The sequence below is a fragment of the Lampris incognitus genome, chromosome 2 (assembly GCF_029633865.1).
Source record: "Lampris incognitus isolate fLamInc1 chromosome 2, fLamInc1.hap2, whole genome shotgun sequence".
Lineage (NCBI taxonomy): Eukaryota > Metazoa > Chordata > Actinopteri > Lampriformes > Lampridae > Lampris > Lampris incognitus.
In genome coordinates, this window is record NC_079212.1 from 110,642,058 (window position 1) to 110,714,146 (window position 72,089).

At 42.5% G+C, this 72,089-nt stretch overlaps 2 protein-coding genes across 2 annotated transcripts; one reads left to right on the forward strand and one right to left on the reverse strand.

Annotated features, from left to right (window-relative positions):
- Nucleotides 1-11,798: 11,798 nt before the first annotated feature.
- lactbl1b (lactamase, beta-like 1b) lies at nucleotides 11,799-46,810 on the forward strand. The gene is made up of 7 exons (XM_056275279.1): nucleotides 11,799-11,858; nucleotides 14,471-14,636; nucleotides 20,712-20,818; nucleotides 27,408-27,565; nucleotides 44,286-44,533; nucleotides 45,490-45,595; nucleotides 45,832-46,810. The coding sequence occupies exons 1-7, from the start codon at nucleotides 11,799-11,801 to the stop codon at nucleotides 46,808-46,810; spliced, it is 1,824 nt and encodes a 607-aa protein (XP_056131254.1).
- Nucleotides 46,811-50,606: 3,796 nt separating this feature from the next.
- On the reverse strand, nucleotides 50,607-59,128 carry nmur3 (neuromedin U receptor 3). The gene is made up of 3 exons (XM_056274987.1): nucleotides 58,999-59,128; nucleotides 55,146-56,099; nucleotides 50,607-51,046 (listed from the first exon to the last, which is right to left on the reverse strand). The coding sequence occupies exons 2-3, from the start codon at nucleotides 56,002-56,004 to the stop codon at nucleotides 50,712-50,714; spliced, it is 1,194 nt and encodes a 397-aa protein (XP_056130962.1). The 5' UTR covers nucleotides 56,005-56,099; nucleotides 58,999-59,128; the 3' UTR covers nucleotides 50,607-50,711.
- Between the last annotated feature and the right edge of the window lie 12,961 nt (nucleotides 59,129-72,089).

A 72,089-nucleotide genomic window follows, 5' to 3' on the forward strand; every position in this document is an offset into this window, starting at 1 on the left:
ATGCACTGAAGAGAAGAGGAATGAAAGTGAGTAGGAGCAAGATGGAATACCTATGCATGAATGAGAGGGAGGACAGTGGAATGGTGAGGATGCAAGGAGTAGAGGTGATAAAGGCATATGAGTTTAAATACTTGGGTCAACTGTTCAAAGTAACGGGGAGTGCAGGAGAGAGGTAAAGAAGAGAGTGCAGGCAGGGTGGAGTGGGTGGAGAAGAGTGTCAGGAGTGATTTGCAACAGAAGGGTACCAGCAAGAGTTAAAGGGAAGGTTTACAAGATGGTTGTGAGACCAGCTATGTTATATGGTTTGCAGACAGTGGCACTGATGAAAAGACAGGATGTGTAACTGGAGGTGGCAGAGTTGAAGATGCTAAGATTTTCATTGGGAGTGACGAAGAAGGACAGGATTAGGAACGAGTATATTAGAGGGACAGCTCAGGTCGGATGGTTTGGAGACAAAGCAAGAGAGGCAAGATTGAGATGGCTTGGACATGTGTGCAGAAGAGATGCTGGGTATATTGGGAGAAGGATGCTGAGGATGGAGCTGCCAGGGAAGAGGAAAAGAGGAAGGCCAAAGAGGAGGTTTATGGATGTGGTGAGAGAGGACATAAAGTTGGCTGGTGTGACAGAGGAAGATGCAAAAGACAGCAAGAGATGGAACCGGATGATCCGCTGTGGCGACCCCTAACCAGAGCAGCCGAAAGTAGTAGGTAGTGGTAGTAGTAGTAGTAGTAGTAGTAGTAGTATAAATGTACTTAGAGAAGTGAAAGTGCGAGAGAAAAAATATGTACAAATTCAGTCAGTTCCGACTTTGGATGTACTTTGTTGGACAGTGTGCTACAGTAGAGAGTGTATGGACAATTGTAAAGTGATATATGCAATGGTATTGTAAACAGTAAACTTGTGCAAATGTCAGATTGTGCAGTCAGTAACAGCAAGCATAATTACCAGGCATTGTAACATCCATCCATCCATTATCCAAACCGTTTATCCTACTCAGGGTCGCGGGGATGCTGGAGCCTATCTGAGCAGTCATTGGGCAGCAGGTGGGGAGACACCCTGGACAGGCCGCCAGTCCATCACAGGGCACGCACGCACGCACGCACGCACGCACGCACACCTAGGGACAATTTAGTACAACCAACTCACCTGACCTACATGTCTTTGGACTGTGGGAGGAAACTGGAGCACCTGGAGGAAACCCACACAAACAAGGGGAGAACATGCAAACTCCACACAGAGGATGACCCAGGATGACCCCCAAGGTTGGACTACCCCGGGGCTCAAACCCAGGACCTTCTTGCTGTGAGGCGTCCGCACTAACCACTGCGCCACCGTGCCGCCGGCATTGTAACAGTAAAAGTGAAAATAGCAGATGGCGTAGTCAGTAGGATGTGGCAATGTGCAATCACCAGACACTGCAAAAAAGCCAACCATGCAACCGTTTATGGTTTATAGACCTAGAAAGTTCAAGGAACCAGAGAGAGCAGGAGACTTGGCAAAACCCATCCATAAAAGGGAGGCCTGTTGGATAGTGACCATGTAAAGCTTTGAACCATTTGGACTGAACGAGGAATTAAACATCACCCCTGTAATTTTAATGCTACTACCAAACCATAACAAAACAAAAAAAATCTCCCGATTAAAATGGAAAAGCCCCGGTGTCTAACTAGCCTATTGGGTCACGAGTGGTTTTGGACTTTTGGATCTTTGTATCTTTGAGACAATACACATATTTCTTATGTGCTGTTTGACAGTATGTATATGGACTTGTCTTTTGTGTATATCTTATAAGAAAAATGCTTTGGAATGTCTGCTCCCAATTTTTTCCTGGAATTCTACTCTGGATTAAGCAAAGGAGGAGTCTGTGTATACAGAACTTTGGCAGAGAGTATCAATCTTAGCACATAGTATGTTCGTATTGATGAAGGGTGTTTGATTTGAAATGAAAAATGGTGCAGTTCTTCCTTGGGAAGTGCTGTCCTCACTGAGCAAGAGCTGCTTTATGAGGTTGCAATGACCTGTTTGACCCACTAAAGTTTATGTTGCTGTACTGTACTGCATCATATTCTGTTGTATTCAATTCTATGTTATCCTATTCTTCACATTGTGAAGCTCTAATCAGCAAATCAATAATAACCTGACTTGAGTCCCACATGTAGATTCTTGCCTTTTTCGAAGGCAGCCAAACAATATGTTCAGCTCAGCCGCAAGTGATCGGCAGAGGATGGATTTTGCTCCGTGAACTTGTACAGAAATCCAAAAATAAACAAATATGCACACAAACACACAAATGCATGCGCACACATTCATACCATAGGAGCACCCATTTTTGTGCCATAGCAGATGTTGCCGAGGGCCGCGGTGGTTAATCCAGAATCCTGGGTTTGATACAAGCAGGATTTAACTATGACCACGATACCAACATCTGTCGGGATCCTGTTCTGAGCTCCGAAACCGACACGACAACGTGGGATATTTTTGTTTCCATCTGATAGAGAGAAAGAAAGTGATCATTACACTTTTGGTAAGTTTTTTTTATTAAACACTGGTAATTTTAATAATTTCATTACAAAAGAGGTATACTTGGCTACTTGTGGCTTATGTAATATATTTTTGAACCTGCATTATCATGAAGGCTCAGAAGGATCAGCTCACCATTTTATTTCCAAATGTTTGGCATTCTTGGAAATAATAATATTATATTATACATTTTACAGCCCACCTTTTTAGATCCATATTATTATTGTTTTGTTTTTTGTTTTGTTTTTTGTTGATTTTTTTTTTTGAATGGCTTTAGGATAATAATTTCCTTGCATGGTAATTGGTTTCTGCTTTGATGGAGATATTTAAATAGGGGACTTAATTTTTATTTTATTTTTAATTTTACCTGGAAATCCCCTTATTCTGTTTTTTTTATTATTATACATGCTTGCTCTAAGAAGAGCTTGGAAGGCAAATATTTTGCAAAAGATGTTCAGATGGTTATCATTGGTCAGAAATGTCAGACCAATTTCATTTTGTCATCGTGTAGCATGGCGTGCATAAGGGATTTACAAAATGAACACCTTGGCCTGATTCAAGTCTGCAATTTTTTTTGTTTTGTTGAATTGTTGGTTAATAAATGTAATTATTATTATTATTATTCATCCAGGGGGGTGCATTATTGAGGGGTGTTTACTTGCAGAGTGAAAATATTCTGCACAGGTACAGCAGTCATCTGTGCCATGATAATTCTGACTGCTAGTTTGCAGAAACCACATTGCATTAACAAATCTATGCAATGTCATAGCTTTTCAGTTAGGTTTCCAAAGCCTTAGCTTCTAAACAGTAATATTACTGCTGGGAGTGTCCACAAAACGAGTTACTTTCTCTATGTAACAGATTAGTGAAATAGCCCTATTAGAACAGAAGGGCTATTGAGATTGTTTTTTTCTGTTAAATCTGATGTCACATGGGTTTTACTTGTGCTTTTGTCATGGCATCTCGCTCTCTTCATCTGCAATTTGCGCAATTGCATTTGTGAATGCATATATTATTGTCATATTCAGAAATGTTGGTCAGGGTACAATATGCAGCGCTGGAATTTTTTTAACGTTTTTTTTTTTATTGCACCAGCCTATGTGCTGCATCTAAACCATTCTGACCCTTCTGTCAAATTTATAAAATGTAAATATTTTATTTCTCATGACAGTAGTCTTTCTCTATATATGTACACAACATCCAAACTCTCATCCAATATTCATGTCTGACCTGTCAATCTCTCAGCATCCTGACTCATCAGCTGTTAATTGGATTTAAAGTGTAGGCTTTACTGCAATATTACACCAACAGGTTTCAGGGAATCAGCCCGTTTCCTTCCTGTAGCCAATAGCCATAGATTACAACTGCTTTCAACCCTGTTGTGCAAAGACTTCATAAATGTTACGCAACTGTAATCTGTAGCTCTGCAAGACCAAATGACTCCTGAGCTAAATTTACATGCCAACAGAGAATGTAAGTAGGTAAACAAAAGCCCAGGAAAAGTAAATTAACCTTAAATTGATCTTATAACAGTAGCAACATAACACAATATTAGGTCAAACTATAAATTAGATTGTAATTCTTAGCCTGTTATGTATTTTTTTCTTCATTAAACCTTCAGACAGAACTAAAAAAGGGGGTCATCTGGTATCCGGGTGGCGTGGTGGTCTATTTCATTGCCTACCAACATGGGGATTGCTAGTTCGACTCTTCGTGTTACATCCGGCTTGGTCGGGCATCCCTACAGACACAACTGGCTGTGTCTGCGGGTGGGAAGCCGGATGTGGGTATGTGTCGCTGCACTAGCGCCTCCTCTGGTCGGTCAGGGCGCCTGTTTTTTTTTTTTTGGGGGGGGGGATAGCGTAATCCTCCCATGTGCTAAGTCCCCCTAAAAATGCCTCACTGTCAGGTCAAAAGAAGCAGCTGGAGACACCACGTGTATCAGAGGAGGCATGTGGTAGTCTGCAGCCCTCCCCACATCAGCAGAGGAGGTGGAGAAGTGACCAGGACAGTTCGGAAGAGCAGGGTAATTGGCCAAGTACAACTGGGGAGAAAAATGTGGGGGGGGGAATCCAAAAAAAAAGGGGGGGGGTCATCTGTTTGAGAGAAGCGCAGCAACTTGTTTCGAGGAGTCTCCGAAACAAAGGAGGGTTCACAGAGACGCTCTTCACAAATACTAAGATGGTCTGAACAAACATTTGCTTGCACTGTCTCAGAAGCCAGAGGGGATAAACTCATTATCTCATGTGTAGCTTCAGGAGCATGGAAACCAATTAGAGACATGGGTTTTTTACTCTGGTACCTTCGGTTCTTGCCTTGGCATCACCTCAGCCTCAAAAGGACCACAGCAATAACGTTTATGGAGCCTTGGCACCAAGACGAGGACCTCAGCTGATAAAAGAAAACCCTTAGCAATGTTATTATTATCCATCCATTATCCAAGCCACTTATCCCAATCGGGGTCGCGGGATTATGGAGCCTATCCCAGCAGTCATTGGGCGGCAGATGGGGAGACACCCTGGACAGGCCATCATTATTATTATTATTATTATTATTATCATTATCATTATCATTATTATTATTAATGGTGTACGCAGATTGGGAAGATGTATACGTAAAGATGTATACTGAATAGATGAATTTTTAGTGTCCGAGTGGCTGTGAAGAGAGAAAAAAAAACTCATAAGAAGTTTTCAATTTAAAGCAACTGTGCTTTTGACAACAGTAAACCCCACAGAGCCACATCTCTTTGCACATGCTCTCAACACAGATCACTCAGCAGTTACACTCAATACATATGCTCAAGTGGACCCTGCAAGAACACAACAGCTACCATTCAATCGCTATACCATCAAATTCAGTAATGGGCTGAGGAAATGACTTGGCCCTGGAGGTGTTTTACAGCTTCCTCGGCACTGGAAAAGCTGCTCTCCAAGCAGCAGTCATGACGGTGGCTATCAGGACGAGTCCCACAACACAGTGAACGAGCAGCAAACTACAGGGCCACAGTGCCGGGTCAGGTTTTAGATTGGGATACAGTCTCTAAAGGCAATTCTTTTTTTTTCTTTTTTTTTTGGTTGCTTTTACTTGTTTGTTTTACACAATGGGATTTGCAGTCTCTAAATGTGGTTTAAAACTGTTTGACCCATGTGACTCAAGTAGCTTGCTTATGAAATTGATCTTTTTTTGGATTTATACGTATTTTTAGAATCCTATAAAAGATGGATGCAAACAAATATGAGGATCACCGGTTCGAATCCCCATGTTACCCCCGTGGTTGGGCGTTCCAACAGACACAACTGGCCGTGTCTGTGGGTGGGAAGCCGGATGTGGGTACGTGTCCTGGTCATTGCACTAGCACCTCCTCTGGTTGGTCAGGGCACCTGTTCGGGGGGGGGGGTGCTGGGGTAAATAGCGTGATCCTCCCACGCGCTACGTCCCCATGGCGAAACTCCTCTCTGTCAGGTGAAAAGAAGCGGCTGGTGACGCCACATGTATCGGAGGAGACATGTGGTATTCTTCAGCCCTCCCTGGATTGGCAGAGGGGGTGGAGCAGTGACTGGGATGGCTCGGAATAATGGGGTAATTGGCCGGATACAACTGGGGAGAAAAAGGGCGTTTAAAAAAAAAAGATTGACACTGAATGTATGATGGAATGCTGAGGCAGCTTCACCACCCTCTCTTCTGTATGCCCACTCACCCTTAGGCCACCTTATACCAAGTGATCCTGACTCCAAATGACGCACAGGCCCTGACTGACGCTTAACTTTGAAAGTGTTGTTTTGGTTATTTCAGCCATACCCGACACTTAACAGGAGAGAGAAACATTGAATGTGACCTACAGCACAGGTCACATTCAATGTGAGCTGGGGCTTAACACACTTTGTGTGAGCCCCAGGTCACCGGTCCACCGGTACAACCCTAACTAATACCTCCTTTTTTTTAATTGCAAAAGCAGATTATATTTGAAAGTGAACAACAGCGACATCCGAGTTAGCGTTCCAAGTTATGTTTGAAGTGAAGTGGGTCATATCGATATAAAGGATAAAAATAATCTTTTTTTGTGAACATTTCTCAAACTAGAGAGTGCTTAGAGTTAAGGCCCCAACATAGAGCAGATTTAAGCTGTAGGAAAGAGAGAGAGAGAGAGAGAGAGAGAGAGAGAGAGAGAGAGAGGAGAGAGAGAGAGAGAGAGAGAGAGAGAGAGAGAGAGAGAGAGAGAGAGAGAGAGAGAGAGAGAGAGAGAGAGAGAGAGAGAGAGAGAGAGAGAGAGAGAGAGAGAGTGAGAGTGTATGTGTGCGTGTGGTGGTGGTGGTGATGGTGTGTGTCCAAAAAATTAGCAGTCATTCATAAATTGATCACAGCTGAAAATCTCAACAACCCTAGACATCATGTATATTGTGTATGCTCAATGTTTTGAGTTCCATTTTCAAGGAAAGGCCTTTGTCCTGTGTCAGTCCATCTTTCTTTCCTTCTGAAATATACTGTACTGTTATCCTATGTACCAAACACGGTGATCTAAAACATTAGCAACCTAAAATATCAATCATTTTGAATAGGTTACACTCTGCCCCTTGCCAGCTTGTAACCTTGGAAGTACTTCCTTATTAACTATTTTTATCTTATTATTCAGAATTCATAATCAAGAATATCATAATAGCAGTATTGCAAAAAAAAAACACAGATTCAGAACTTATGCCAGTTTAATAGATGGTGGTACTTTTACTTCTGTATTCTTCTTCTTCTTCTTCATTCAGCTGCTCCCATTAGGTGTCGCCACAGCGCATCACCTGTTTCCATCTCTTCCAGACCTCTGTAGTCTCCTCTGTCAGGCCAGTCACCTGCATGTCCTCCCTCACCACAACCATGAACCTCCTCTTTGGCCTTCCTCTTTTCCTCTTCCCTGGCAGCTCGATATTCAGCATCCTTCTACCAATATACCCAGCATCGCTCCTCCACACATGTCCAAGCCATCTCAATCTTGCCTCTCTTGCTTTGTCTCCAAACTGTCCAACCTGAGCTGTCCCTCTAATATACTCGTTCCTAATCCTGTCCTTCTTTGTCAAACCCAACAACAATCTTAGCATCTTCAACTCTGCCACCTCCAGCTCAACCTCCTGTCTTTTCATCAGTGCCACTGTCTCCAAACCATATAACATAGCTGGTCTCACTACCATCTTGTAAACCTTCCCTTTAACTCTTGCTGGTACCCTTCTGTTGCAAATCACTCCTGACACTCTTCTCCACCCACTCCACCCTGCCTGCACTCTCTTCTTCACCCCTCTTCCACACTCCATGTTACTTGGAAAAGTTGAACCCAAGTATTTAAACTCATATGCCTTCGTCACCTCCACTCCTTGCATCCTCACCATTCCACTGTCCTCCCTCTCATTCACGCGTATGTATTCTGTCTTGCTCCTACTGACTTTAATTCCTCTTCTCTCCAGTGCATACCTCCACCTCTCCACGCTCTCCTCAACCTGCACCCTACTCTTGCTACAGTTCACAATGTAATCTGTGAACATCATAGCCCACAGAGACTCCTGCCTGATCTTGTCTGTCAACCTTTCCATCACCATTGCAAACAAGAAAGGCTCAGAGCCGATCCTTGATGTAATCCCACCTCCACCTTGAATCCATCCGTCACTCCTACCGCACACCTCACCACTGTCACACTGCCCTCATATGTCCTGCGTCACTCCTACATACTTCTCTGCACCACCTGACTTTCTCATACAATACCACACCTCTGCTGTTGGCACCCTGTCATACGGTTTCTCTATATCCACAAAGACACAATGTAACTCCTTCTGACCTTCTCTATACTTCCCCATCAACATTCTCAAAGCATACTTTAACATCTGTATAATACTTCATATTAAAACTCATTGTACTTAAAACTCTTTTAGGTTTCAAGGAAGTTCAAGCGTCAGTCTCAAAAAGTAATCAAGGACAATGGGTGTCTTAAAAGCATGCCTTTGTCATCTTTAGCTACCTTGTAAACATGTTTGCCTTCCAGCCAGTGCATTGCACTCTGATACTATGTATTTGGACAAAGAAACTGTTTTCTGGCTTAATGGAGAAATGCACATAATGGACAAGTTTGCCCGTCATTCCTTTTGCCTTGGATAGCGCAAAAAGTATTAATGAAAACTAAAAAACTCTTAGTTCAGCAACCATATTGTTTGAATAGCAAAAAGTGTTTGCATTTGTGGGAATGCACAAATGTGCCCTGAGAACTGAAATAAATAAATAAATTGCTGCTGTCATTTATGGTTTCACTTGACCTGATTTATGCTCTGTGGAAACCGGTTTATCAGAGACATAATAGATCAGGAGGCAGGCCAAGCCATCACTTTTCTTCTTTATTAGACATTATGGCTATAACCTTTTGCCTTGCGTGAAAATTCATTTCCATTGGACAGGACAGGCCCTCGTTGTTCCATGTAATACATTTTCCCTGTCTGGAGCTTTTATTTTGGTAGACAATCGGATGTGCTAATGGAAAGTAAATTCCTGCCAACTTTCACACCATGGTAATAACTAATAATACACATTTCATTTTGTGGCAGCATTTACAAGGGTAAAAAAAATCTTCATTTAAGAGGAGGTTCAATGCACATTTAAAATCATTTCTGGGGCATCCAGGTGGCATGGTGGTCTATTCCGTTGCCTCCCAACATGGGGATCACCGGTTTGAATCCCCGTGTTACCTCCGGCTTGGTCGGGCATCCCTACAGACACAATTGGCCATGTCTACGGGTGGGAAGTCAGATGTGGGCATGTGTCCTGGTTGCTACACTAGCGCCTCCTCTTGTTGGTCAGAGTGCCTGTTTGGGGGCGGGGCGGGGCGGGGGAACTGGTGGGAACAGCGTGATCCCCCCATGCACTACGTCCCCCTGGTGAAACTCGGAGGAGGCATGTGGTAGTCTGTAGTCCTCCCCGGACTGGCCGAGAGGGTGGAGCAGCGACCCAGATGGCACGAAAGAGTGGGGTTATTGGCCAGATACAATTGGGGAGAAGAAAAACAGGGGAAAAAAAGAAAAGAAAAAAAAGATCATTCCTCACATGATCAATTTATTTTAATAGATTTAGATTGATTATGTATACTGATGAGGCAAACCATTATGACCACTCACAGGTGAACCAAATAACGTTGCATCACACCCTGCTGCGTATGGGGCTGCGTAGCCACAGACCAGTCAGAGTGCCCATGATGACCCCTGCCTACTGCTGAAAGTACCTTCTATGGGCATGCGAATGTCAGAACTGGACTTTGGAGCAGTGGAAGAAGGTCACATGGTCTGATGATTACCATTTTCTTTTGGATCACGTGGATGGCCATGTACGTGTGTGCCGTTTACTTGGGGAAGTGATGGCACCAGGATGCACTGTGGGAAGACAACAAGCTGGTGGAGGGAGTATGATGCTCTGAGTAATATTCTGCTTGGAAATCCTGGGTTCAGCTATTCATGTGGACCCCAAATTGACATGTGCCATCTACCTAAACATCATTGCAGACCAGGACACCCCTTCATGGCAATAGTATTCCCTGATGGCAGTGGCCTCTTTCAGCAGGATAATGCACCCTATCACACTGCACATATCGTTAGGGAATGGTTTGAGGAACATGATGAAGTGTTCAAAGTGTTGCCCTGGCCTCCAAATTCTCCTGATCTCAAGCTGACTGAGCATCTGTGGGATGTGCTGTACTGAAAACTCTGATCCACGGCAGCATCAACTCCCAACTTAAAGGACTTAAAGGATCTGCTGCTAACATCTTGGTGCCAGATACCACATGACAACTTCAGGGGTCCATGCCTCGGTGGGTTGGCACTGTTTTGGCAGAAGACAGAGAAACAACAGCATATTGGGCAGGTGGTCATAATGTTTTGGCTCATCAGACAGGGCAACTTGATTTGTTTATGGTAAATATATCATCAAGCCACAATTTTCTTCACAACTGTCATGTCACCTCTTTGGCAGTATGTTCTCAGTTAATACTTGCCAGTTTACATATTAACTTTGCCAGGCTTGATAGTGATCCAAATGACTATCTTTCTCATTGCCTGGTCCTCCTAATTCTCAGGCACATGCTTGGCCCATTAAAATATGACAGCAACTTCAATATTGAGATTATTGATGGGCATACTCTATGCACTTATACCTAGAGAAGGTGAGGTGGTTAGAAACACAGTCCCATGACATTGCCAAGTGCTCCACCAGATTATAGTTAATTCCCAAAGGTACTTCCTCCCCTAGGGCCTCTCTGACTATATTTCCATTTCTCTGGTTCTCTTTTTAGCTCAGTGGTACTCACTAATTTTCTTAGGAGAGCCACTTATGAGTAAGACCATTCCTCAAAGAGCCACAGAGATTGCAGATATAACTCGGGTGTTTATTTATTTATTTATTTATTTTTTCATCACTCATGATTACCATCTTTGAGTATGTTTAAAAAAATTATAGTACCATGCTTTCCATCCTTACATCTCTTTTTATTCTAATAATAAATCTGTCCATTTTGAGAGGGGTGGAGGTCGAGACAATATTTGATATAACCTTACGTGCTAAACTTGCAAAACATTTCGCAAATACAAAGATACACACCCATAGGCTATACGTCTACCCATGATTCCACGCTGTTACGTAGCCTACGTTCTTTGTCGTATCTTCAGTATGCTGCCATCTGCTGGATAATTCATTTCAATGTGCTAAAACAGGACACAAACGGAACCGATAAAAGTAAGTTATAGCTATGTTCTTATTGTTACCAGTGGATCTATATGAGGCGCAAAACAAAGTCTGACGAGCTGCACGCGGCTCGCGAGCAATGTAAAGAGTAACACTGTTTTAGCTGATAAACATCCAGCAGTTGCCACCACTGCTATTCTGATACTGTTTGAGATAAGTGAAAAAGTACATGAGTGTATACAATACAATACAATACAATACAATACAATACCAGTACAATAGATAAGGGAAACACCGAATATCATCTTTCTTTAGAAATAGATAGATAGATAGATAGATAGATAGATAGATAGATAGATAGATAGATAGATAGATAGATAGATAGATAGATAGATAGATAGATAGATAGATAGATAGATAGATAGATAGATAGATAGATAGATAGATAGATAGATAGATAGATAGATAGATAGATAGATAGATAGATAGATAGATAGATAGATAGAGGCAGGGTACACTCATGGGGTTCTAAATTCTTTCTTGTCTTTTCTTTTTTTGTATTTTACAGTCTGTGAACCAACATCATGGGTAAGGGGGGGAGCAAAGTCCTCAGAGAAGCCTCGGTGGATGGAGTTCAGGCACAGGTACCAACAACCACTTCACATATACACAAGACCCATCACACACTTATACACATACACACACAGTTAGATACATGCAAACCCACACACACACACACACACACACACACACACACACACACACACACACACACACACACACACACACATATAGTTACAAGCATGCATGTATGCATACACACAGAGACACACACAGCATGCCCACAGACAAAAACAAATTTACCCAGCCACACTGTCACCTACTCACAGACAGACACAGGTAGACACATGTGTTTGTGTGTGTGTGTGTATGTGTGTGTGTGTGTGTGTGTGTGTACGTGCCCACACTCATAACATCTACCTTCCTAACAACATCCTCACCTAACAAATCAGAAAAACAAGCACAAATGGGTTTATACGCATGCATTCACACAGACATACTCAAACACGCTGCACAGTGTGTGTGTGTGTGTGTGTGTGTGTGTGTGTGTGTGTGTGTGTGTGTGTGAGAGAGAGAGAGAGAGAGGGGTAGAGTGTCTGCCTCAGTGCTAAGCTGTCTGCTGACTCTTGAAACGAGCCAGCTGCCATGTTCCCCGACTATTATTGAGTTACACAACCAGACTGCTCTCTGGTTTTACAAGCTATTTTCCCCATATCAAATCATCTCATCAGCATGCCACCACCAAAAAGGCAGTACTATCCTGTGATGAAGCTAAATGAAGGAATGAATGTGTGTGTGTGTGTGTGTGTGTGTGTGTGTGTGTGTGTGTGTGTGTGTGTGTGTGTGTGTGTGTGTGTGTGTGTGTGTGTGTGTGTGTGTGTGTGTGTATTGAGGGGTGTACAAGGCGCATTTGGCATTATTACAAGAATTACTTTGTTCGCCATAGGGACTTAAAGAACGGAGGAGGAAATGTTTTCTTGTAAATGCTTTACTTAGCCAACCGAGTAAAACTACACTGATTTTCATTCTACATTCATGACTTTTGGTGCAGAGGCATTAGTACTAAAAAATGCTCACTTGATGTCTGTGACAACTGCATGGTGATGATTGTGATATTACTTTTATGGTTGGCACATGTTCCATTGTACAGATGAATGCAGAGTTAATCCAGTGTGGGCACAAGTTCAGCTTGTATTTCCCTGTTTGCTACCTTTCATCATTGCCAGATTTAATGATAATCCAAATGCCGGCATTCCCATCAGCATTATTCCCTTTCCCAATTCTCATATACACAACTACCATGTAATGATAATCAGAGACCAAATGATCTCTTCATCTCATCTCAAATCCTCAATCATTCTGTCAGAAGTGAATCCTCACTGACGTCCAAAACCACAAGACCTGGATATAAATAGGAGCTAACTGTTTAACTGATATTAGTAGTGTTTTCCTGGTGTATTGTATCCTTGCACTACACACAGTATAAGGTTGTGTTTTCCCTCAGCATATATGTCAATATCTTTTGTGTTGCCATGAATGTTTACAATGCATGTCGCCACAAAAGTCATCCAAACAAATGTTCTTTTCTTTTTAAGGACAGGTTTATAGTCGTGATTCGAATTTGTCTTCTTAAAAAGTCATGCAAACCGAACAGTCAAAGTTTGTATGCTGGTCATCTGTAGGTTATTGGAGTGAATTCAGCAGCAGAGCATTCAGCAGGAGAGGGCCCTTCCAACTGGCATCAAACACTCAATTGCCACTGAGTGTCTCAAAATCTCAGTCATGAACTCACACTAAGTATCAGAAATCAGTGCACATGTGTGATCCCATTCTTCACTGTTAAAAACGGCCAAAGACTAAATCCATTACACTATTACCTCATCCCGCCCTGTCTTGCTGGCTGAGAGGGGGACAATTGTCAGCTTGGGTGAGTTGGCGGTGGGCTCCGGCAGGCGAAACTAGACTGAAGTGAATTGATTCTCAGGGATTAGAGATTAAGATTTCCCCCTCCTGCTCATCTGAGCTTTGGTGGAGTAAATCTGGGGATTATGATGTCAGAGGCCCATCGCTGCAGAGGAGGAAATTGAATTGCAAGAGAGGGAGTGCCGATGGCCAGGGATTACAGCACAGTCAGTAAGAAACCGGAGATGGAGTCCATGTTTGTGCCTTTCTCCTGGTCAGGGAAACCATCAGGGAAGACAGATTTCCATCTTTTAGGACTGGACAATGCATCCAATGCAGAGTAGATGCTTGGGGTGTTGACTGAGTGACAGGAGGACTGTTGGTTTTTCAGCAGTCCATTCCATCCTTTCCCTGCCTGTCTGTCGAGTAATACCATCATAAGGTGAGAACTCTTATGCGTGGTTGCAATAATTTTCTTCTTTAATGAATGATGGGGATGTCGGCACGTGACAGCCATTAGCTGGAAGAGGTTATGTTGCCCAAGGCCTTGATATACTGTCTAGGGTGAAATTTTTAGAACACGGAGTCCTATAATGAACAACATGATCCCCTGTTATTTGGCACACCTATTGCTAATTCACTGCTTGCGTGTATGTGCGTGTGTGTGTGTGTGTGTGTGTGTGTGTGTGTGTGTGTGTGTGTGTGTGTGTGTGTGTGTGTGTGTGTGTGTGTGTGTGTGTGTGTGTGTGTGTGTGTGTGCGCATGCACGTCCATGCCTGTTTCTGTTTTTCAGCCAACTCCTGTTGTGGCTGCTCCGGCAGTTAAGTTAGAGGGACTTACCAACACCAAGGCTATGAAGGTTAAGTGGACTCAGCTGGGCCTGGTGTTCTTCATACTGCTATCTCTGGTTATGACGGGCTGCTTCCTCTGGCAGTACCATCTGCCAAAGTTACTGCCAGGTGAGACCAGCACCATGGGTGCTTTTAGGGGACAAGTTGGCACAAAATAAACAGGATTATCTTAGATATTAGATGAGTTACCAAAATCATATGCTCATTCAGTATAATTTTAGTCAAGCATTCTTCTGAATTATCTTTCACCATTAGAATAATTTAACTTCCTTGTCATCATCCGAGATCATTTAAAATCTGATTAAATAACCCAATAAGGAGCAAAAGAGACTGATTTTCTCAAAAGCAGAATTGGGTCAATCTCAGCACCTGCACTGTTGTCAAGGTGCGACTGTGAAATCCAGTAATCTTTGGTTCCTCTGGCAGTGGATTACTAACTAGTCTGCTGACAGTTGTCCATGTAGTAGTGTAGCTTCAACTGTGGGATCCAGGGCTCTGAGGAGCAGCCATCAAAGGGCTTTCTAGTTTTGAGTTTTAATCTCAAAGTATATTAGCAACTTGTGAATCGTGAATTTCAGTAATTTTTTTTTCATAAAATCCTTCATTTCCTGAGTGACAGCAAATCCTAAAGTGTTGAAATGTATGAGACATCTTAATGAGGCAGGATTCAGCAGGCATTTTTTTGTATTGTTTTGAATCTGTTTTATATCTCTGAATAGTGTTGCCCTCTCAGGATTTTGTTAAGATCTACCGCCATATGTAGATCTTTTAGTAAGTACTAATTCATCACGTGCTCATTGTTCAGTTACAGTGGTGCTTGAAAGTTTGTGAACCCTTTAGAATTTTCTATATTTCTACATGCATATATATGACCTAAAACATCATCAGATTTTCACACAAGTCCTAAATGTAGATAAAGAGAACCCAATTAAACAAATGAGGCAAAAATATTATACTTGGTCATTTATTTATTGAAGAAAATGATCCAATATTACATATCTGTGAGTGGCAAAAGTATGTGAAACTTTGCTTTCTGGTATCTGCTGTGACCCCCCTTGTACAGCAATAACTGCAACTGAATGTTTCAGGTAACGGTTGAGCAGTCCTGCACATCATCTTGGAGGAATTTTAGCCCATTCCTTCGTACAGAACAGCTTCAACTCTGGGTGTTGGTGGGTTTCGTAACATTAACTGCTCGCTTCAGGTCCTTCCACAAAATTTCGATTGGATTAAGATCAGGACTTTGACTAAGCCATTCCAAAACATTAACTTTATTCTTCTTTAACCATTCTTTGGTAGAAAGACTTGTGTACTTAGGGTCGTTGTCTTGCTGCATGACCCACGTTCTCTTCAGATCCAGTTCATGGACTGATGTCCTGACATTTTAGATAGATAGATAGATAGATAGATAGATAGATAGATAGATAGATAGATAGATAGATAGATAGATAGATAGATAGATAGATAGATAGATAGATAGATAGATAGATAGATAGATAGATAGATAGATAGATAGATAGATAGATAGATAGATAGATAATTTTACTAGCCACACGACCAAGGCCGGTGGAATTTGTTTTTGGTACGCTTTACACACTGCAGCAGCAGCAGCACAATACATACATACATAGACAATAACAGACACTCCACATATTATCACAAACAATACAGTTACACAATAACAGAAATAAACATATCAGGCATAACAGGTGAATGGTGGTGTTTATGCCAGTGTCGTGTGAGGAGAGGACTACAGGGAGGAATTCAGAGTCCTGATGGCTAGGGGGAAAAAAACTGTTTGCAAAGCGTTTAGTTTTAGTTTAAAGTGACCTGTAGCGCCTCCCTGAGGGAAGGAGCTGGAAGAGGTGATGAGCAGGATGTGAGGGGTCAGAGGTGATCTTCCCTGCTCGCTTTACAGTCCAGTTAGTATGTAGAGATTCAACTGAAGGGAGTGGGTTGCCTATGATTTTGGATGCTTTGTTGACAATCCGCTGCAGTTTTTTTCCGTGTTTGACTGTCCGTGCTGCTGTACCATACTGTAATAGAAGATGTTATGATGGACTCGAAAATGGCTGAATAAAACAGAATGAGAAGTTGTTTGATCCGGTATTTTTTAAGCTGCCTAAGAAAGTAAAGTCAGTGTTGAGCTTTTGCAGTGATGTGTTCAGTGTTAGTTTTCCACTTTAGGTTATTGCTGATGTATGTTCCAAGGAATTTAAAAGAGTCGGTGGTGGTGATGGGGTCTCCGTTCATTTGTATGGGTGTTTTAGGATTCGGCATGCATCAGAAGTCAATAATGAGTTCTTGGGTTTTGGCTGTATTAAGCAGAAGATTGTTGTCTGCACACCAAGTGACAGCCTGGTCTACTTCAGTGCGGTACTGGGTTTCATCATTGGTGGAGATGAGGACTACAATGGTTGTGTCATCTGCATATTTGATTATTTTAACAGAACTGTCCGTGGATGTGAGGTGGGTGGTGTAAAGTGAGAAGAGCCAGGAGAGAGGACACAGCCCTGAGGAGCACCTGTACTGAGGGTAAGAGGGTGTGAGGTTAGGTTATTAACCTCCACCCTCTGTGGCCTGTTCCACAGGAAGCTCTGAATCCAGTGGCATATGGCTGGGTCAATGTTCATATCCAAGAGTATGCTAAAGAGTTCGAGTGGGTTGATGGAATTGAAGGCAGAACTAAAGTCTACGAACAGGATGCGTGCGTAGCTGTTTGGTAATTCCAGGTGTTGCAGGGCTATGCTAACTGCATCCTCAACAGACCAGTTGGGTTGATAGGCAAATTGATATGGGTCCATCATTGGGGAGGTGCAAGATTTCAAATGTGACAAAATAATGCGCTCAAATGCTTTCATGGCCACAGAAGTTAGGGCAACTGGTCTGAAGTCATTGATGCAAGTGATTTTTGAGGTCTTTGGCACAGGAATGATGGTAGAGAGTTTGAAGCATTGTGGGACTGTACATTGACTTTAAGAGGTGTTAAATATGGTGGAAAATATTGGGGCCAATTGTGCTGCACAGTGGCTCAACAAAGTAGGACTGATGCCGTCTGGTCCTGCTGCTTTTCTAATGTTCTTTTTGAATGTTGCTCTCACCTCATCCTCCTGGATGCAGAAGGGTGGCATTGGAGAAGGAGTAGGGGGGGTGGCTGGTGGAATAGGTTTTTCAAACCTTGCATAAAACGTATTTATTTGGGAGGTTATGGTCACTATCTGGAGGGGAGCAGGGGTGTTTTTTGTAATCTGTCATTTCCTTAAGTTTTTTTCCATATTGCTCTGGAGTTACTGGAAGAGAATTGTTGTTTGAGTTTTGTTGAATAGCTGGACTTTGCTTTTCTTGTTGCAGCATGCAACTTATAGTTGGCTGCTCTGTACTGATCCCTGTTTCCGTTTTTGTATGCCCAGTTCTTTTCTTTGTGTAGGAGGTGTAATTCTTGAGAACCAGGGTTTTTATTGCCGTAAAATGTCACGGTTTTGGTAGGGATGCACATTTCCTCGCAGAACTTGACATATGACGTCACTGTGCCAGTGAGTTCATCCGGGGAGTTGCAAGCTGCATTAAATATATTCCAGTTAGTGCATTCAAAACACTCTCGAAGCGTTTCAATGGCAACCATGGACCAGGACCTGATGTTTTCTTGATGGATGTAAGCTTTTGTTTGTATTTGGGGATGAGGAGTAACACTGCGTGGTCGGACTTCCCCAGTGGAGCCCTCGGGAATGCACGGTAAGCGTTTGAAATTGAGACGTAGCAGTGATCCAATGTTTTGTTTTCTCTGCTATGGCAAGTGACTTGGTGCTTATAGTTCAGGAGTTCGAGGGACAAGTTTGTATGGTTGAAATACCCTAACACGATGACAGACGTGTCAGGGTTGGAGTTTTCAACATGGAAAATGTGTTGCGAGAGTTCGCTAATGGCTGTGTTAGCATTAGCTTGTGGTGGAATGTAAACACCAAATAATACAGTTGAAGTGATTTCTCTTGGAAGGTAATATGGTCTGCATTTCAAACTGATGAATTCAATATCATAAGAGCAGTAGCGACGAAGGATTGTTGTTATACTAGCGCTGATTGACCATGAGACAAATAGCTCCACCTTTTGACCTGTGAGACAGTTTGACTGACCTGTCGGCTCTGAAGATAATGAAACCGGGGGGGGGGGGGGGGGCGTTACCGCTTGATCAGGGACCGATTGATCCAGCCATATCTCGGTGTAGCAGAAGGCTGAGCAGTCTCTGTCGGTTTGTGTTAATGAAAAAAGTTCATCCATTTTATTTTTGAGGGATCGCACGTTAGATAGGATCACTGCCGGTAGTGGGGGCCGATAGGGCCTTCTCCTGAACTTGGAGAGAACCCCTGGTCTCCGTCTCCCTGTGTTAGGTGTATTTCCTCAGGACGGCGATCCAGTGTTGTTTACAACAAGTATATCCTCTGGAAAGTTGGCAGATAGTCCCAAATTGCCAAATGTAATCTTCCTGATGTACAGCAACTCCCCGCGGTTGTATTTCCATAGACATGATGCTTTTCTGACATGAAACATAGACAAAAGTGCAAGACACAGCAACAGAGCAGGAACCATCTTGTTTACTTAAGAATTCGCTGGTATAATTCAGAATTCATTGTTCCATCAATGATGGCAAGCCGTGTTAGCCCAGATGCAGCAAAACAGGCCCAAACCATGATAGTACCACCACCATGTTTCACAGATGGGATAAGGTTCTTATGCTGGAATGCAGTGGTCCTTTCTCCAAACATAATGCTTCTCATTTAAGCCAAAAAGTTATATTTTGGTCTCATCCATCCATAAAAAAATTTCCAATGGCCTTCTGGCTTGTCCACCTGATCTTTATCAAATTGCAGATGGGCAACAATGTTCTTTTCGGAGAGCAGTGGCTTTCTCCTTGCAACCCTGCCATGCACACCATTGTTGTTCAGTGTTCTCCTGATGGTGGACTCATGAACATTAGCCAATGTGAGAGAGGCCTTTAGTTGCTTAGAAGTTACCCTGGGTTCCTATGTGACCTGACTCTTATACGCCTTGCTCTTGGAGTTATATTTGATGGTCAACCACTCCTAGGGAGGGTAACAATGGTCTTGAATTTAACCCATTTAACACAATCTGTCTGACTGTGGATTGGTGGAGTCCAAACACTTGATATAGATCAAGATATGGATATGGCTTTGTAACCTTATCCAGCCTGAGCATCAACAATGCTTTTTCTAAGGTCCTCAGAAATCGCCTTTGTTCTTGCCATGATACACTTCCACAAACACGTGCTGTGAAGATCAGACTTTGTTAGATCCATGTTCTTTAAATAAAACAGGGCGCCCACTCACACCTGATTGTCATCCCATTGATTGAAAACACCTGACTCTAATTTCACCTTCAAATTAACTGCTAATCCTAGAGGTTCGCATACTTTTGCCACTCACAGATATGTAATATTGGATCATTTTCCTCAATAAATAAATGACCAAGTATAATATGTGTGTCTTATTTGTTTAATTGGGTTCTCTTTATCTGCTTTTAGGACTTGTGTGAAAACTTAAGGTTGATGTTTTAGGTCATATTTATGCAGAAATATAGAAAATTCTAAAGGTTTCACAAACTTTCAAGCACCACTGTACATATTCTATGTGATATGGAGAGGCCAATAGTCCGTCGGTGCTCCATTGTAGAAAGTATTGAACTATGTATGTTCACTCAGACTCCACACCAGCTGCAGGTCCAGGATGCTTCATCTTGTTTCCTCAGATGTATAGGTACCGCAGTGTCTTAGTCTTTGTGTCATGCTACATCTCTCTCTCTCTCTCTCTCTCTCTCTCTCTCTCTCTCTCTCTCTCTCTCTCTCTCTCTCTCTCTCTCTCTCTCTCTCTCTCTCTCTCTTTGTTCTCTCGCTGTGTGGTCTTTCTCTCTGTCATCTCGCTGTGGTCTCTTTCGCTCTCTCTCTCTCTCTCTCTCTCTCTCTCTCTCTCTTTGTTCTCTCGCTGTGTGGTCTTTCTCTCTGTCATCTCGCTGTGGTCTCTTTCGCTCTCTTTCGCGCTCTCTCTCTCTCTCTCTCTCTCTCTCTCTCTCTCTCTCTCTCTCTCTCTCTCTCTCTCTCTCTCTCTCTCTCTCTCTCTCACACACACACACACACACACTCTGTGGTGTCTCTCCATCTCAATCCATTGTAAGATGAAGAGATGGGTCGCAATGCCAAGTCAGAGCACATGTGTCCCCGTTTTCCTGAGCCTGTCGCACTGGAGCATCCAATCCCCAGTCTTAAAGAAGCCCTGGAAAAGGTACGAAATGTCCTTCAATGTAGAGATTAAAAAACTAAATGGTGGTTTTCTTTTCCATCATGTCCACAACAGTCAGAGGAAATGTATTTACTTGCTTTGATAATCCCTCTTCCCACCAGATGCAGGAAGATTAAAGATAATGATGAGGAATCGAGTCTCTATTTAGATAAGGGTCATTTCATTCTGAAGGGAACAGCCGTGTTTACAGAGACTCAACCACAAAGTACACAAGGATGAAAATTCGCCTGGTTTTGAGTGAAGCTCTGTATCGATGATGAGTTTTTTTGGGGGGGGGGGTATTTCCACGACCATCAGTACAACACTTGTGCCAGAAATGTATGGGCTTGTGTACAAAGACCAAGGTACCTTACAAAGCAAGGTAAGACAATTTTATTTGTATAGCACATTTCAGCAAAAAGGCAATTCAAAGCGCTTTACATAAAACATAAAAGACATTAAGATAAGCAACATAAGGCAGTAAAAATACATTTAGAAACAAATAAAAAAGAGAGTAAAAGTTACAATGCAGTGTAAGATGAAAATCAAAAGCTTTCAAGATTTGTTTACTAAAAGGCAGCAGCAGAAAAAAGTCTTCAGCTTCGATTTAAAATAACAGAGTTTTAGAAAACCTGTAGTTTTCTGGGAGATTGTTCCGGATATGTGGTGCATAAAAATTGAAAACTGCCTCTCCATGCTTAGTTCTGACTTTGGGTACAGAAATTAGACCTGTTCAAAATGATCTGAGCAGTCTGGGTAGTTAATAGTGTAGCAGTGGATCAGAAATGTATTTTGGCCCTAAACCATTCAGTGCTTTATAAACCAAGAAACAGAGTTTTAAAATAAATTCTTTGACGGGCAGGAAGTCAGTGTAGCAACCTCAGGACTGGAGTGATGTGATTCACTCTTTTGGTCTTAGTAAGTACTCAAGCAGCAGCGTTCTGAATCAGCTGCAGCTGTTTGATCGATTTTTTAGAAACTGCAAAGACACCGTTACAGTAGTCAAGTAGACTGAAAATAAATGCATAGACAATTTTTTCCAAATTCGGCTGAGACATAAATCCTTTAAATCTTGATATATTCTCCAGGTGATAGTAGGCTAACTTTATAATTGTCTTAATGTGGCTATCTAAATTCAGGTCTGAGTCCATGACTACACCAAGATTTCTGGCTTGGTTTGTGGTTTTTAACATTACTGATTGTAGCTGAGTGCTAACTTTTAATCATTCTTCCTTGGCCCCAAAGACAATTACTTCAGTTTTATCTTTGTTTAATTGATTTGCTCAATGCACTTACTCGGTGCTTGTATGGTGTTATGGTCCCCTGGTGATATGGTTATGTAAATTTGTGTGTTGCCTGCATAATTATGGTAACATATTTTGTTGTTTTCCATATCTGGACTAGTGGGGGCGTATTAAGTGGAAGTGGCTCCAGAATGAAGCCTTGGGGAACTCCACAGGTCATTTTTGTATGCTCAGATTTGTAATTACCTACAGATACGAAGTAGTCCCTCTCCTTTTAGTAGGATTCAAACCAGTTTAGTGCTGTGCCAGAAAGACCCACCCGGTTTCCAATCGGTCTAGTAATATGTTTTAGTCAACTGTGTCAAATGCAGCGCTGAGATCCAGTAATACCAGGACTGAGATTATGACACTGTCTGTGTTTAAGTGGGTGCCATTAAAGACTTGAACAAGAGCAGTGTCAGTGTTGTGGTGTGATTGAAATCCTGACTGGAAGACAATGGAACTGTTGTTTAGTGTCAAAATGTTGTTGAGCTGCTGGAAAACAGCTTTTTCAATTTTTTTACTTGTAAATGTGAGGTTTGGTATGGGCCTGTAACTGTTCATTAGTGAAGTGTTATTCTTTCACTGTTGTATTTTGTAAATTGTGTAAACACAACATCCATTGCATGTTGGCCATCTTAGGAGAGCGATCCCTCCTCTGTTGCTCTCCCTGAGGTTTCTTCCTATTTTTTTTCCCGTTAAAGGATTTCTTTTTTTAGGGAATTGTTCCTTATGCGATGCTAGGGTCTAAGGACAGGATGTTGTGTTGCTGTAAAGCCCACTGAAGCAGATTTGTAATTTGTGATATTGGGCTATACAAGTAGAATTGACTTGTTTTTTTTTGTGTTTTTTTAAGAGTGGCTTGATGACTGCAGTTTTCAGGGCCTGTGGGAAGCGACCTGAGAGAAGAGATGTGTTGACAATTTTTAGAAGATCTGAGGACATGCGATTAGAAATGTTTTTGAAAAAGCCTATTGGGAGAATATCAAGGCAGCAGGAGGATGATCTCAGATGTATAATGTCCCCCAAGTTTTTATGGTTGATGGGATCAAATTGTGACATGCTATTTGAATTGATTTTAGGTGGACTTAGGGACAACACATGCCCTGTACCTAGTGTGGAGGCACTGGCTGCCTATCTAATTTTCTGAATTTTGTCATTGAAGAAGGAGGCAAATTCATTGCTGGCCCTGGTAGATAGAAATTCAGCAGCTACTGCCACTGGGGAGTTTGTTTGCAAATAAGGCAGTAGTTTCAAAAGTGCAAATAGCTCTCAGGGGCCTTTTGGACATGAAATAATTTATATCGAACTCATTTTCGCTCCAACATAAATAATGATGTTTTATTGTACAAAGTATATCAGTACAATTAAAACTGCTCTCATGCCCTGATTAACCACTAGATGATCCTTTCTGAAAAACAAAAGAATCCTCAAAAAATTTAAAAAAGTCAAAGGACATTCATAGCAACAGGCAAGAACGGGAGCTGCCATGTTTTTCGGTGTGGAAAGAAGTATTTTGCACTTACTACTATACACTACTAGGGTATATCATTATTTTCTTAGAGAATCACGTTTTAGTCAAAGCTCGTCATTGCACATGTAGACTTACGTATAAGAAAAGAAAAGAAGAGAAATCCAGCGGTGAACAATGTCAACAGCATAAAGCTTGCAAATATATAAAACACAATCACTAAAAAGGTATACAAATCTGACGACTGTGCAGAAGAGCTGGCAATCATGCAAAAACACAAGAATGGGGCCAACAGATCATAGCTCATCATTTTTACAAGGAAAACTATCACTGGCGAAGGTCGTCGGCATTTTTTTATTGCACAAAAAATGGGCAAATGTGGTGAATCTAAGTTATTTCTCAAGTGTACCTTGTTAAAAAAGGGCAATGTTTTATTTCAATAAGTACGATATTAGGGTTATGCTACTAGCAGAACTTATTTGAAATATATTGAAACATGGGTCGTTCTGCACATCACTGGAACACGCAGCATGACGGGGCCACACCAAACAGAAGGCAGTTTGGTTCACACAAAACCCTTCCAGTTAGACAACATTTGAGAGTACTCAGGGAGACCTCAGATGTTGTTTTTCATATCATCTGTGTTGTCAGTTGATGTTTATTTTACTTTGGTGATTTTTTTTTTATTTACCATGTTGGAACTTTAATCCTGATGGGAAAGACAAATCACATAATTTGCATTTGGGATAATTTTTTTGCACTTTGCATGCTTGTTGTCAATTGCTTGTTTTTTTTTTTACAGATGGCCTTGTCCTATCCTCTGTCTACATCCCAAAATGCTCAATTAATCTACATGACATGAGCCGTAAAAGAAAAAGGGGTGGGAGTGGGGAGGGTAATGTAACCTAGTGGGGTGTACGATTTAGCTGTACCCAATTTTGTTATACATAATTTTCCAGTATCTTGCTCAAATAACACAGACTGCATTTCAGGCATGGCATGACATCAGTTAATTTGATACAGTGCCATATGGCATTAACATTTGGATTGTAAATTACCAGCCCCTTTTATATCCATAAAGACCCGTCTCTTCAAAGATGCAAGTTTATAAGCCTCCCTCGACAAACACACTCAACCATTTGCTATGCCTTTATGCTTGGAAGAGGACCCAGTATGTGTGTGTGTTTTTTTTTTTTTTACTTGTGTGTTTTCTGTGTCTGAGTGATATGTTGACCTCATCCCTGCATAGTTGGTGCAAGAATGTCAATACATATGGCAGATTTTTATTTCTGATATTGTTGTAGAGGACTGTGGTATTGATTTTATGGGACTTAGCATCCATCAGTGGGTAAATGGTCGGTCTTTAAACAGTCGTTTTGTCAGTGCAACTGCATCCCAGTCACTTTCTACACCACTAATCACCATGCGGTAAAAACACAGTGGGGAGAAAGTGAGAGAGCTACACTGTTAGTGGTGATAAAGCTCTTAATGACATATAGAGGCTTAGTTTGGGTGATGGAGTGAGGATTATCCAGATGCTTTCTGCAAAATGAGTGTTCACAATATGTCTTTTCTCATAACAAATTCAGATTCCTTGACAAGGATCCATACTTCTATCAGATTTTTTAAAAAAAATAATATTTTTGAAGCATTCACCGCTGAAATAGTCGAAGATTGTGAAGCTTGGTCTTTGAAATATGGCAAGACTATAAGGATCATGGGTAGATCTTTTTTTGCAAAACATTTTTTTTCTTTTGCAAAAAAAAAGAATTTTTTTGCAAGAATGCTTTGACAGAAAAGGCAAAGTTACAGTTGAATATTGTTTTAACAATTTTTGCTCCATTAGAAAGCATGGGGGGGGGTAGGACTTTGCAATATATGGGAGAAGTTTTAGGATGCTGTCAGGCCTGAATATACAGAGAATGTGCTTATCTACTGTAGTGGGTCACCAGGATGCCCTTACAAAGGAATCTCTTTGACATTGTCTCCTTAGCACTTAATTTCCAAAATGGTAGCATTGCTATTTTTCTCCCCTGAATATCAAACAATAAACATCAAGTAAAAAAAAAAAGGAACTACATTCTAATGAGACAGTATGGTCTTCATTTCATTGATGAAATACTTCTCGAGGAAAAAATATACCTTATTATATTTGCATAATTAAAAGAAGTAGATCAGTACATAAAATTACAGTGAAAAGGAAAAAGAAAAGAGAATGTGCCGGGGAGGAAGGAAGCCCAAAGGTCAAGTAATAAATCAACAAAACACAATTAAATAAGACAAAACAAAGCAACTGAATTATAAACAAAATGGAGAGAGCGAGATAGAGAAAGATTTAATTTTCAAAAACATTTAGTTAGTTTACATTCCAGTCCAACAGCTGATATTCAAACATACTCATTTTGTAATCCAGCTCGTAAAATGAAAAACAGTCTCAGAAAAAGTCTCACCAAGTAGTTTAATCAAAGTAGAGCTGCCGCTCTGATGGCCGAGCGGAATAAACCGCTGTTCTTGCAACCCGCTCGTCATGTGGCTGAAAGGTTCGTATCCCAGACTCGTCATAACCGATCATGGCCAGAGCGTCTACGGGGTAAGGCGTTCATTACGCCATTTTATATTGGGTGTAGCTTGGTGTAGTGTTCAGAAACTCGCCGTTCTCCAGACCCCCCCCTCGCCCATTCGGGCGCCTCAAGCCAAGCAACCGAAAGCATTCTTCCTACGTCTCCTTCGCGGCCTGAAGGCAATGCAATCCGTGCGAGGCTTCAACGAGTAAAACAGCGAGAGCAGCCATTTGAAGGAAGCTCGTGATACGACTATCTCCTTTCTGTGGAAGCGTGAGCCAGGGGAGTTATTGGACAAGAGTTCCGGCCATATGCCATTGGGTTAATCGGATGGGATAAGGGGAAAAACTAGAAATAAATTTAGGGGGAAAAAAGTATACCAACAAACAGGTTTTCAAAATCAAGTCAAGAGGTCAACACTAGTTGCAACACAACATCATAAACACAAATATGCCACAGGGGCTTTACGGCAACACAACATCCTGTCCTTAGACCCTCGTATCGGATAAGGAACAACTCTTTAAAAAAAAAGAAAAAAAGGAACTTTAACAGGGAGGAAAAAAATAGGAAGAAACTTAGGGGATTCGGGGAGAGCAACAGAGGAGGGATCTCTCTTCCAAGACAAAGTGCAATGGATGTTGTGTTTACACAATTTACATAAACAAACAAATAGATAAATAAATAGATAAAACACAAGCTAACAATACAGCCAAGACTCACCCTCGTTACACAAATTAGAAACAAAAAACAGGTCTTCATCATCTCCCACTGAGCACAATACTCCCTCCTATTGCCCATTTAAGGCTCAAAGCCTCTACTAAATTGTCTACCATTTAGGAGTAGGCATCCACCCAGAGCTGAACCTTCAGCAGTCCTTTAAGAACCTGCACAGGGTCTACACAGCCTACCGCCTGGGCCCGGTTCTCACAGCTCAGCCAGATGGCTAATTTGGCAGTAGTTGATGTAATAACTGTGTGCGTACCTTTCTTACTGACTAGGTATTTGAGACCATATACAAACAACTGAAAAGAAAAAAGCCTCCCCCAAGCCGGCTGAAAGTTGGTCACATACATATTTGTTCCATAGCCATGCTCATCTGTACCTAGTTGAAGACTGACATTAAGTGGAATGTAAAAGGAAAAGATGAAAATTACAGGCATTTCTAGTGGTATATGTTGTGAACTTAAGGATGGAGGTGTACTAGATCTTGACATGGTTTGGATGGCAACTCAGGGTAATTAATGTACAATTCAATATGACTCTCCCTTTATATTCAGGTGGACGTGCTACTGCGCCAGAGCGCCAACCCCGTCAGCCTTCCCTCTCTATCAGCCATTGTAATTTTCAATGACACAGTTCTATGGACAGGCAACTTTGGAAAGAGGAATGGAAGTGACCCTCTATCGGGCCCACCCAACGAGTACTCAATCTACAGGTGAGTAATGAGGGCTTGGAAGCGACCCTCTATCGGGCCCATCCAACGAGTACATAAGCCCAGGTGAGTAATGAGGGCTTATGATGTTACCGATGAATATTTGTCTTTTTACCAAGTGGTCAATGTTCATAGGACTTTTCTTCATTGACCTGCCTGGTCATTTGTTCAAAGGTTCAGCTAGAATACACATTATTTACCACAACTTACAGTGTCATCTGTGACCATAAACCACTATCTTTCACACTATTTTGCCTGTTAACGCTGTCAAAGCCGTATGAAAACCAGACTGGACATACGATTAGGCTGACATAGATGTACTATGTACATGCGTACACATACAATATGTATGCTGTGCATGTTTTTTTTTTTATATTGTAGCGAATTCGAGAAGCTTCTGCATATCAGCTTCCTCACGCCTCTGGGCGCATACACTTCCGATGGCCTTACGCTCTCACCATCCCACTTCTGACACCAATGTAGCGAATTCGGGGGGGAACCACAGGAACTGCCGCGGCCGGGATGCGAACCCGTATCGCCCGCACCGCAGACTGCTCGACTAAAGGGCCAGACCCGCTAATCAAGGACCAACGTGTCTACTTATCCATGCACGTTACACTATATATAAATTTATTTCTGATTTTTCCCTTTTTCTCCCAATTTAGTGGCCAATAGATCCATTTTAGTTCAAACACCACGCTCGTACTGCATGCATTCGCCAACTGCATCTCTCCGGCCAGCAGTCTCGAGGGGGACGCCTCGCCACTTTCATGACAAGGCGAACCCAGCCCATTTCACTGCTTTTTCCCCACACACGCCGACTCCGCCCGCTCCCGAAGACAGCGTTGCAAATTATTGCTGCTTCGTCGAGTCCGGCCATAGTCGGATCTGACGAGACTGAGGCGCGAACCCCAGTCCCCAATCGGCAACTGCATCGACACAAAGCCAATGCTTAGACCTCTACGCCACCGCGGTCTCCCGTTGTTCATGATTTTGAGTTCAAGCAATAAGCTGAGGAACCATAGCATTTAACAGCTGTGATTAATATACAGCCACATATGGTGTTTTGTTTTGTTTTTTATTATGCCATAAAGTGAAAATGGCAATGTCATCCTTAAGTGACCAACAGAAACATAGAGAAGAATTGATACTGGGTCTGAAGTTCCCTTGAAGGAAAGCTGGGGACATAAATAGACCCAGATCTTGAAGTATTTAGCAGCTACAGTGGCTTGAAAAGTATTCATACCCCTTGAACTTTTCCACATTTTGTCACGTTACGACCACAAACATAAATATATTTTATTGGAATTTTGTGTGAAAGACCAACACAAAGTGGCACACAATTGTGAAGTACAAAGAAAATTATACATGATTTTAAAAAAAAATTCAAATAAAAAAACTGAAAAGTGCGGTGTGCAAAAATATTCAGCCCCCCTGAGTCAATACTTTGTGGAACCACCTTTTGCTGCAATTACAGCTGCAAGTCTTTTGGGGTATGTTTCTACCAGCTTTGCACATCTACAGACTGAAATTTTTGCCCATTCTTCTTTGCAAAACAGCTCAAGCTCAGTCAGATTAGACGGAGAGTGTTTGTGAACGGCAGTTTTCAGATCTTGCCACAGATTCTCAATTGGATTCAGGTCTGGACTTTGACTGGGCCATTCTAACACATAATTATGTTTTGTTTTAAACTATTCCATTGTAGCCCTGGCTTTATGTTTAGGGTCGTTGTCCTGCTGGAAGGTGAACCTTCACCCCAGTCTCAAGTCTTTTGCAGACTCCAACAGGTTTTCTTCCAAGATTGCTCTGTATTTGGCTCCATCCATCTTCCCATCAACTCTGACCATCTTCCCTGTCCCTGCTGAAGAGAAGCACCCCCAGAGCATGATGCTGCCACCACCATGTTTGACAGTGGGGATGGTGTGTTCAGAGTGATGTGCAGTGTTAGTTTTACGCCACACATAGCGTTTTGCATTTAGGCCGAAAAGTTCAATTTTGGTCTCATCTGACCAGAGAACCTTCTTTCACATGTTTGCTGTGTCCCCCACATGGCTTCTGGCAAACTGCAAACGGGACTTCTTATGGTTTTCTTTTAACAATGGCTTTCTTCTTGCCACTCTTCCATAAAGGCCAGATTTGTGCAGTGCACGACCAATAGTTGTCCTGTGGACAGATTCCCCCACCTGAGCTGTGGATCTCTGCAGTTCTTCCAGAGCCACCATGGGCCTCTTGGCTGCATCTCTGATCAGTGCTCTCCTTGTTCGGCCTGTAAGTTTGGGTGGACAGCCGTGTCTTGGTTGGTTTGCAGTTGTGCCATACTCTTTCCATTTCCGGATGATGGATTGAACAGTGCTCCGTGAGATGTTCAAAGCTTGGGAAATCTTTTTATAGCCTAACCCTGCTTTAAACTTCTCCACAACTTTATCCCTGACCTGTCTGGTGTGTTCCTTGGACTTCATGATGCTGTTTGCTCCCCAATATTCTCTTAACAAACCTCTGAGGCCGTCACAGAACAGCTGTATTTGTACTGAGATTGGATTACACACAGGTTGACTCTATTTAGTCATTAGGTCAACATTCGATCATTCAGCAATCATCAGGCAACTTCTGAAGGCAATTGGTTGCACTCAGAGAAAAGGGGGCTGAATACTTTTGCACACCGCACTTTTCAGTTTTTTATTTGTAAAAAAATGTTTAAATCATGTATAATTTTCTTTGTACTTCACAATTGTGTGCCACTTTGTATTGGTCTTTCACATAAAATTCCAATAAAATATATTTATGTTTGTGGTCGTAACGTGACAAAATGTGGAAAAGTTCAAGGGGTATGAATACTGTTGCAAGCCATTGTATCTATCAGCTATACACACTAGTATGGAGCATATGCTCATCTGCTCGGTGCACCAGATCTGTGGAGTTTATTGCATCAGCAGAACTCAGACAGAGTCAGATAAATCTATGTCAATCTTAAGTGTAATTTAACGTGTAAATGTAAATGACTCTCACTCTAAGCAGGTACAAAAAAAAGGAGAGCTTAAGAGTTATTTGGGAATAATTGTATGTCCCACGGAAGAGCAAATTGATGACATCAGGCTCTGCGGCAGAGGCAAACCAAGTACTCAAACTATGAATGAAGGCACGTGCTAAGAGTCCGTTTCACGCTTAGTGCATTCGGCTTTTCAATGTCAGTCTACAAAGAATGACTACATTAATACTCTGTACCATATCACAGTCACAGCTACTCCTGAAGGACAACTATCAATAAATATGAAAACAGAAAATGGATTAAATTCCTTTTTTTCTCATCAATCTACACACAATACCCCATAATGACAAGGTGAAAAAGGTTTTGTAGAAATTTTTGCAAATTTATTAAAAATGAAAAACTGATATATTGCATGTACATAAGTATTCACACCCTTTGCTATGACACTCAAAATTGAGCTCAGGTTTTTCCTGTTTCCACCGATCATCCTTGAGATGTTTCTATATCTTGATTGGAGTCCAATTCAATGGATTGGACATGATTTGGAAAGGCACACACCTGTCTATATAAGGTCCCACTGTTGACAGTGCATGTTAGAGCAGAAACCAAGCTACGAAGTCAAAGGAATTGTCTGTGGGCCTCCGAGACAGGATTGTATCGAGGCACAGATCTGGGGAAGGGTACAAAAAATTTTCTACAGCTTTGAAGGCCCTGAAGAGCACAGTGGTCTCCATCATCCGTAAATGGAAGAAGATTGGATCCACCAGGACTCTTCCTAGAGCTGGCCGCCCAGCCAAACTGAGCAATTGGGGGAGAAGGGCCTTGGTCAGGGAGGTGAGCAAGAACCCGATGGTCACTCTGACAGAGCTCCAGCGTTCCTCTGTGGAGATGGGAGAACCTTCCAGAAGGACAACCATCTCTGCAGCACTCCACCAATCAGGCCTTTATGGTAGAGTGGCCAGACGGAAGCCTCTGCTCAGTAAAAGGCACATGACAGCCCGCTTGGAATTTGCCAGAAAGCACCTAAAGGACTCTCAGACCATGAGAAACAAGATTCTCTGGTCTGATGAAACCAAGATTGAACTCTTTGGCCTGAATGCCAAACGTCACGTCTGGAGGAAACCAGGCACCTCTCATCACCTTGCTAATACCATCCCTACAGTGAAGCATGGTGGTGGCAGCATCATGTTGTGGGGATGTTTTTCAGCGGCAGGAACTGGGAGACTAGTCAGGATCGAGGGAAAGATGAATGGAGCAAACTACAGAGAGATCCTTGATGTAAACCTGCTCCAGAGCGCTCAGGACCTCAGACTGGGGCGAAGGTTTACCTTTCAACACGACAATGACCCTAAGCACACAGCCAAGACAACGAAGGAGTGGCTTCGGGACAAGTCTGTGGATGTCCTTGAGTGGCCCAGTCAGAGCCCAGACTTGAACCTCATTGAACATCTCTTGGAAAGACCTGAAAATAGCTGTGCAGCGACGCTCCCCATCTAACCTTACAGAGCTCGAGAGGATCTGCAGAGAAGAATGGGAGAAATACCCCAAATACAGGTGTGCCAAGCTTGTAGCTTCATACCCAAGAAGACTTGAGGCTGTAATCGCTGCCAAGGGTGCCTCAACCAAGTACTGAGTAAAGGGTGTGAATACATATGTACATGCAATATTTCAGTTTTTTATTTTTAATACATTTGCAAAATTTGTACAAAACCTTTTTCACTTTGTCATTATGGGGTATTGTATGTAGATTGATGAGGAAAAAAAGGAATTTAATCCATTTTGGAATAAGGCTGTAACATAACAAAATGTGGGGAAAGTGAAGGGGTGTGAATACTTTCCGGATGCACTGTATATAGACAGGTGTGTGCCTTTCCAAATCATGTCCAATCAATTGAATTTACTACAGGTGGACTCCAGTCAAGATGTAGAAACATCTCAAGGATGATCAGTGGAAACAGGATGAACCTGAGCTCAATTTTGAGTGTCATAGCAAAGGGTGTGAATACTTATGTACATGCAATATTTCAGTTTTTTATTTTTAATACATTTGCAAAATTTGTACAAAACCTTTTTTATTTATCATTATGGGGTATTGTTTGTAGATTGATGAGAAAAAAAAGGAATTTAATCCATTTTGGAATAAGACTGTAACATAACGAAATGTGGGGAAAGTGAAGGGGTGTGAATACTTTCTGGATGCACTGTATATATATATATATATAAATTATCCGAACCTCTTATCCTGGTCTCAGGGTTGTGGGGATGCTGGAGCCTATCCCCAGCAGTCATTGAGTAGCAGGCGGGGAGACACCCTGGACAGGCCTCCAGGCCATCACCACACATTGCCGACATACACACAAACACACCTAGGTGCAATTTAGTATGGCCGATTCATCTGACCTACATATCCTTGGAGTGTGGGAGGAAACCGGAGCACCCAGAGGAAACCCATGCAGACTCGGGGAGAACATGCAAACTCCACACAGAGGACGACCCGGGATGACCCACCAAGATTGGACTACCTGGGGGCTCGAACCCAGAACCTTCTTGCTGTGAGGCGACTGCGCTAACCACTGTGCCACTGTGCCTCTTATCCAAGCTGCTTATCTTAAGTAGGGTCACGAGATGCTGGAGCCTATTCCAGCAGCCACTGGGCAGCAGGCGCGGAGACACCCTGGGCAGGCCACCAGTCCATCACGGGGCCAACACACACGCGATTCACACCTAGGGACAATTTAGTAAGGCTGATTCACCTGACCTACATGTCTTTGGACTGTGGGAGGAAACCGGAGCACCTGGAGGAAACCCACGCATACACATGGAGAACATACAAACTTCACACAGAGGATGACCTTGGGTCCCAAGGTTTGACTACCCTGCAATTCGAACCCAGGACCTTCTTGCTGTGAGGTGACCGCACGAACCACTGCGCCACCGTGCTCCGGGGTTCGAACCCAGGACCTTCTTACTCTGAGGCGACTGCGCCACCATACCACCCGAGATTGTATACCTTATTAGCAATATTTTCAAACAGTATACTTAATTCGGGAGACAGAAAAGGGATCAAGGACTTCAGAAGGCCCACCAGGTCAGCAAATTTGAGTCAGAAAACCTTGCCCTAAACTGAGTCAAAAGTGCCGCAACGTGCACAGAACTTGTTTTCCAGAAAACCGTCAATACATCTGCAGGTACATTTCCACAACAGTCTTCCCACTCAGTCCGGACTGGATGATCAAGGCCATTTGAAAACATCTCATGAAGTATTCAGTGTGACGTAATTTTAGAAATTAAAGGTAACTTTATCATAACAGAAAATCTTTATCTCAACAAACACTATTTTTATAAGAAAAAGATAATATTCTTAACAAATATACATTCAATCCACCTGCACAATACTCTCTCTCTCTCTCTCTCTCTCTCTCTCTCTCTCTCTCTCTCTCTCTCTCTCTCTCTCTCTCTCATATATATACTATATGTAATGAATGAAAGGTCACATGTTTAACTTGACCTACTCACGGGTGTACGTGCAGTGCGTGTGACGTATACAGGAAGTGAGACGCGCATGTTATGAAGGTTGTATGTCGGATGAACGCTAGTAAAAGCTACACAGTTAAGAACCTACGAAGTCGGCTCGTTCTTGAATTATTCTTATGTCAGTAAGACAAGGCGTCTACGGACATTACATGGTGTCAGAATAGTCTGTGTATCGGAACACGAGCGGTCATGCCGAAGTTTAATCCGCCGAGTGAATTCAAGTTTGACTGCCCTGTTGAATGGCCGGAGTGGAAACAACGGTTTTCGCGCTTCAGGCTCGCGACAAAGCTGGATAAAGACGACGGGGAGATTCAAGTGAGTTCGCTGATTTATGCAATGGGAAGCGAGGCTGAAAAGATATTCAGCTCGTTTGACTTCGCGGCGGAGGGTGATAAAGTGGACTATGATATCGTACTGAAAAGGTTCGACGACTACTTTATTCCCCGCCGTAACATCATACATGAGAGGGCGTGCTTCTATCAACGTAGCCAGCAGCCAGGAGAGACAGCGGAGATGTACATCCGGACATTGTATGAGCTGTCTGAACACTGTGAGTTTGGGGACAAGAGGGATGAACATATCAGAGATCGTCTGGTAGTGGGCATAAAAGATAAGGTGCTCTCCCGTCAGTTCCAGCTCACAGCGGACCTTACTCTGGTGAAAGTCATTGAACAAGTGCACCAGGCGGAGGCAATAACAAAGCAGCTCAGCCTCCAAGCTAACCAACCAGAGGCCCAGCTGGCTAACGTCAATGTTGTCCGACGGCGGGACGGACGCCAAAACAAAAAGGGCGGACAGTGTCATGGTGGCAGCAGACCTGCAACCAACAAAGTAGATGAATGCGGGAGGTGCGGCAAGACGCAGCACACCGATGAGCGGAAGTGTCCTGCAACGAACAGTAAGTGCAACAAGTGTCATAAAAAGGGACATTGGGAGCGTGTATGTCACTCTAAAGCGGTGAGAGAAGTCACTGAAGAGGTTAAACAGCTGTACTTTCTGGGAGAAGTTGGCAAAGAGAGCAGTCAGGAAGATTGGACTGTTAGTTTAACAATAAGTGATGTACCAATAACCTTTAAAATTGACACGGGGGCTGACGCTACTGTTATCAACCAAGGGACATTTAAAAAGCTGAAGCCAAACATAAAACTGGGACCTCCTGACACATGCTTCATAAGCCCAGGTGGAAACATCAGCTGCATAGGACAGTTTCAAGCCACAACCAACTACAAGGAGAAACAATACTCCTTTCCAGTGTATGTGATCAAGGGGAGAGGCAGCTGTCTGCTGAGTCGTCCAGAGGCAGTGGAGATGGGTCTAGTGAAGCGGATGAATGAGGTCAGTGGAGTTTTCGGTTCAAGTGGACTGCTGAAAACAGACCCAGTGAAAATAGCTCTGGTGGAGGGTGCCCAGCCATACGCGGTGCATACAGCCAGACGGATACCGCTGCCACTTGTACCACTGGTTAAGAAAGAACTGCAGCGCATGGAAAATGAGGGCATTATTGAAAAAGTGACTCAGCCCACAGAATGGTGCGCCGCTATGGTGCCGGTGCTGAAACCGAACAAGAAAGAGGTTCGCTGCTGCGCTGACCTCAGGAGGCTGAATCGAGCGGTGAAACGTGAGAAATACGTGCTGCCCACTATGGAGGAAATAATGCCAAGGCTCGCAGGGTCAAAGTTCTTCACAACGTTGGATGCAGCAAGTGGGTTTTACCAGATCCCCTTGCATGAAGACAGCAGGGGGCTCACCACTTTCATCACCCCATTTGGGAGGTATGCTTTCTGCCGCCTTCCATTTGGTATAACGAGTGCTCCAGAGATTTTCCAGAGAAAGATGGCGGAAACTCTGACCGGGCTAGAGGGCACAGAGGTGTACATGGATGACATCCTTATACATGGAGAGACTGAGGAAATCCATGACCGGCGCCTAGCAGAGGCGCTGGGGGTCATTGAAACAGCAGGTCTCAAACTGAATCAAGCGAAATGCAAGTTCAAACAGAAACAAGTCCGCTTCCTTGGTCACGTCATCGACGAGACAGGCATCAGACCTGACCCGGACAAAGTGGCCGGAATAGAGAACTTTCCTCAGCCCCAGAACGTGACGGAACTCAAGAGGTTCCTCGGGATGGTGAACTATTTGGCAAAATACGTCCCAGAGCTGTCCACTGTAGGTCAGCCGCTTTATGGACTGCTTAAAGCAACGACAGAGTGGCTGTGGGGACCTGCACAGAACACAGCATTCCAAGACCTTAAAGCAGCACTCGCCACCGCCCCGGTACTCACCTTTTATGACGTCACTAAGGCTACGGTGGTGTCAGCAGATGCCAGCAGCTACGGGCTGGGGGGCGTTCTGCTCCAGCAGCACGGGGAACACTGGAAGCCCGTGGCCTACTGCTCCCGACGGCTGAGTGACGCAGAGACAAGGTACGCACAGATCGAGAAAGAGTGCTTAGCCAGCGTCTGGGCATGTGAAAGGTTCGAGAAGTACTTGTTTGGGCTTGACAATTTCAGACTTGTCACTGATCATAAACCACTAGTGCCTCTCATGAACAGCAAAGACTTGGATAATGTGCCCATTAGGTGCCAGAGACTGTTAATGAGGCTGATGCGTTTCAATGCAGTGGCTGAATACGCACCAGGCAAAACTTTAGCTGTGGCTGATGCACTCTCCAGAGGCCCAGAGCAGCGCTACGGAGATGGTGCTTCTCATGATGATGTTGCAGCGCACATTGATGCCATCGTGTGCCAGGTGCCTGCCACACCTCAAAGGATGCAGGAGATAAAACAGAGCACGGATGGGGATCTGCAGCTCCAGACAGTGTTGGGCTTCATCAGACACGGCTGGCCTGAGTATGTCGATAAAGTGCCGGAGACAGTCAGAGACTTTTATCAGGTGAGAGGGGAGTTATCTGAGGTAGATGGTTTAGTCATCAGAGGCAGTCATATCGTCATTCCCACAGAGATGAGGGAGGTGATCTTAGACAGAATACACGACGGGCACCAGGGGATAGTTAAGTGCAGAGAGAGAGCTAGCCAGTCAGTGTGGTGGCCCAAAATGACAGAGCACATTACAACAAAGATACAGCAATGTCAATTCTGCAGAGAACACAAGAACACACAGAGAAAAGAGCCTTTAATGTCAAGTGAGCTCCCATCCAGACCATGGCAGAAAGTTGGCATAGACCTGTGTGAGTACAAAAAGCAAAACTACTTGATAGTGTCTGACTATTATTCCAGGTTTTTGGAGATTCTAAATCTACCAACAACTACTAGCAGTCAGGTTGTAGCTAGGCTGAAGGCTACATTTGCACGTTTTGGTATCCCTGAAATTGTAGTTAGTGATAATGGGCCACAGCTAGTTTCAGAAGAGATGAGGAGGTTCAGTGAGGATTATGATTTCATCCATGTGACTTCAAGCCCACACTACCCCCAGAGTAATGGACAGGCAGAGAGGGCTGTTCAGATAGCCAAAAGCATATTAAGGCAGGAAGACCCTCTCCTCGCCCTGTTGACATACAGAGCTACACCCTCTTCTTCCACTGGAGCCAGTCCAGCGGAATTGCTCATGGGTAGGAGACTCAGAACCACCTTACCCACATTGCAGCATAACATGAAACCGGCCTGGCCTAAAGAGGAACTGATCAAAACCGCTGACGCCGCAGCCAAATCGAGGCAGGCTTTCTACTACAACCGCAGGAACGGCGTGCGGACACTGCGCCCACTGAACTCGGGTGACGCAGTACTCACCAAATTTGATGGACAGAAAACATGGACAATGCCAGCAGTTGTTCACAGTCAGAGCTCCACTCCCAGATCCTACATAGTGGAGACAGCTCAAGGTGAACATTACAGAAGGAACAGGCGCCACCTGTTTGCCACACCTAAAACACTCACCTTTGTCAGCAGGGATCCTGACCATGTCACTCCAGGGGAGAGTGGAAACACGGATGAGTCCCGAGCAGCAGAAATGCCAACTTCCACACCATATGTTACTCGCTCTGGCAGGGTGAGCAAGCCTGCAATCCGGCTGGATTTGTGAGGCGTATGGACTTGGGTACTGTGGGGGATTTTTTATTTTTTTTGTGAAAAGGGGGGTGATATACAGGTTAAAATTGTTGGCAGTAAATGTTCAGAGAAATGTTTAGAAAATAATCTTAGAGGGGGAGATGTAATGAATGAAAGGTCACGTGTTTAACTTGACCTACTCACGGGTGTACGTGCAGTGCGTGTGACGTATACAGGAAGTGAGAAGCGCATGTTATGAAGGTTGTATGTCGGATGAACGCTAGTAAAAGCTACACAGTTAAGAACCTACGAAGTCGGCTCGTTCTTGAATTATTCTTATGTCAGTAAGACAAGGCGTCTACGGACATTACACTATATACACAGATACAGGAAAAAAAAAGTTTTACTACATTGCATTGACTGCAATGTAGTAAAACTTTTTTTCCTGTATCGGTGTTACTCCGCTCCTCATTAATTGAGCACTTATAACACCATTGACGGTTTCAACAAAACAAAAAACAAAAAAACGGGTTTATATATGTATATATTCATCCATCTATCCATCCATCCATCATCTGAACCACTTATCCTGTTCTCAGGGCTGTGGGGATGCTGGAGCCTATTCCAGCAGTCATTGAAAAATAAAAAGCTATATAAAACCATCAATGGTGTTGATAAAAGTGCTCAACAAATGAGGAGTGGAATATTACGATAGATGTAGGAAAACAACTTTAATACATAGCAGAACAAGCTTGTTCTGTGTATAATGCGTTCATCAGCTGCAAATGTGCCATCAACGTTGAGCTATAGAGGGATGACGGGCTGGCAGTCTGCAACAAACTGGCAAGAGAACTCGAGAGAATAAAAAAGAAAATGTGTACTATATTCGCAAGTAATGGGCTAAAAATTTCAATTGAGGCTAACAAAAACCAAAATTGACTTCCTTGACATCTCATTAGACCTTAGAGATGGTAGGTACAGGCCATACATGAAGCCCAATAATATACTGCAATACATCCACAGATAAACCAATCATCCATCCTCTGTCTTGAAAAATATCCCAGTGAGCACAAATAAGAGACTCTCATGTTTATCATCCAGTAAAGCCATCTTTAATGAAGCAGCCCCCCATACCAATAAGCCTTACAAAAAGTGGATATAATTTCAGGCTTCAGTACAATCCACCATCAATTAGTGACAGCCAGCAAAAAAAAACAACAAAAAAAAACAGCAGAAGGCAGAACATAGTATAATCCTCCCAACAGCGTCACCGTGGCCTCTAATAATGGAAAACTATTTTTCAATTTTTTGGATGAGTGCTTTACCCCAGATCATCAATTAAGAAAATTATTCAACAGGAACACAGTCAAAATGAGCTACAGCTGCATGCCAAATGTTCAGCAGGTTATTTCATCCCACATCACAAGAAACATGACCAAGGCACAGACCCCCTCAATGCAGCCAAACACCAACTGCAACCGCCATGCTAAGGCATCGTGCCCTCTTGAAGGAAAATGCCAGACAGCGGGAGTCATCTACCAGGCATCGGTGACAAGAGAAGACAACTGCAAAGTGGACACTTACATTGGACTAACAGAGAGCCCGTTTAAAATTAGCCTTAATGCCCATATGAGTAACTTCAGGAATGAGCATTCAAGAAATGCAATGGCCTTAAGCTGCCACATTTGGTCATTGGTGGACAAGAATATTAATTACTCTATTTCATGGAAAATCCTAATGAAGAACAATGCATATTCATTTAACAGCAAAAGATGTAACCAATGCTTGGCAGAGAAATATTTTATTATTTGCAAGCCTGATATGTCTCCCTTGAACCATAGAAATGAATTGGCCACAAGCTGTAGACACAGAAAAAAAGTATCTGCTTTGCAATTACAAGTAAACCAGTGTCTTTATTATCCCCCCCCCATTATATATAATTAGATATTATGTTTGTATATTTTAACTGACTGCTCTCCCAACTGTGCTCCAGCACCATATATATATATATATATATATATATATATATATATATATATATATATATATATAATATATATATATATATACACTACCGTTCAAAAGTTTGGGATCACCCAAACAATTTCGTGTTTTCCATGAAAAGTCACACTTAGTCACCACCATATGTTGTGAAATGAATAGAAAATAGAGTCAAGACATTGACAAGGTTAGAAATAATGATTTGTATTTGAAATAAGATTTTTTTTACATCAAACTTTGCTTTCGTCAAAGAATCCTCCATTTGCAGCAATTACAGCATTGCAGACCTTTGGCATTCTAGCTGTTAATTTGTTGAGGTAATCTGGAGAAATTGCACCCCACGCTTCCAGAAGCAGCTCCCACAAGTTGGATTGGTTGGATGGGCACTTCTTTGAGCAGATTGAGTTTCTGGAGCATCACATTTGTGGGGTCAATTAAACGCTCAAAATGGCCAGAAAAAGAGAACTTTCATCTGAAACTCGGCAGTCTATTCTTGTTCTTAGAAATGAAGGCTATTCCATGCGAGAAATTGCTAAGAAATTGAAGATTTCCTACACCGGTGTGTACTACTCCCTTCAGAGGACAGCACAAACAGGCTCTAACCAGAGTAGAAAAAGAAGTGGGAGGCCGCGTTGCACAACTGAGCAAGAAGATAAGTACATTAGAGTCTCTAGTTTGAGAAACAGACGCCTCACAGGTCCCCAACTGGCATCTTCATTAAATAGTACCTGTTAGAGCCTGTTTGTGCTGTCCTCTGAAGGGAGTAGTACACACCGGTGTAGGAAATCTTCAATTTCTTAGCAATTTCTCGTATGGAATAGCCTTCATTTCTAAGAACAAGAATAGACTGTCGAGTTTCAGATGAAAGTTCTCTTTTTCTGGCCATTTTGAGCGTTTAATTGACCCCACAAATGTGATGCTCCAGAAACTCAATCTGCTCAAAGAAGTGCCCATCCAACCAATCCAACTTGTGGGAGCTGCTTCTGGAAGCGTGGGGTGCAATTTCTCCAGATTACCTCAACAAATTAACAGCTAGAATGCCAAAGGTCTGCAATGCTGTAATTGCTGCAAATGGAGGATTCTTTAACGAAAGCAAAGTTTGATGTAAAAAAAATCTTATTTCAAATACAAATCATTATTTCTAACCTTGTCAATGTCTTGACTCTATTTTCTATTCATTTCACAACATATGGTGGTGAATAAGTGTGACTTTTCATGGAAAACACGAAATTGTTTGGGTGATCCCAAACTTTTGAACGGTAGTGTATATATATACACTCACCGGCCACTTTATTAGGCACACCTGTCCAACTGCTCGTTAACGCACATTTCTAATCAGCCCATCACATGGCAGCAACTCAATGCATTTAGGCATGTAGACATGGTCAAGACGATCTGTTGCAGTTCAAACCGAGCATCAGAATGGGGAAGAAAGGTGATTTAAGTGACTTTGAACGTGGCATGGTTGTTGGTGCCAGACGGGCTGGTCTGAGTATTTCAGAAACTGCTGATCTACTGGGATTTTCACGCACAACCATCTCTAGGGTTTACAGAGAATGGTCCGAAAAAGCGAAAATATCCAGTGAGCGGCAGTTCTGTGGGCGAAAATGCCTTGTTGATGCCAGAGGTCAGAGGAGAATGGCCAGACTGGTTCGAGCTGATAGAAAGGCAACAGTAATTCAAATAACCACTCATTAAAACCGAGGTATGCAGAAGAGCATCTCTGAACGCACAACACGTCGAACCTTGAGGCAGATGGGCTACATCACCTGGTGTGGAAGACCACACCGGGTGCCACCCCTGTCAGCTAAGAACAGGAAACTGAGGCTACAATTCGCACAGGCTCACCAAAATTGGACAATAGAAGACTGGAAAAACGTTGCCTGGTCTGATGAGTCTCGATTTCTGCTGCGACATTCGGATGGTAGGGTCAGAATTTGGCGTCAACAACATGAAAGCATGGATCCATCCTGCCTTGTATCAACGGTTCAGGCTGGTGGTGGTGGTGTAATGGTGTGGGGGATATTTTCTTGGCACACTTTGGGCCCCTTAGTACCAATTGAGCATCGTGTCAATGCCACAGCCTACCTGAGTATTGTTGCTGACCATGTCCATCCCTTTATGACCACAGTGTTCCCATCTTCTGATGGCTACTTCCAGCAGGATAACGCGCCATGTCATAAAGCTCGAATCATCTCAGACTGGTTTCTTGAACATGACAATGAGTTCACTGTACTCAAATGGCCTCCACAGTCACCAGATCTCAATCCAATAGAGCACCTTTGGGATGTGGTGGACCGGGAGATTCGCATCATGGATGTGCAGCCGACAAATCTGCAGCAACTGCGTGATGCTATCATGTCAGTATGGACCAAACTCTCTGAGGAATGTTTCCAGTACCTTGTTGAATCTATGCCACGAAGGATTAAGGCAGTTCTGAAGGCAAAAGGGGGTCCAACTCGGTACTAGCAAGGTGTACCTAATAAAGTGGCCAGTGAGTGTATATATAAAGTCGTAACTATATAAAGCAAAGGTTCACATACTTTTGCCACTCACAGATATGTAATATCGGATCATTTTCCTCAATAAATAGATAACCAAGTATACATTTTTTTTCTTCTCATTTGTTTAATTGGGTTCTCTTTATCTACTTTTAGGACTTGTGTGAAAATCTGATGATGTTTTAGGTCATATTTATGCAGAAATATAGAAACTTCTAAAGGGTTCACAAACTTTCAAGCACCACTGTGTGTGTGTGTGTGTGTGTGTGTGTGTGTGTGTGTGTGTGTGTGTGTATACAGCCACAGGATGTTGCAATGAAACCTCCAATGTAGAAAAAAGAGCTCAACAATTCAGGAGCAAAGATATATTCTTTATAGCTCAAAGTTAAAAAAAAAGAAGAGAGAGTTCTGTCATTTAAAAACTTTGAGCTATAATATAAATATATATAAACATATATATATATATATATATATATATATATATATAAATAAGAGAGAGAGAGCGAGAGTTAAGGACATTCTGCAGGTGGATTGATTGTATATTTGTTAAGAACTTTATTCTTTTCTTATAAAAAATATAAAAAGGTTTTTGTTGAGATATAGATATTCTTTAATGAGAAAGCTGCCTTTAATTTTTACAATTACTTCACACTGAATACTTCATAAGATGTTTTCAAATGGCCTTGATCATCCAGTCTGAACTGAGTGGGAAGACTGTTATGGAAGTGTACCTGCAAACACTTCAGACTCAGAAGTAATCACACGAAACAAAGATGGTTGATAAGACAATTAGTATTGTACAATAAAGAGAGAGACAAGACGAATAGTATTACTATACAGTACGGAGAAACACCTCCCTGCGTTCTCCCTGAACAAAGGAGTCATCTCCCTTACATTCCCTTTGCTTTAGTCAAAGAAACGCTTATTGATTGGTCAAATTCAACCATATATTTCCCCAATGCGTTGTATCATAGGTTGGTTAAACATCTGGTCACCACCAGTTAGATATGATTACAAGACACAGCCAAACACTTCCATACATGGGATGAGATGGAGACTTTCAGAGAGCATCCTATATGATTTACCCCATAACAGAACATGGTTCCATAGTAACAGGACCGTGTAAGAGTTGAACAGAACAGAAAAACAGCTTTTCACCCCCCCCCCCCCATCTCAGACATCCTTTACTCCTCTCTGGAGGATTCAGAGCCCAGCACCAGATAACACAGACCTCCTTTAAAGCAAATTTGACCAACATGGTATAGAGTATCAAATACACAATAATATAAATGATAACTCCTAATGCTTCATGCCAATTTTCTTTCATAAGACTCAATTTAAACTGTTTGAATATTTAGAGTGACAATGTATTTATTTCACTATTATGAGTTTCTTTATAGAAAAAAGTATTTCCTCTGTTAATAGCTATAATAGTTGTTACGTCATTTTGTTTTGTTTTCTTTCAATCTATGTCTATTATTAGTATTTAACATATCATCTAATATCATTTAGAGCTCAGTAAAAATTGCATATCATTTCCCAACTCACAAGCTCTTTGCTTTCTGAAATGACTGACAGAAAAGGAATACAGAGGAAAAACAAAGAGAAAGGTATCAATTTGTGCGTTTGTGCATCGGGAAGAGCTACTGCAGTCTGACTGTTAAAGCAACATGTGTCCATCCACTAATGTATTGCAGAATTGCCAGTTTATCCAAGATCTTCCCAACGTTGATGATGTACAAGCTGTGGGAGGAAGGGAAGATCGGCTCATTGGATGACCCTCTGGAGAAGTATGTGGACAACTTCACCATCAAAAACCCACTGGGTAAGATGCGAGACTCTGAGCTGAAGTATGTCACTGATGGCCTCATATTCCTGGACAGCGGCGAGGTTCAGATCCGTTCCTCCTCAGTCACCCTACGAAGGATGGCCAGCCAGCTCTCAGGTAGCATTTCTCAGGGCTATCATGCTGTTTTATAGCAACCTAAATATAGATATTATTCACAAAAAGCACCTTTTTCCATCTTTGCAGGGAGCTGACTAATATGTTAAGCATACAACATTTTGCATCTGAGAAGTTACTTATTTAACCAGGCTGTCAAAAACAGCCTGGTTAAATATTAAGCATGCATAAAGACAGCATGACAGGAGAATCATAATTTTTGTGCAGTTTATCCACCTCAGTTCTTTCAGTATGAGCAGTAAAAAAATTTGCAATTGCAATTGATCAGACTCTGCTTCTTCATATTTAAATCTATCTACCATTTTGAAAATGCTCTGGGAGATTCAGTTCACTTCAATTCAATTCACATCTTACTTTATTCAGACATATAGGTAGGTCCATATAAAAAACAACAACAAAGAAATACAGCACAGGACAACAACAAGATTGTTAATGTATGGTATTAGAATTAGAATTAGAATTAGCTACTTTGACAAGCTACTGCATCACTACCCAATCCATACCAGAAACCTGATTTGTTCTAACCGCAACCTCAACCTAACCCTAACCTTAACCCCACTTACCTTGCACCCGCATAAACCAACACTAACAACATGGCACATGCGTAGAACAAATTGGGTTTCAGGTACGAATCGGGCCGTTATATACTAGAAAATTAGAAAAATTTGTCTTAAAAAGTGTCTTTAGTCATTCACAGTGGCCCTGTTAATAGACGTAGCTACTTGGTTTATATGGTTATGTACCATTGAATTAAAATGAGGAAAATACCTGAGGCATTTACGTTTTTATTATTCACAGGATTTAGATATTTTCCTTTCAACGGGAATATTGATGATTTGCTGTTACCAGTTTATCAGATTAAATCATAAGGATTGAAAAGTGCAAAAAAAGTTTTATTTGTATGCATTTAACTTCATAATGTTATGGGCAAATACCAGGTCTCCCAAGAAGACTAAGGGCCACAAATCTCCTATGGAAAGGAAAAACACAGTCTGCAATCAATCTACTACAAGATGATGTTTTAGTTGCAGATCCAGGCACAAAGTAAAATTTTTTTTTAACATTTTATAGATTTAAATATTACAAAATGTATGTTCTATTGTGTGTAAACCATCTGGTTAGCAAAACCACTCCATCAGCACTCAGCCAATATTGTCCATTTATTTGATATAGTTCCTGTTTGTATTACATTGTCTTGGTATAAACAAAGTCCTAAACTGTTTCTGTCCCCTATCTGAAATTGAGATACTTTCTTTTTTTTATCGCTGTCTCTCTTTAAGATGTCACTACAGCAACCTCGCTTTCTCTCTGCTGGCTCATGTCATGGCTGAAAAAGTGGTTGGGACTGACTATCAGCGTTGGGTTACAGACAACATCCTAGACCGGTTGGGAATGGAGGACACTGGGTTTGACCTCACCCCGGGGCTCCAAGGCCAGGTGGCTGTGGGAGTATATTCCAGTGGACAGATTGCCCCTCTCTACGACCTGGGTTGGTACCGTCCCTCAGGCCAGATGTTCTCCACGGCAGCAGACATGGCTAAGCTAGCCATGATGCTGCTGGGTGCTTACCACCGTAAGCTCCTGGAGCTAGACACCCTCAAGATTATGCTGACTCCACTCTTCAGGTGCGACAAGCACTACTTTGCTAATCGCACTGGCACGCCATGGGAGGTGAATGAGCAGCTGGGATACGAGGTGGTGCGAAAGGATGGAGATCTCGACGGCTACTCCGCCACCTTCTCCCTGGTACCTCGGCTGAAGCTAGGTCTGGTGGTGCTCATGGCTGGCAGCAGGTCTCAGAATCAAGACGTGGTAGCCAAGGCCTACAGCCTCATCATCCCAGCCATGGAGAAGGCATTCAGGGAGGCCAAGAAGGTTCTGGTTCCACCCCCTAATCCCGAACCTTATGTAGGGTTTTTCACATATGGCAACATCACCTTCTATGAGATCAAAGCTGGACCGGATGGGGTTTTGATCATGCAGCAATTTGGACCTCAGATCGAGGAGCTCATCCCTGAGAGGTACAGGACAATTAAACTCAACTACCTGGTGGAGCGGGTGTTCAGGGTGGTGTTTGAAAAGGAGTACCCCTGTGTCTTACGGGTCAGCACTGCCTCAGTATCCCTGGAGGCCCAGGACGGTCAACTATTCAACTTTTACCTGTTTGACAAGCGGGGTTTATCTCCTGGTTTTGATGCACCGGGACTGAATACATATAATGTTGTGAGAATAGCCCGCAGACCCTCCTTTTCAAACTGAAATGGCAAAGAGATTCAACATTGTGAGATTTTGTGATTTGCAGGAGACAGTAAACAACCAGAGGAATGTGTCTTTTGAAAAACTAATAAGGAATGATGGAGGACACACGGCAGTCATTATGGCACTGTGGCATTGTGTACTGTCAGTGTATAATGAAGGACCATGAGCAGGAAATGCATTATTTACCATTTGTATGTTGTCCAGCAGAGAATATGGATTTTTTTTTAATGTGGAACTGTATACATCAGCCAAAACATTAAAACCACCAACAGGTAAGTGAAAAACATTGATTATTTCATTACATTGGTTCCTGTCAAGGGGCAGCAAGTGAACAGTCAGTTCATGAAGTTGATGTGTTGGAAGCAGGAAAAATGGGCAAGGGTAAGGATCTGAGCGACTTTGAAAAAGGCCAAATTGTGATGGCTAGGCGACTGGGTCAGAGCATCTCCAAAATGGCATGTCTTGTGGGCTGTTTCTGTTATGCGGTGGTCAGGACCTACCAAAAGTGGTCCAAGGAAGTACAACCAGTGAACCGACGATGGGGTCATGGGTGGCCAAGGCTCACTGATGCAAGTGGGGAGTGAAGACTAGCCTGTCTGGTCTGGTCCCACAGAAGAGCTGCTGTAGCTCAAACTGCTGAAAAAGTTAATGCTGGCTATGATGGAAATGTGTCAGAACATAGTGCTTCACAGCTTGCTGTGTATGGGGCTGCATATTCGCAGACTAGTCGGAGTGCCCATGATGACCCCTGTCCACCACCGAAAGCTCATACAATGGGCATGTGAGCATCAGAACTGGACCTTGGAGCAATGGGGGAAAGTGGCCTTGTCTGATGAATCATGATTTATTTTATATCATGTGGAAAGCCATGTATGTGTGCATTGTTTACCTGGAGAAACAAGACACCAGCATGTACCAGAAGGCAAGTTGGTGGAGGCAGTATGATGCTCTGGGCAATGTTCTGCTAGGAAACCTTGGAACCCGGCATTCATATGGATGTTACTTTGACATGTGCCACCTACCAAACCATTGCTGCATACCAGGTACATCCCTTCATGTCAATGGTATTCCCTGATGGCAGTGGCTTCTTTCAGCAGGATAATGCGCCCTGCCACACTGCAAAAATACTCAGGAATAGTTTGAGGAATGTGACAAAGATTTCAAGGTGTTGCCTTCAATCCGATCAAATATCTATGGGATGTGCTGGAAAAACAAATCCAATCTACGGAGGCCCTGCCTTACAACTTACTTTAGCAGTTGCATTTATCCGAAGCGACACACATCTGATAGGTAGTTGCTTATATAGCATTAGGAGTCTCAGCCACAGACCCTTACTAGAGACTTAACACAACTGGAGTTTGAATCTCTGACCTCCGGCGGGAAAGCCGGCGTTCTTACTTACTGAGCTATCTAGATGCTTACCTGCTGCTAACATTTTGGTTGCACATATCAGAGGACACCTTCAGAGGTCTTGTGGAGTCTATGCCTCATCGGGTCAGAGCTGTTTTGGTGGCACGAGGGGGACCTATACAATATTAAGCAGGTGGTTTAAATGTTTTGGCTGATCGGTGTACAATCTACCTTGAAGCACAGTTCACCCATTATGCCTGTCTTTACTGAATATGCCCATAGTATAGTGATACAGTGTGCTTTTTCCTGCCTTCACATTTACATTTAATTGCTACACTTCACAACACTTTACATTTAAATGAGATTGCATAAAAGAGAGAACAAAAGAATAGTTTTGATCAATCTATCCCTCCACTGCTGTAATTTGCATATATTTTTCAAGTTTTTGTCTATAATTTCAACTCAACTGATTTTTTAGATCACAAATATAGATTATACACCTTTTTATAAAGAAGAACTAATTGTATGCTTGTATTACTAATTATCTTTTCATAGTTCCAGAGAAACCTACAATATGTGCATGCCAAACATGAATAAACCCTGTTTTTTTAAGTAGTGATGGTGCATCCATTTGGTGATTGCTGGCCCACTATCAGCAGTCATGGCTGTATGTGTGACTAAAACATACAAAATACACTGTCAGTCCAGAACAGATTAAGGCTAGAGAGGCTCATGCTACCAGAAATGGCTGCACACTCTGTAATCCCAAAAAGGGACTCAAATTTCTATCCCAATGTCCAACCTTAATATGAAAAGAACAAAAAAAAAAAAAAAAGGTATGTGGCTTACTTATGGACTGACAGATAAAAGCTCACAAAAATAGCCCTCACCAGCAAAGCCTGCTTTTTCAGTTTTGAATGACACACTCAGGGGGAAGTGTAAATGTGTTATGAAAGTATTCCTTACACTTGAAGCATCAGATGTCATATGTCAAATCTGAGGTTATTATCAGTGCTGGGGTTTCCATAAAATAAAGTCACAATAATAAATCTGCCATGGTGTGGGGAAGAAAAAAAAAAGGTTGGGACCTCTCCGCTCACAAAATATAGAGTAATATGTTATCAAAGCAAAAGATAAAATTCAAACTCCTCAACTCAATTATAAGTAGAAAACTTTTCTGGTTTTATGCGCTACTGTAAAACCAGCTATGCACTTGAATTAAATTGTTCTGATATGCAGACTACCACATGCATATACCATATGCCATATGCAAAATCCCCAACTGTAGTCAAGCTCGTTATATCAATTTTGGATAAAAACTGAAAACTGACAGATCATTTAAGGTAATGAAATCATGCAATGCAACATAATGGTTCAGCATCAGTCTGTGTTTATGTTTAGACCACTTGACATGAACAGAATGTTAAAATATATAACAATTGCAATATCTCATGTGCCTCAACCATGAGTTTGTGTATCTTATATGCTAAGCACCACTGAAATGCCACTATCACAGCCTTTATTTTGACAATCATAGATAATAAGAGATTATCAAACAAACTGGGAGATACTATTGGCTAACAATGCTACAAGAAGCGGTGCATGACTTGGAAGAACTCAAAGTAATGCAATATATTCATTGTTTACAATTTTCACTGAGACACAGCAAAACACATCAATGTTGATTTTCCTGTAACATTTTTTTTCCAATATGAGCACAACAGGAAGCAGTGTACACCAATATATATTAAAGGGGCAAATATTTTTTTAAACTTTTTGAAATGAGAAACATGTTGGTATGACCCTGAGGGTGGTAGAAATGGTTGCTCTCATGATAAAACCAATGAAAATGAAGCCACATTGCACAGCCACTTTGAGGGCGAGAAAACTGCTTTCTCTTATGTCTGGGGGAAAACACATTACAACACCCCCAATTTGTCGAGTTAACATGGTGCAGCAAAGATGCAGGAACCCATATCATAAAGGCAACACACATCAACTAAACACTCTGGGTAGACATGTGAGAAGTTGGGACGAGGTGTTTTACTGCAACACTGCCACCTTTAGTTTAACCTCCACCACCAACACTGTCACCTACATCCCTTTTTCATCCTTTTTCTAAATATGATTTGACAGACATGCTAAAAATTAGCGATTACTTACTGTTTCATTTCCTTCTCCAACTTGCCATCAGTCCAAATAACAGCAAGTCCCTTGTGTAATGTTCCACTTGGTTGTTAGCTAGTTAGCTAAATTAGCTAACCCAAGCATACAGTAGCATAGAATATACAAATTGGCACCACTGAAATATCATGCAAGGAGGCTGATTTAATCCAATTTATTCTGCTAATACAGCTCTCTCATGTAATTCCCAAATGCATTCTCAATGTATTATGTATCTATATTAGTGGCTTATTATCTTATTTGTTTCCCCACTTAAATGAGTTGTCAAATCTCACTCTCTGTGTGGAGGTTACGCAATCAGACTCTTGTACATGTGAAGATTGAAAGGTGTCTATGCTCAGAGACACACTGGGAGACTGCAAAGGGATTAAAGAGTTGGAGTTTTACCCTTTGCCTGTGCTTTGGGACTTGGGATGGAGGGGCCCAAAAAAATCTTAGGGAAGGATTGAGAGTCTCGGAGAGAGGCACTGTCCTTCTTCTGGGAACAGACAAGTTCTCTAAAGCACTCACAGAAACGTGTGGAGAGCAGGTTGTAGATGATGGGGTTGACAGCAGAGCTGAGGTAGAAGAGGATACCTGACAGGATGTGGACAAACTGATGGATAACATGCATCAAGTCGGTCCACTGCCTGATGGAACTCCAGAGGAGCCGCTCGATGTGGAAGGGGGCCCAGCACACCCCAAACACAGCCACAACGATTGCTAGAAGACCATGAAAGACAGAAAGAGATAACGTAACAAAGAAAGAAAGGAAGAAAAGTTACTGGGGCTCAAGCCATGTACTTTAACTTGGAATGACAAAAGCTATCTAAATGCTGGGAACATGTATTCTGTTCTCACTGCCTATATAACTGAGAGCTGAAACTACACAAAGTAAACGTGTGCCTACAGCCAACTGCTTCATGAGCTAATGGAGCGTGATTTGGCATTAAAGGTTACAAAACTGGCATGTTTGTTCATACAGACCACTCTCTGCATCCCTCTTTCAGTGTCCAAAGCATGGAGTGCACAGAGGCCTCTCTCTGATGAAGACAGACAACAGGGACGTGGATATTTACAACAGCTGTCATGTGGACTAGTTGCCATATGGAAATCAACAAACTAAGCCATATGATTAGCTTACTTCTGCACAACACCACTCAATGTAAAAAAATGAATAAAAAAAAAATTGCCCCAGAGATACATTTGGTCAGAGCCTAGAAGAGATTATATATATATATACACTCACCGGCCACTTTATTAGGCACACCTGTCCAACTGCTCGTTAACGCACATTTCTAATCAGCCAATCACATGGCAGCAACTCAATGCATTTAGGCATGTAGACATGGTCAAGATGATCTGCTGCAGTTCAAACCGAGCATTAGAATGGGGAAGAAAGGTGATTTAAGTGACTTTGAACGTGGCATGGTTGTTGGTGCCAGACGGGCTGGTCTGAGTATTTCAGAAAATGCTGATCTACTGGGATTTTCACGCACAACCATCTCTAGGGTTTACAGAGAATGGTCCGAAAAAGAGAAAATATCCAGTGAGCGGCAGTTCTGTGGGCGAAAATGCCTTGTGTGAGTGTGTCTATATATATATATATATATATATATATATATACACTACCGTTCAAAAGTTTGGGATCACATTGAAATGTCCATATTTTTGAAGGAAAAGCACTGTACTTTTCAATGAAGATAACTTTAAACTAGTCTTAACTTTAAAGAAATACACTCTATACATTGCTAATGTGGTAAATGACTATTCTAGCTGCAAATGTCTGGTTTTTGGTGCAATATCTACATAGGTGTATAGAGGCCCATTTCAAGCAACTATCACTCCAGTGTTCTAATGGTACAATGTGTTTGCTCATTGGCTCAGAAGGCTAATTGATGATTAGAAAACCCTTGTGCAATCATGTTCACACATCTGAAAACAGTTTAGTTCGTTACAGAAGCTACAAAACTGACCTTCCTTTGAGCAGATTGAGTTTCTGGAGCATCACATTTGTGGGGTCAATTAAACGCTCAAAATGGCCAGAAAAAGAGAACTTTCATCTGAAACTCGACAGTCTATTCTTGTTCTTAGAAATGAAGGCTATTCCATGCGAGAAATTGCTAAGAAATTGAAGATTTCCTACACCGGTGTGTACTACTCCCTTCAGAGGACAGCACAAACGGGCTCTAACCAGAGTAGAAAAAGAAGTGGGAGGCCGCGTTGCACAACTGAGCAAGAAGATAAGTACATTAGAGTCTCTAGTTTGAGAAACAGACGCCTCACAGGTCCCCAACTGGCATCTTCATTAAATAGTACCCGCAAAACACCAGTGTCAACATCTACAGTGAAGAGGCGGCTGCGGGATTCTGGGCTTCAGGGCAGAGTGGCAAAGAAAAAGCCATATCTGAGACTGACCAATAAAAAAAAAAGATTAAGATGGGCAAAAGAACACAGACATTGGACAGAGGAAGACTGGAAAAAAGTGTTGTGGACGGATGAATCCAAGTTTGAGGTGTTTGGATCACAAAGAAGAACGTTTGTGAGACGCAGAACAAATGAAAAGATGCTGGAAGAATGCCTGACGCCATCTGTTAAGCATGGTGGAGGTAATGTGATGGTCTGGGGATGCTTTGGTGCTGGTAAGGTGGGAGATTTGTACAGGGTAAAAGGGATTCTGAATAAGGAAGGCTATCACTCCATTTTGCAACGCCATGCCATACCCAGTGGACAGCGCTTGATTGGAGCCAATTTCATCCTACAACAGGACAATGACCCTAAACACACCTCCAAATTGTGCAAGAACTATTTAGAGCAGAAGCAGGCAGCTGGTATTCTATCGGTAATGGAGTGGCCAGCGCAGTCACCAGATCTGAACCCCATTGAGCTGTTGTGGGAGCAGCTTGACCGTATGGTACGCAAGAAGTGCCCATCCAACCAATCCAACTTGTGGGAGCTGCTTCTGGAAGCGTGGGGTGCAATTTCTCCAGATTACCTCAACAAATTAACAGCTAGAATGCCAAAGGTCTGCAATGCTGTAATTGCTGCAAATGGAGGATTCTTTGACGAAAGCAAAGTTTGATGTAAAAAAAATCTTATTTCAAATACAAATCATTATTTCTAACCTTGTCAATGTCTTGACTCTATTTTCTATTCATTTCACAACATATGGTGGTGAATAAGTGTGACTTTTCATGGAAAACACAAAATTGTTTGGGTGATCCCAAACTTTTGAACGGTAGTGTATATATATATTGTTTTTTTCCGAAACCGTCAATGGTGTTGTTTTAAGTGCTTGACTAATGAGGAGCGGAAAAGAAATGTTTCAATACATAGCAGTACAGACCTGTTTCGTGCATCATGCACTCATCAGCTGCTCTACCTACCCACCTACCTATATATATATATATATATATATATATATATATATATACACACACACACATATATATATACATACATACAACATATGTATGTATGTATATACATGTGTGTGTTTTCTGTAATGTGCTGGCAACCTGTTAAGGGTGTGTCTCTTCCTTTAACAGATTCTCAATTGTAACTCAACAAGACATTGACAAAAAATAATATCCTGTGTGGGGAAACTTCTCAGTCTGTGAAATAACAGTAACAACCAAGTGGGCTTACATGCCCTGTTATCACAATCTTCATCCGTGCCAACATTATGTTTAACTGGGGGCTTGGTGACGGATTTTTCATTTATTGAATTATAACCAGAATTCTTTGGACATAATACATCAATTATTCAATGAGTTAAGGTAATTCTCTACTATGTGGTGCAAGAATTATGCCAATATACAAAAATTTGTTGTGACCCAAAGTACAGGGGATATTGAGTGAAGAAGAAACCCTCAGCATACTAATATCTTCATCATTGTCAGTCCTCTCTGAAGGGTGCCCCCCAGCTCAAAAAGTAGCTCCCCCGAAAACCGTGGTATACTTGCACCCTGCAGAAACTTATTTTAGAACTAAAATTATGTGTATTAAAACCATGATTAGTATTACATATTAAATACAACAAATTGATTCAATACATTATACACAGTACCTTGGCTGAAGGTGATGAACGTTGCTATACACTGGCATAGCCAGCAATTTATTTCGGGAGGTTCATCATCAATAGTGTAGACTGTTAATTACATAGATGCACATGGCTGTGGATGTGACTGAAGATGACTCCAGAGTCATCTACAGTCACATCCACAGCCATGTGCACACAACCAGTACTGCTGTGCTGCTTTCCTCACTTCTTGCACTATCCAATGTCCAGCACTGTCGTCCAATTCAGTGTTTTGTTTTTGTTTTGTTTTTTTGTGCTTTTTTCAGTGTCCCAAAAAGTCACTTTTTCCTGTTTTCTCTATCTACCCAGTTTAGAACTTGCAAAAGAACGACATAAGTAAAAATAAACCCAGGTAAAGCCCCTCTCAAATTGAAGGCAAACACTATATTTCTCATTCAAATTAGCTGCCAAACTATTTATGCGGCAGATGGTAGGGCAAAAAAAAGAAAAAAATATATTCCAAAAAATATTTCTCTCGAACAAAGAGGATGGTTAAGATATAAGACTGATTTTTTGTGTAATTTCATATATATTACCATCAATTAAGGTCATGGGCTGTGTAAAACAAGGCAAGTGTTTGGCTGACTATGCTGTGATGTAAAACAATGCATTTATGCCAAAGAACCTAATGTTTGGAACTGTCAAAAGTATTTCAAGAGTGAAACAAACCCAAAACCCCTCCCCATGGCTACCCTAGTCTTGTTATGGTTAGTACAGTGAGAAATACAAGGAAAATCTTACAGAGCATCTTGGTGACCTGTCTCCTGTGGCCATTCTCCAAATGGATCTTTCCTCTGGTATCGGAGGTGCAGTTCTTTCCATGGTTCCTGCTGAGATGGTGCCCGGCTCTGCCCAAATGGATACCCATCACTAGGTACAGCACACTAATCATGACCATGGGCACAAAATAGAAGCAAACAGTTGTGATCAGGATGATCAAGTTGTAGATCCACAACGGTTTGACCACGGTGCATATGGCCGACTCATTCGTCCACTCTGGCAGGTAGAAGATGCCATGCAGCGATGTGTTGGGGATGGCACACACCATGGACATTGCCCACACGAATATGATGACCCTCTTGGCGTGCTCGTTGGTGGAGATGTAGCGTATCTTGAGCGGGTGCACAACAGCCACATACCTCTCCACACTCAGGGCCATGACGTTAAGGATGGAGGCGAAGCAGACAGTCTCGAAGAGGAAAGTTTTGAAATAGCAGCCTCCCTCACCAAAGGAGAATGGGTAGTTTTGCCACAGGTCGTAAATCTCTAGGGGCATTCCGAACAAGAGCATGAGGAGGTCGGACACAGCCAGGCTCAACAGGTACAGATTGGTGGGGTTACGCATTTTCTTGTGTTTGGCTATCACTGTGCATGTCAGCAGATTGCCGGACAAGCCAGTGAAGAAAATGAGGAGGTAAATGAGCGTTATAGGGACGAAGTAGGGAGACCGCCTTGGGCCAAGAATTTCAAAGAGGGGGTCGATTGGGGACTGGTCATTGGTGTAATTCCCAGAGGTGTTTAGTTGCACGGTTGCATCGTGGAATGGGCTCCGTGGTTTCGATAAGTTCAAGAAGAAATTGCTCTGCATAGGGGGTTCCATTTTAGCAAGTAGCCTTGTATGGGGAAGGGTGAAGTGATGACCAGAGGTGTCAAAATATCTTCTTTATATTCCTGTTCTTGTTGAACCGTGGAGATCTTATGGCAAAAGAAGGAATAAAAGACAAATTAAAAATAAACATTTTACTTTGAGCAGTCATTAAGCATAGGACATGCTGGATTTTTCTAGGCAGTCCTGCAGATGTAATAGCTTTTGGTTATCATCGACTCAGCTTTTCTTTTTTTTCGCCCTTTTCTCTCCAATTGTATCCGACCAATCACCCCATTCTTCCGAGCTGTCCCGGTCGCTGCTCCACCCGATTTGCCGATCCGGGGAGGGCTGCAGACTACCACAGGCCTCCCCCATGTGGAGTCGCCGGCCGCTTCTTTTCACCCGACAGTGAGAAGTTTCGCTAGGGGGATGTAGCGCGTGGGAGGGGGATCACACTATCCCCCCCCCCCCGAACAGGCGCCCCGACCGACCAGAAGAGGCGCTAGTGCAGCGACCATGACACATACCCACATCCGGCTTCCCATCCGTAGACTCGGCCAGTTGCGTCTGTAGGGACGCCTGACCAAGCCGGAGGTAACACAGGGATTCGAACTGGCCAACCCCGTGTTGGTAGGCAACGGAATAGACCGCTGCGCTACCCAGACGCCTCAGCTTTTCGTTTTTTGTTTTGGGTTTTTTTTGTGCCCTAACTTGTTTCATAATCTTGTGAGTCACACTTTATAAACTAAAACAAATCAATCCATGTGATCACAATGGATGACAGGCAACTCTGAATGAACAACAGGCTTACCTGAGTGAAAGAGAACGGTAGGGCTGCACAATATATCGAAAATGTACCTTCATCGCGATATCAACATGCGCTATATACGTATCGCAAAAGACTGCTTGAACTGCGATAAATGGTATATGCACGTGCCATGCAGTTTGTGTTGACTTTCGAAAAAGGCGGTAGTGTCACTTGGCTGATTCCTCCTCAGTAACAACAAAATATAATATAAAAAATAAAATTCGAACATCAGTTACTCACTCTGCAAAACTGGTAAGACATCAGTTTTAAATTGAGACTGTTACGTAATCATTTTTAATATAAACTCCTAGTAGCTGCTTTAGATAGGCCCATATGTTCTGTTAAAGTGATGAAAAACTGTATTGCCATGCAACCAAGTTGGTGGTATTTGTTCATTGTCAATATGGCGGCTGTAGCCAGGAGCACCCCCCCCCCAAATAAAACCATGTTGCTGGAATGGAAATAATGCGTGCACGGGCTGTTCATTGTCTGGGGTCTACGTTAGCAGCAAACGTAAAGCAGAAAGACATTGAAACTGTACACTTCCATATTTGTTTATTTATCGGGAGTCATCATCGCAACATTCAACAAGGTTATCGCGTGTTTCGCTAACATCGTGCAGCAGCCCTATAGAGAGCGGCATGGCGCAGACCGGAGCAGAAGGGCGGCTGTCTCAGAAATGTCCTGAGCTATTTACACATTCATCATCAGCAACTTGACTGCAGATCTCAAACGGGGCCAATATGTCTTAAAGCAAAGAAGGAAGACTCTTTGTCATATGAATTAGCACTGTTAGAAAGAAACCACACTGTCTTGAGCAGAAATCCATTAAGTCAGTGCCGACACAAGCACATCAAGCAATAAGTTGTTAATTCTTAAGAGGCAACTAACCGACTCTGTATTTTTGCAATTTAGTGTAACCACAAGGCGACATCACTAACCGCTCGGCTAAAGGGTCAGACCCGTTAGCTAGGGGCTAACGTGTCTTATTATTAGTTTACAGTCGTCACCCTCCCCGGAAGCGCGCCCTCGCGCTTTGTTATTGCCGCGCTCCGAAGAGACTTCTGAGGACCTGCACACTCCCGGATCCCACCGCTGCCACCATTGTAACCGGTTATTTTCTTGCCCGGTGCGGGATTCGTACGCGGTGTACTGCACCACAAGGCGACATCGCTAACCGCTCGGCTAAAGGGTCAGACCCGTTAGCTAGGGGCTAACGTGTCTTATTAGTAGTTTACATTAGGAATAGTATTCTAATCAAACTGTCGCTTTGTACATGTTTTTTTTAGTGTAGTGGCAAACATGAGTGATTTTATAGTTTATTTTCTGTATGTGTCAAAATGGCGATATTTAACATCAACAAAAATGTGCTGTACTTTGTATAGTGGACAGTTGCACGTCAACAGTGTGCCATTAACTGACTTAATATGAACTTATGTTATATATTTATTCATGTCTATCTATCTATCTATCTATCTATCTTCCAAATCGCAAAGTAAATGGTTGGTGAAGTTGTCAGTTATGAGCAGTAGGCTTTATTATGAGCATTGCTGGTCGTGTTGAGATAACGCAGTGATAAACAGACTACTATGAACCAGTCCCTGCAGCACACGTGAAACGATACCCCTCGATTTTTGCATAGATAAGTAATTTCTTACGATCAACGAAAATAAATAAATAAACAAACAAACGCAGTTCGTTCTGGACACAGATGACCGTCAAATGTGTGATGGGGACGAGACGAACAATTCGACATAACAAGGCACATTAGTTTCTCCTTTTAACTCCCAGCTTCCCCCCTCGGCGGTGTAATATGAACGCTGCTTTGTTGCAAACTACTGTTCCCCTCAACTGGTGGAAACTGACGACGGCTCCGAATTACGCACACTCGCCCACACACCTGTCGTATCGCGGTGACAAATCGAGATGGTGCTCGTTGACTTTACATCTGACAACACGTTCACGAGTGAATTCAGTTCAATTCACTTCAGCGGGGCTTTACTGGCATCTATTCTGTGACATAGTATTGCCAAAGCACATTAGAAACGTGTTGGCACGTGGATAAAACTGGACACGTGCAACCTTTTGATGCGCAGTAGCACAGATAGTTGATCAAGTGTGAATACGCTCAACAACTTCTACGTGATTTAAAGCACAAAAAAAGAAAAGAAAAAGTAAATGCTCTCAAACACCCTCACCTGGATCTTGCTGGTTTGCCCCTGTCGGCTCAAAACGCGTTATGGGTGGTCGTTTACAGCGAGCCTTCCTTGCAGCACCATAAATGCAGGAGTCGCAATGAAGATGAGACTCGCAGTGGCTCTTTCCCAGAACATGATCCTGGGCTGTTATGAAGTCCCCGACAGCTTTTGAGACGTGCGTGCGTGTGAGGTATGAGAGAGGTGGGGCTGACCTGCATCTTGTATTCATGATTTTACTTAGAAAAACTACATTCGTGTCAAGTAAAGCAAAGAATCCGTCTCCACTAGACTCCAGTCTTACTACATCGCCAAGAAAATGTTAAAACGTTAAATTTTTTGATTAGTCACATAGCAACATTATAACCAGTCTATGAAAAAAGTAAGCCGGTGGGCTACATGGAAAAATGTGTGTGTGTGTGTGTGTGTGTGTGTGTGTGTGTGTGTGTGTGTGTGTGTGTGTGTGTGTGTGTGTGTCTGTGTATGGTGGTGGTGTGGGGGGGTCTAACTGTTATACATAAGGGAATACAACGCTGAAATTTTAAATTGCTACGGGGCAGTCAAATGGAAATAAAATAGAAAGAAAACAAAAGACAGACTTTATTTGTCATTGTAAGCAAGCATTCAACAACATACAACCTCTGCATTCTGAATTTAACCCATCCTATTGTATAGGAGCAGTGGGCAGCTGCAGCATCCGGGGACCATCTCCAGTTCTTCTTTCCATTGCCTTGGTCGGGGGCACAGACAGGAGTATTAACCCTAACATGCATGTCTTTTTGATGGTGGGAGGAAACGAGCACCCGGAGGAAACCCACGCAGACATGGGGAGAACATGCAAACTCCACACACAAAGGACCTGGGACGGCCTGGGGTTCGAACCCAGGACCTTCTTGCTGTGAGGCAACAGTACTAACCACTGGGCCACCATGTACTTTATGATTGAAAATACCCTGGACAAAAGTGCATATATTAATCTTTGTGAATGTGTTTATATTTGTATATTTGTATAGAAGCTAGAAATATCTTAGCATATTTTGTGAAGATGTTGTCATATTTGTAAATGTGCATTCATATCTGTGGACTTGCATCATGGTCTGTAAATAGGTATTACATCCATCCATTATCCAAACTGCTTATCCTGCTCTAAGGGTCACAGGGATGCTGGAGCCTATCCCAGCAGTCATTGGGCGGCAGGCGGGGAGACACCCTGTACAGGCCACCAGTCCGTCACAGGGCCCACACACACACACTCACACCTAGGGATAATTCAGTATGGCCGATTCATCTGACCTGCATGTCTTTGGACTGTGGGAGGAAACCGGAGCCCCTGGAGGAAACCCACACAGAGGACGACCCAGCACGACCCCCAAGGTTGGACTACCCCAGGGCTCGAACCCAGGACTTTCTTGCTGTGAGGCGACCATTCTAACCACTGTGCCACCATGTCGCGCGAATAGAAATTAAAATTCATAATTCCAATGAGCATTTGTGAATGTGCACACAACTGCAAAAATTGCAACAAAACTGTATGCAAATGCCTTGAGTTTTGCACTCATAGCTCTCAATGTATGTACACCTCAGTTCCCTCACACCTGTATTTGCAAATGAGCACTTGGCTATTTGACCGTTTTGTCAGTCTTCTCGCGTACGATGTATGGTACATTACTCTGACATTCTTGAAATGCAGGAATTCACTGGATGTGTATGTCTCAGAACTTTACCTCGGAACTTTATTGCGTGCTAAGCCCCGAATGTGTTGAATGCATCAGCTAACATATATAGATTTTATTGGATTTATCATCAGGAAGGTTTTACCACCTTAACAAAATTCCAATAAGCTTTCAGCTCAAAAAATTTATCTTTTTAAGTGTCTTTTTCTGTTGCAGGGAGATGACCAATGTCAAAAATTCAGAATAAAATTTAAGCATTCAGAACTCAAGACTACATTAAGATAATATAGCTTTTGCTTTGAAACCTTTCGGCTTCCTCCTCAAAGTGCATGCTAAGAATTGAAACTGGCGCATAGAGGGCACTATTCTGGCTTGTAATGTCTACTCTGTGACTGGTCTCCTCTGCCACAGTGATTATAAAGTGAGATGAAGCATACTTTCTTTAAATCTGATTGACTGTGCAAAGCTGCACAAGAGTAGTGTGCTGGGAGCGGGGAATGTTGGGACTCTGAGGTTAGGGCCATTTGGCATACCCAGCAGAGATCTCTTACTTGGGAGCACATTCAGGAGGGGATGAGTGTTCTCCTCTCTGATGCCCAACAGACTGGGGCCTCTCATTATGAGCAGAAAACAGATTAATCAGATCTTGCTGAAGTTTGACTGATTGACTGGACATGCAGAGTTGTGACAGCGATAGAGGTGGCAATGATGGTGGGACCTTCAATTTGTTGCACATGTCGTGTATTGATTACGTCATTATGTCGCGCTTTGATGCGGAACGCGGATGAAGAATAAATATGGAGTAAAGTGAAGTGATGTGAAACGTGGCTCTCGGTGTGCGTATGATTTAATTCGGTTCTACTTGGCATAATATGCAAGTTAGAAGTGTAACAGTGGCGACGAGGATACTAAATTCGAATAGTTAAATCTGGAAAGTGAGTTTAGTTCGTCCGCAAGATGGAGAACACCAACGTGCCAAAGTTTGATTGCTACAACGAGCCTGCTACGCTAGGTCCTCTTTGGAGTAGATGGCTAACGGCTTTCGAGTTGTTCGCAGATGATAAAGGTCTGATAATGACAGACGATGTCAGCGCAAGTACAAAGATTAGGAGAAGAGCATTACTTTTGCATCACACAGCGACAGATGTGCAGGACGTTTTCTCTACCCTTGACGACACGGGAGGTCCTGAAGATTATGCCAAAGCAGTGGATGCACTGAATAACTATTTCGTGCCTCAGGTGAATACTGCGTTTGCGCGCCAGGCTTTCTACCAATTGTCACAGAACAATGGCGAGACTGTACCACAGTTTATAACACGTTTGCGCCAGACAGCTAAAGACTGTGGTTTTGGGGCGGATATGTCTAACCAGCTCAGGGATGCGGTGCTGAGTAAATGCGCGTCAGAATATATGCGGAGAAAGCTGCTTGAGGAGGGTTCGGGACTGACTTCAGCGAGAGCGCTAGAGATTGCTGCGCAGTGTGAAAGAGTATAACAACAGATGGCAGCAATGAGAGTGAGTAACATGGACGTAAAGGAAACTGAGCAGGTGAACCAGGTATCCAAACGGAAATGGGCCAAGAACAGCCAAAAACGTGAAGGGGAAGGAAAAGGGAAAGAGAAAGTGTGCTATCGTTGTGGGCACGGAGACCACTTTGCAGAAGATGAAACGTGTCCAGCACGTGGGCAAACCTGCAGGAAGTGCGGTGGTAAAGACCACTATGCGGAAATGTGCAAATCTAAAGGTGGCAAACAGTCAGTGAAATACGTAGACTCAGAAAGGAAGAGCAACAGGATAAAGATTAAGCATTTGTAGTACGTGACAGCAGCGATATTGACAGATTAACATTTAATGTGGGTGGTGTAGACCTAGTAATGTTAATTGACTCAGGGGCTACGACCAATATAGTAGATGAAAACACATGGGAAGGACTAAAGAGAGAAAAAATTAAGTGTCAGTCCTCCACTTCAGACAAAAAGCTGTATACATACTCGTCAAAGGAACCACTGCCAGTGAAGGGAGTGTTCACATGTGAGGTGAAGATAGGGAAAAGGGAAACCCAAGCAGAGTTCACAGTAGTAGCGGGTCAGGGAATACCACTACTAGGGGAGAGAGACAGCTATGGAGCTAGGTGTTCTAAAAGTGGATGAAGATGTAGCAGCAGTGACTGATATCAGGGCAGAGGTAAAGAGGAAGTACCCAAAGCTTTTCACGGGTTGGTAAGCTCAATACCAAACAGATCAGTCTGCACATCAACAACGACGTGGAACCCGTAGCACAACCACTGAGATGAGTACCGTTCCATCTGAGGGAGGCAGTCAACAAGAAGATAGAGGAGCTGCTAAGCATGGACATTATCAAAAAAGTTGAGGGCCCAACACCGTGGGTAAACCCAGTCGTAGTAGTTCCCAGAGCAAAAGATACTGACATCAGACTATGCCTAGATATGAGAATGGCAAACAGGGCTATCATCCGGGGAAGATATCAAATCCCGACAGTAGATGAACTGTTACAGGACATGAACGGTTCAGTTGTGTTTAGTAAACTCGATCTAAAATTGGGCTACCATCAAATGGAGCTCACACCAGAGTCAAGAGCCATAACAACATTCGCTGTGCACAGTGGAACATACCGCTACAAAAGGCTCATATTTGGAGTCTCGTCTGCGAGTGAGCAGTACCAACATGAAGTGGCAACGGCACTGGCTGGCATCGAAGGAGTTGCAAACATATCCGATGACATCATCGTCCACACACCGGATCGTGAAACACATGACCAGTGACTACACGCCATACTGGAGAGACTTGAGAGATGCGGCTTGACCTTAAATGGTGAGAAGTGTCAGTTTGAGATGGACAAACTAGTGTTCATGGGCATGTTACTATCAGAGAAGGGGATAGGGCCCACAAGCGAGAGAGTGAGGGCACTGGCCGAAGCACGTGAGCTGGAGAACGGATCAGAAGTCCGCAGTTTCCTGGGTTTGGCTGGGTACAGTAGTAGATTCATACCCCAGTTCGCCGCCATCTCAGAGCCGCTGCGGAGACTGACCAAAAAGGATGTGCCATTTGTCTTTGGCCCAGAGCAGAAACAGGCATTTGAGACACAGAAAAATAAGTTAGCCGAGGTGGGCACATTGGCATACTTTGATAAAAATGCCCCCATAAAAGTGATAGCTGATGCAGGGCCGGTAGGCATAGGAGCAGTTCTGGTACAGGAACAGCAGGGAGTTATGTTGCCTATATGTTATGTGAGCAGGAGCCTGACAGACTGTGAGGAGATATTCTCAAACGGAGCGCAAGGCCCTGGCACTGGTTTGGGCATGTGAACGCCTACACCCATACATATACGGCAAGCGGTTCGACCTGATAACGGATCATAAGGCTCTGGAGGTGATCTACAGCCCCAGATCAAAACCTTGCGCCCGGATCGAGCGATGGGTGCTCCGTCTCCAACCTTATGACTTTCAAGTGATACACATATCTGGAAAGTACAACATTGCTGATCCTCTGTCTCGTCTCCTGGGGGACACTGCAAAGAAGACGACACACGCACATGGAGCGGAAGAATACGTGCGGTTTGTGGCAGTGCAAGCGACACCCAGGGCGCTGACTACAAAAGAGGTGGAGAGATCCTCTGCAGAGGATGAAGAACTGAATGAGGTGAGGAAAGCGATACAGAGTGGCCGGTTTGAGAAGTGTTCAGCCTATGTGCCTATCGCAAAAGAACTATGCACTATAGGACAGTTGGTGTTAAGAGGAACGAGAATTGTTCTACCGCAGAGCCTACAGAACAGAGCTTTAGCGTTAGCTCATGAAGGACATTTAGGTATTGTAGGGACAAAACAGCATCTCAGGGGAGAGGTGTGGTGGCCAGGGATGTACGGGGCAACAGAGAAATATGTTAAGTCATGTCACGGGTGCCAACTAGTGGCGCGGCCTGACGTACCACAGCCATTGCGGCCCACAGCTCTCCCTGATGGACCATGGCAGGATATCGCCACGGATTTGTTAGGTCCGTTACCAACAGGAAATTCTAGCTTAGTAGTTGTAGACTACTACAGCAGATATTATGAGTACGAGATCATGCGATCCACCATGACAGACAAAGTGATAGACCGTCTAGAGAACATATTCAGCCGCCACGGTCTACCTGTCTCTATCAGGTCCGACTGTGGACCACAGTTCTTGTCATCACAGTTCCAGGAGTTCTGTCAAGACAACGGCATACAGCACGGGAAAACAACGCCTAAATGGGCACAAGCAAACGGAGAAGTGGAGAGGCAAAACGCGTCAATCATGAAACGGATATGCATCGCACAAGCGGAGGGACTGGACTGGGAGAAGGAACTCCGGAGGTACGTCACCATCTACAGATCCATAGACCACTCCACCACAGGCAAGAGCCCAGCTGAACTCTTGTTCAACAGAAAGCTGCGAGGAAAGCTGCCGGACATCAGTACACCTAGGAGTGACCTGGAGGCACGAGACACTGATGCAGAGTGAAAGGGGAAGTCCAAAATATACGCCGATCACTGACGCGGAGCCAAACCATCCCAAGTACAGGTGGGAGATGAAGTCCTTTTGAAACAGGACAAAGCAGATAAGTTCACGACAACTTTCAACCAGACACCACACACGGTAATCAGTAAGAACGCTAACAATGTGGTAGTCGAGTCACCCACAGGAGCTCAGTACTCCAGAAACACAACCCATGTCAAAAGGTACACACCAGCTGAGCTGACGTCATCACCTGCTGGAAAAGAAACACAGACAACACTGAGTGAGAATGAAAACCAGGGACTTGAACACACAGAGAAGTCCACACCAGAGACACTCAGTCAGGGGTCATCCCCATGCCGACCTCTGACAGCACAGACAGAGAGACCTCGCCGAGAAATAAAGATGCCCCAGAGATTCACAGGTTTTGTTATGAAGTGAATTCAATGTGAGAATGCATATGTTCATGTGTATGGTAATAGAGAAAATTAATACACAATGCTAGGGGGCAGGAATGTTTATTCTGTGAGAGAATATGTTATTAACATTCAGATATATGGTTATGTTGTTCAAGTGACCTGTTGTTTATGTAAAGGAGACATTGGGGGGGGATGTCGTGTATTGATTACATCATTACGTCGCGCTTTGATGCGGAACGCGGATGAAGAATAAATATGGAGTAAAGTAAAGTGATGTGAAACATGGCTCTCGGTGTGTGTATGATTTAATTCAGTTCTACTTGGCATAATATGCAAGTTAGAAGTGTAACAACACAAGGTCCTGCAACTCCCTCCGCATTACTGCTTTCTGATGTTTTATCTGACTGAATGCTGATGTAATTTCAGCCATCCTGCCTTGCACTGCTATACCTCATGTGCCCTGTTCTTCTCCTGTCACATAGCGGACATAGCAAACAGTGGACTAACTTTAGGCTGATGCTCTGGAGGTGCTGACTGCATATCACTAATATCTTCTCTGCTAGTTTCCCACTTGTCTTTGAGGATCCAATCATGAGCAGACACTTGGACAATTGGTGAAGGAGATCTGGAAATAATAGTTGCACCTTGTGGTCCTCTTTCTGTTTCCTCTTGGTTGGACATGGCTGATGACAGCAGTCACCTTAAAGACCCATGTCTGCAGAATTATAGACAGGATGACTTGTTTATCCCCGGGATTGGATGACAGCAACCGCTGACTCAGGCTGCAACATGCTAATTCTGAATTTGGCTAGAAGGACCTGTGAAAAATATCTGCAGGGTTGCTAAAGGAATGTGATGGTGATTCATGAGAGTTTAAATCGCCACATGTTACATTTGTCCGTATACAGTGCTGCTTGAAAGTATGTGAACCCCTTGAGCAGTTTAGATGTTTCTGTTGTTTTACCATGATTTTCTTATTTTATCATCACCAGTTTTTATGTATGAAATGTCAGATATATGTTTATCAATTGCATGTACTCGTTTAGTGGGACTTGTTTAAGTAGCCCAAAAACTACATGAAACATGGAATTAGTGTATGTGTAAAAGTAAGTGAACCCCCAGCTGCATTGGTTAAGTCAAGCAGGTAACACACTGTGGTGAAACACATTTGGGTGCTGAATTAATCATTTAAGCAGACCAATGAAATGAGACATCCTTGGGAAAGGGTTTGGCCTGCACTAATCAAAAGAGAGAGGAAACCAACCAAACCACTGTGGTCCCATATAAATCAACAATGCCGAGAGCAAAGGAGATATCCGAGGACATGAAGAAGAGGGTAGTGACAGCCCATCAGTCTGGGGAGGGCTATAAGACCATCTCCAAAAGATTCCAGCTCCATCCATTCACTGTAAGACAAATAATTTACAAATGAAGGGCCTTCAACATGACAGCAACTCTGCCTAGAAGTGGACGCCCATCAAAACTATCACCCAGAAGCACCAGAAAAATAATAAATCAGGTAAAGGCCAACCCACACATCACCTCTAGAGAGTTGCAGACCTCTCTGGTAGCATCTGGGACAAATGTGCATGCGTCTACAATCAGATGAAAATTTAATCGCCATGACACTCATGGAAGGGTTGCTAGAAGGAAGCCTCTGCTCTCAAAAAAGAACAAAGCTGCCCGTTTCAACTTTGCCAGACAGCACTTGGACAAACCAGAGACCTTCTGGAAGTCCATTCTCTGGACAGACGAGTCCAAAATAGAATTATTTGGTCACAATCAAAACCAACATGTTTGGAGAAAAGCCAACACTGCATATGAAGAAAAGAACCTCCTCCCAACAGTGAAGCATGGTGGTGGAAATGTGAAGGTCTGGGGCTGCTTTTCTGCTTCTGGACCTGGACGACTCCATATTATCCAAGGAACCATGAATTCTCCAGCATATCAACAAATTCTTGACCAGAATTTCCTGCCATCAGTCAGGGAGTTGAAGCTGGGACGAAAATGGATTGTGCAACAAGACAATGACCCAAAGCATTCCAGCAAAACTACAAGGGAATGGCTTCAGAGAAAGAGGATTCGTACTCTGGATAGGCCCAGTCAAAGTCCGGACCTTAATCCAATTGGAATGTTGTGGCGAGACCTGAAGAAGTTGGCACATACCAGATGTCCCTCCAACCTCTCTCAACTGGCTGAGTTCTGCAAGGAGGAGTGGGCAAAAAGCCCCATAAGCAGATGCGAGAGACTGGTTAGTGGTTACAGAAGACATTTGGTTGAAGTAATGGCCTCAAAAGGAGGAGCCACAAGCTACTAATACAAGGGTTCACATACTTTTGCACATGTTAAATTTTCAGTTTTTGTGAAATAAACCACCTTCGTTGAATTAAATAATGAAAATATATCTCTTTTTGTGTGTGTGTCCATTATTTGGAAGGTGTGCTTTACAAATTGGGATTTGGATGTCTGTGTAATAAGCCTATTTTAATGTTTTTTACAAAAACAGTGACTATGTCTGGAGGGTTCACAAACTTTCAAGCAGCACTGTATATGGCCAGATGTTGTGGTTGAGGGATGGCACCAGGAGAACTGCTGCTCCATTTGTGTGTGGTTGTAGAATGATAAATGAATACAAATGTGTGCTGTATAAACTATATATAAAAATATAACATTTCAAATGTTCATTTTCTCCCTGAACGCTTGATAAGCAATTCAAATCACAAGTGTAACATTAATTCTCACACAACTTTTGTAATAGAGGTATGATGTAGCTTAAAGTAATCTTCTCTTACACATTCTTTTCCACATTTAGCATACAAGTGTCTTATTATCATTATTTTTCTTTTGCGGTAGTCTTGACGCATCCTTCAAACTTGGCTGCATGATATGCAGACACCCCTAGTCTATGGGTGCAGTTTTGGAATCGTGATGGGGTTCCTGGTGAAGCTTCACGCTAACATTATAACTGTGTACTGTCACATCCACGCATATCAATATCAAGATATGAAGGCATGCCGCACATCATAACGCAATAGGCAATAGCAATATAGGTACTTAAAATGGATTAGAGAACCATAGCCAGTGGGGGTATACAAAAATATTGACACCCATATTGATCAATATACTATCTTGCACAATACTATATTGATTTTCTAAAACACTATCGATCTTAAAGATCACATATAGAGAGATGTGGCAGCCGCACCACTTCATTGTGCTGTTTATATCTCCGACCACTGAGTGGCAAGTGCAGTGTTATAACAGGGCCAAAGAGAAGCACAACAACAGGTGTTGCCAGTGCCACTATGGATTTCATTGATAGTGAGGTGTTATTTTTATATTTCTAAAATTTTGACAAAATTCTGAAATACACGACAGTGTTTATAGTATCATAATATATCACAACATATTAAATCGTGACACTTGTATCGTGATACGAATTTTATCACCATATTCTTGTCAATGCACAGTCCTACCAAAGACAATTGTCATAAAATAACATTGCAGTTATGACCCACTTAATTGAACTAATCACACTACCAATGCATACAAGAATGAATGTGTCACTTTCAATACGGTAGCCAACTTAATAGCTAAACTTATTTAACCAACTGCTGATAAAATATTTTATGTACTTCCTGGCCACAGGTTACTGGATTGGCTGAGTCATTTATGGCCAGCGGAAAAAAACCTGTCAACTAATTTGTTAACTAAGATAGAAAAAAAATAAATCAAGGAGGAGAATATGAAGAATATGCCTCAATGTCAACAACCTTCAACCCATATAGAATAAAACCATCTATATGAACCTTTTTAATCAGCTTTCAGGGCCTGTCACTCCACTGAAACTGCTCTGACCAGAGTGGTGAACGATCTTTCACTAGCTATGGACTTATTCCACTTCTGTGCTCTTACTACTGTACTTCAGTGCAGCCTTTGACACCATTGATCACTGTATACTGTTAGACAGATTAAATTGTAATTTTGTTGTCTCTGTCTTAGCCCTCTCTTGGCTTAAGTCCTACATATCTGGAAGAACATATTGTGTCTGCTATAATATTACATCAAAATTCTCTGACATTAAATATGGTGTACCTCAGGGCTCAGTTCTTGGCCCTCTACTTTTCTTTCTTTATATTTCACCTCTTGGCCAAATTATATGCAGTTATGGAATACATTTCAGTTGCAATGCTGATGATACTCAGATGTATGTGCATATAAGGGCTGATGATCATATTCAAATGACTAATTTAGAGGCCTGCTTGGCTGCTGTGAAAAATTGGATGTCAAACTTTTTGCTTTTAAATTTGGATAAACTGAGAAGCTGGTCGTTGGCCCTACCAGACACAGACACCAATTTGATCAAGCAATGATAACAATCAACAACTCTGTGATTTCACAAAGTGTGGCAGCCAAAAATCTTGGTGTTATGTTTGATCCAAGCCTTTTCTTTGACAAGCACATTAAATCACCAAGACTGCCTTTTTTCACTTATGTAACATAGCTACAATTTGGTCTTTCTTGTCCATGGCTAATGCAGACTCTAATACATGTATTTGTTTCATCCACATGCATTTGTTTCATCCAGACTTGATTACTGTAATGTTCTGTTTTCAGGTATGCCACATGCTAGTACTAAAAGTCTTCGGATCGTTCAGAATGCTGAAGCTAGAATCCTAACTAAATCTAGGAAATTTTACCATATTACACCAATTCTTGCCTCCCTTCACTGGCTTCCTATCCATGTTAGAGCAGACTTCAAGGTGTTTATGCTGGCTTTAAAAATCCTAAATGGGCTTGCCCCATCTTACCCGTCTGGTCTTTTTAAACTGTACATTCCATCTCGAGTTCTCTGCTCTCAAAATACAGGTCTCCTGTGTGTACCCAAAGTTAAAAAGAAGTCAGCTGGTGGCAGGGCTTTTTCCTATTGGGCCCTGTTCTTGTGGAATAACCTGCCTGCTGCCATCAGACAATCAGAGTTTGTTGAGTCCTTTAAATCCAAACTTAAAACTCACCTTTTTGCCTTAGCCTACAATTAGTTGCCTTGACGTTGAGTGCTTCACAACCTGTACTGCATGGCAGGTCAGTTTCTGTCTCAATTAATTTACCAAGCACTGTTCTGCCAATGAGATTATAGTGTATAGACTGACTAATGCAAACTGTTCTCTTCTCTCACGTCTTTTCTTTCTCTCTCTTTGTGTGTGTGAAGGGGGTGACGTGAGTCTCCCTTGTGTGCACATATAGACTGTCCTCCCAGGTCTCCATGGTGATGGTGGTTGCCACCTGGACACTACTTGGCATCCCCTCATCACATTTCTTTTTATATATCTGATAAATCCACATAATTTTGTTATACTGTTTTAATGTTATATCCTTCTCTCAATAAGATATGTAACTAATTTTTTATTTTTATTTTTTTTATATACATGGTGATGCTGGTTGCATTGCTTGGGTCCTGGGCTTTTCGGGTGGCGTCTGGACACTGCTTGGCATCCTCTTCATCATATTCTTCACATATTTAAAAATTATATTATCTTCTTTCAATGTTAGAGTCTGTAAATTGTGTAAACACAACATCCATTGCACATCTGTCCATCTTGGGAGAGAGATCCCTCCTCTGTTGCTCTCCCTGAGGTTTCTTCCAATTTTTTTTCTCCCTGTTCAAGGTTTTTTTTTTTTTTAGGGAGTTGTTCCTTATCTGATATGCAATGCACCAATGTGAACTTTCACTTCACATTGGTATTCGGCACTGATATATTTTTTAAATAAATATTTTTTGGACAGTGAAATGGTATTTTGATGTTTCAACAAATGTGAATTTTCCCTTCATGTTGGTATTCAGAACTGATATAGTGTTCTCTGTGAAACACATGTACACTCACATATAAAGCACACTTACAAACACACACACACACACACACACACACACACACACACACACACACACACACACACTATATCAGCGCTGAATACCAATGTGAAGTAAAACTTTACACTTATTATCTAATGAAGGCATTATATCAGCATTGTGTCAGAGGACATACTATGTATATGGATGTATGTGTGTGTGTGCAAGTGCACTCTATGTGTGAATGTGCATGTGTTTATGAGAAAAGACTTTGGAGAAAGAATATGTCTGAATGATACTTGTGCCTTTTTACATTAGTACTAGACCGCTACTGTAATGCTTTTAGCCATGTAAAATTAAACTCATTCATTTAGTTATTCAGTACTACTTAACGCAAAAAAGTGCATTGTGTTTTAAAAAGAATAATTTATCATATGCAATTCGCTGAAACTGCAAATACCATTCCACTGTCCAAAAAGTTGGAGGAACTAATTTCCAAAAAAGCAAATATGTTCTCATCAGAGACTGCCCCACCTTTCTTCTCGTTCCCACTTAAATACTCTTTTTGATTATTTTGGATTCAATTTGAAAAAGAAAAAAAAAGCCGGGTTCTTCATTTAGCTGAAGTAAAACGATGAAAAATGATTTGACCATTTTA

Coding starts and splice junctions, on each gene's coding strand:
- lactbl1b (XM_056275279.1), top strand. CDS start 11,799: ATGGGTAAGGGGGGGAGCAAAGTCCTCAGAGAAGCCTCGGTGGATGGA. Junction 44,534..45,489: donor GATGGCCAGCCAGCTCTCAG/GTAGCATTTCTC, acceptor GGCAAATACCAG/GTCTCCCAAGAAGACTAAGG. Junction 45,596..45,831: donor GTTGCAGATCCAGGCACAAA/GTAAAATTTTTT, acceptor TCTCTCTTTAAG/ATGTCACTACAGCAACCTCG.
- nmur3 (XM_056274987.1), bottom strand. CDS start 56,004: ATGGAACCCCCTATGCAGAGCAATTTCTTCTTGAACTTATCGAAACCA. Junction 51,047..55,145: donor ACAGGTCACCAAGATGCTCT/GTAAGATTTTCC, acceptor ATGGTCTTCTAG/CAATCGTTGTGGCTGTGTTT.